The 71,573-nt window shown below is 46.8% G+C and overlaps 1 protein-coding gene and 1 long non-coding RNA gene across 3 annotated transcripts; one reads left to right on the top strand and one right to left on the bottom strand.

Annotated features, from left to right (window-relative positions):
- Positions 1 to 22,149: 22,149 nt before the first annotated feature.
- LOC311521602 lies at positions 22,150 to 37,233 on the bottom strand. Its single transcript, XR_014711929.1, has 3 exons — positions 37,080 to 37,233; positions 35,713 to 35,756; positions 22,150 to 22,850 (listed from the first exon to the last, which is right to left on the bottom strand). It is a non-coding gene; the product is annotated as an uncharacterized lncRNA (long non-coding RNA).
- A 7,538-nt stretch (positions 37,234 to 44,771) lies between these two features.
- On the top strand, positions 44,772 to 68,171 carry ARF6 (ARF GTPase 6). 2 transcript variants are annotated; one of them, XR_014712233.1, is made up of 2 exons: positions 44,772 to 44,971; positions 63,664 to 68,171. XR_014712233.1 is itself a non-coding variant. In XM_084632646.1 (2 exons), exon 2 carries the CDS (start codon positions 45,853 to 45,855, stop codon positions 46,378 to 46,380), a length of 528 nt encoding a protein of 175 aa, XP_084488772.1. In that variant the 5' UTR covers positions 44,883 to 44,971; positions 45,436 to 45,852; the 3' UTR covers positions 46,381 to 50,636. The 2 variants fall into 2 exon arrangements, 1 of the variants encoding a protein (XP_084488772.1); XM_084632646.1 differs by lacking the exon at positions 63,664 to 68,171 and adding an exon at positions 45,436 to 50,636 and having other exon boundaries at positions 44,883 to 44,971.
- Positions 68,172 to 71,573: the final 3,402 nt, after the last annotated feature.

Raw genomic sequence — 71,573 nt, 5'->3', positions numbered from 1 at the left:
AAGATCGATATGATGCCAGAGTGCGTTCGTAGGAGCCCCAGCCGGGGGACAGAGTCCTGCTGCGAAATTTGGGTATTGCTAGCAAACACAAGATAGCTGACAGATGGAAGGCAATACTTTACTTGGTGATGGAAAAGCTGGGAGACCTGCCGGTCTACAAGATCAAACCTGAAGAGGGTCCAGGGCAAATAAAGACAGTGCATAGAAACCTTGTGCTCCCCATGGGGGAATTAGTAAGTACCCTTATGAGATGGGCTATAACAGGGCAACCGGGCCAGATAAAGGTGCTAAACCAAAGCCACCATCCAACATGGACAGCCAGCCCCCTGCAGCTAACCTACCCCCATGCAGCACATCCGAGAGCGAGTCTGAGGAGGAAGACACGACCCTGGTATATCCTGGAATGGAGACAAGATTTCAGTCTCAATCAGCTGAACCAAACGAGAGTTCCCCCTCTTCCGCCCTAAACGGAATTATTTAGGCCCATTTCTGACACCCCTGTGCCGCTGATGGGACCCCCATGTGATGACACACACAGGTTATTGGACAGTGGAGACACACAGGTAGAGGATGTCCTAGGCACCTTGGACCCTCCAGTGTTAGAACTAGAAGTGCAGGAGCCTATGCCAGTAGCTGAGGGACCCTCGAAGGAAACCTCTCCGTCTGTCACTCAAGAGGATGTTCCCCCTACCACGGCAACAGAGATTCTCAATAGACGAGACAGGGTGATAAGACCAGTAAAACGGTTAACTTATGATGCACCTGGGGTGACTAGTGAGGAGCCAATACATTTAGCACACAGGCTTGTGGAAGCTAAAGTGGGCTTCCTGAGACCCTTTGGAGGAAACCAATGAATTGGTATAAAGGGAGTGTGATTTGTCGGGACGACAAATTCTCAGCTGGGGGGAGGATGTAAGCAGTGTCAGGATGAGCTCCACCCTGACATCTGGGGGTGAGCTGTGGCAAGTTGTGGAAAAGAACTTCAGGGGCTGATCTCATTTGCATAGGCACACCCACCCCGCCTAGAATGAGGCCATAGCTGCCCAAATGGTCACTTTGGCTGCTGTGGGATCCCCAGTGTCTCTGTTATTGGGGCAGGAAGAATAAATTGTTTTTACCCTGATTATGGGAATCAAGGACAGTGGAACTGCACTTGACCTTTTGTTATGATGGAGGGACTCGCCATCAACTAAGTAGCACTCGCTAGGCAAGGGACATGGGTTCCAAAACTCTGTGAAGGGAAAGAGGCTGGGAACAGGTATTAATACTTGGTGGCACCGGCTGCCTGGTGAGGGCCTTACATGCTAATTGCACTTCCTCCTCTCCCCACTGTGGACTGTCAGAGCTAATGTTGATTCCATTAGGAGTCTAGTCACAGGCTGCTGAGCTGAATTCACTTTGGGCTAATGGTGCACCAGCCCTGAGGCTCCCCTACTACAAACTGAAATCACAAAAGAGCTAAACTTCCTAAGAGCTGAAATCACTGAGGGTTGTGTTAAGTAGTGGGGGAGCCTGAAGCTATATGGGGGAGCAGTTTGCGGGACAGCGAGCAGAGCGGCTGGTGGAACAGAGCAGTTTGCGGGATGGCGAGCGGAGCCATTCATGAGACGGCGAGCGGAGCCGCGCGCTGTGGAGCGGAGCGGAGCCGTTTGTGAGACAGCGGAGCAGAGCGGAGCCCTGTGGAGCTGTGGGGCAGGCAGCTTCAGGTCACATAAGGTGCCCCTTACCTCTTTGCCCCCCGCACAGGCACATTTTTCCCAGAATGGGGAATAAAAACTCTGCAGATAAACTTTTGGACTCTGGGGCTGCCCTGACCACGGACAGAGACTTTTGGGTCGTGAGACTTTTGGGTCGTTGGACTTTTGGGTCGTTGGGTGATTTTGGGTTGCTGGACTCAAGAACTAAAGGGAAAAGGGCATGCCCCAATTTGCTTGGGGTGGGTTTTTTGCTCATGGGTTGTGTTATGAATCCTGTTCGTGGTATTTCCCCAACATAATGCCACAGTGTTTCTCTCTGTTATTAAAAGGCTTTTTGCTACACTCAGACTATGTGCTTGTGAGAGGGGAAGTATTGCTTCTTGGAGGCGCCCAGCGGGGGTGGTATATATTTGTCCCAGGTCACTGGGTGGGGGCTCGAGCCGGTATTTTGTTGTGTTATTGAAATGGAACCCCTAGATACTGAACCCGGCCCTTGTTGCTGCCAACTCTGACAGGCAGAAGGGTTACACTTACATTGGCCATTCTGGGGGAGTCACCCAGGGACTGCAGGGTGCTGAAGCAGAGCTGGCAGGCCTCAAGCTCCATGGTGCGCCTGCTGTCTGCTTCCTCCTGATGGTGAGAAATAAGGGAGACACCGGGGAGATTTAGATTCAGTGAAGACCTCCGTGGCATGGTAACTATAGTGGGCATGGCAGGGAGTGAAAATGGGGCTTGAAGGGAAAAGGCGAAACCCTGGCTGTGACTGTGCCCTAACCAGCCCAGGTCTGTGTGGAGCCAGTTCTAGGCTCCACGCCTCTGCCTGGTGAAAACCAGATCCCTCATGGCTTAGTCTCCTGCAGGGTGGTAGATCACAGTGGGGCGAGAGAAGGAGGAAACCAGGGGTCCTGCCCTCGGAGCGCGAGGGACAGAGCCCGGATGGCAGCTGGGAGAGGGATCAGAGAGAATGGGCTGAGAGGAAAAAACACTGTCTTCTATTTGTCGTCATCTTCCATCAGTAGATGGAGGGTGCCGTCCCCAGTTCCATCTGCTTCCCAAGCCCTATTTGCTGCCCATCACCTGCCCCTCCCCATCTGCAGCTGCCCCTTCTTCCCTATCCCTTGATCCCATGTTCTGCCCTGTTCACTGACTCCCATCATGAAGGTCTCTGCGGATTCTTACCGTGCTGTCGAGGGTCAGGGTGCACTGATGCACCGAGAAGTCAATTAAGGGTCTTGATGCAGATTTCTCCAAGAGCCCATGCGCCCCCATTGTCCGTATAAAAGAAGCAAGGGCTTCTCTGACTTGCCAGACCCAGACAGAAACAGAAATGATTTGCACACAGTGTGGAGGGACCTTGTCCCCTCCCAGTCCAGGCTGGGATCCTTTCTCAGCGGGGTGTTTGGGGAAATACTACTAGGCAGCCCAGAGATGGGAATGCAGCCGGAGCCCTGCTGGGATTCTTTCCCCCACATTCTGCCCTACACTATGGAGCACTGTTTCGATGCACAGGGTCCCGGCAGGCTCTGCACTGGCAGGCAGACATTCACTAGCTTTGGCCGCATTGGCCATGGTTCCAGACTCGCCCGTATGCTTGTGCTCTGCAGGACTGGCTCCAGGGCTGTGAACAGCTTCTCTGTACGGTGAGTCATTTCGGAAACTGTAAGACACAGACACATGGCTCAGCAGGGCTGATGTTAAACTGGGATGTGCAGGGACCTGAGATCTCACGAACCCTAGAGCAACCTCAGTGTCCCTACATGACCCTCCCAGCAGGTTACCCCCATGGGTAACTAGCTGCATCTGCCCACGCTTGCAGTTCCAGCAGGGAATGTCCTCTCTCATTGCCGCAGCATCGGCTGAGGGGCTGCAGGACTTGGATTATCTACTGCAGACAGGTACAAATGACCCCAATGAGGCCCAGTGCTAAGCACTGCTAATTGCACAAGAGGCCATAACACACCAAAAGACGAGGCCTCGCTGTGGGTCACTTACTGTTGGATTGGACTATCCGGTCCAGAATGAAGAGACTAGCACAGTTCTCCTCTTCCTCATCCAGCCTCCTGAAGAGGAACACATGCAGCTCCACCAGGAACTAGTGAGCAGCAGGAAGACGAGTGAATCATAATGGGGTGAATCATAAAGGGGAAGGGAATATAGTTCTATGCCTGGGCTCTGAAATTCCACAAGTTGTGATTTCCTTCTATGAGAAAGGTGATTGGGTTTCTTACCCAGATGGACCAGAGAGTCCAGGGCCTCTCTCCGCTCCTCCAGGTGCTCTCTGGGGAGATGACACACCTAAGGGAAGAAAGCAACACCAACAAAGGTAAACTAGATCCAGTGTCTCTCAGGCCAAGCCCTCGGATGGCAGAGTGAAGGGGTGAGGGTGGAGGGGCAGATTCTAATTCCCATCTAAAGAACAGGCCAGCAAGCTGGATCAGTCTGAGTGACACTGAGGCTGCGGGGGCCATGGCTCATGTAGAAGCAGAGTTTGACGGGTCAGGAACTGAAGATGTGGAGCATTGGAACAAGGTGTGGGATGCTGATGTTCCTGGTCAAAGGAGTTGGGGTGGGTGGGAGGAAAGAAACCAAAGGAGAGTTCTCCAGGATCCATCTTCCAATGGGAACAGGATGAGGTAGGGACAGCAATTCCCACAGCCTACCCAGTTTCAGCCAACAGGCCCCGGCATTTTGCCCGAGTGATCCCAGCATCTCTTACCATGGAGTGGAGTGCTGGGAAGAGGGTGCCAATGTCCTTCCTCAGGGCAGCCTCATCCATGTCCCTCATGCAAGCAAGGCTCTGTGCAAGAGAAGAGATGCAGGACATGGCGATGACGTGTCAGGCAGACAAGCCCCAATGTGTAGAGTCTCCATCAGCAGCTGGGTTACCGCAACCCAGACTTGGAAGGAATAAAGTTATGGCCCTTGTGGAGAGCAGCTTCCAGCTGGTGCCGGACTCTCCCTTCTCTGAGAGGGGCATTTGACCCCTTTCTTTGCACTAGCCTAGTCTCACTTAGGGTTGATTCAACAGGATAGTTGTACCTGGTGCCAGCTGGGGTGGTGTGTGCTGAGGGGATGGCGGGGCCCGGTTTGGAAGAGCGGGGCCTGCCCTGAGTACTTATCACTACTGATGTTATGGCAGCGCCAGAGGCTGCAGTCAGGATCAGGCCCTGTTGCACTGGGTGCAGCACAATGTAGACAGAGCCAATCTCTGTCTTGAAGGGCTGACAGTCTGGAGACCCACACAGACAGGTCAGGGATGGGGAGACAGCATCCAAGTCTCCTCCCTGCCCCCATGCTGGGGTGAGGAAACCACGCGGGAGCTTGGAAGGGGAGCTTAATGTCCCTTCATGCAGCCTTACCAAGGGCCAAGGATCTGGCCCTGTGTCTCTGCCTGCTCACCTCCTACAGTGGTCACTTCCAGAGTGTACCAGGGATGTATACTCCTGCTTTCTGGGCTTGGGCCAGCCACTTCCACTCCCGGAGCCTTGCTCTCCGCAGGTATAGGCTGGGCTAACAGCTAACCCTGCCCTGGGCCCAGGGAGAGGTGAGTGCGCGGGACACTCTGGGGAGAGGTGAAGCTCAGGACGATGGTTATTATTTCTCTCCCTGGTTCCCTAATGCAGCCTATTGCTGACCAGCCAGCAAAGAAGAAAGAAAGCAAAGTCAGGTGCTAGGAATGGAGTCGCCTCTCTTCTCCCATCTGCAACACCTACCCTGGCAAGGTGAGGTCAGAGCATGTTCTCTCGGGCCAGAAAATGGCAGTGAATCTGGTAGCAAGCAGATGGGGAAAGGGGGTCAGAGCCTTAGAGGGTCAGTGTGTTGTGGGCGGGAGTCCAGGCTGAGTTGGTGATGGAGGGAACCTAGTACCATCTGTGCCATGGGCACTTCCCCAGTGTGCTGTGGATTTCCCGTTCTCTCCTCACTCACTCTGGTCTTCCTTGGCCTTTCCTTGTCCTTGCTGATTGGGGCGAACTGTCCCCTGGGTGACAAACAGGCCTTTTGCTTGGTCCCTAAAATGAACAGAAGGAAACTAAGTTTGCTTTTAAGCAAAGTAAGCAGTCATGGGATTAGAGGGAAGGTCCTCTCATGGACTGTAGCTGGTTAAAAGATAGGAAAGAAAGGGTAAGAATATATTTTCACTTTTCACAATGAGGTAAATCGTGGGGTCTTCAAAGATCTGTACTGGGGCCTTTGCTGTTCAGGGGTCAAATGGTGAGGTGGCAAAATCTGTGGATGATACAAAATTACTCAGCATAGTTAAGTCCAATGTTCCCTCTAATTTTTGACAGGCCATGTACGCAAAAATTTTCTTCTGTGCAAATTTTTGAAACAGAGTTCAAATTTGTGTGCCATTTTCAATACTTAGAAAAAGGAAATTTAACCATTCCTCATAAGGCAGAAGTTAGTTTTAAGCATTACACTTTAGGATCTTTTTTGTAGACAATCACAAGCATATATCAAGCACATATTAATCATGATCATTATCAGTCCATAGGCTTCTGCCCGTTGGTGTCCACTTTCACCTTTCATTCTATACACATGTCCGAAAAGATTTTGATAAACATATCATAAACACAATTTAATAAGTTGCCATTATGTCAGTTTATATGGGTTTTCAGATAGAGACATCATAAGTAAAAAAAGAAACACAAGAGTTTGTGTTTTAAATTTAAAATTTTTCTAAAAAATATCCATAAATGATTATCAGCCAAGAATAAGATATGTAATTACAAATGCATTTTAATTTCCTTATTGGTCGAAATGTCAAAGACTGATAAACTAACCTTACTGTTTTTCCCTGCGATCTTTCTCCATTGCCCATTCAATATAAACTCTGTCCAGATCTATCAGTCCTCCATCCAGCTGGTGACTCTTAATACACATCAGCATGTCCAAATGATCTACTTGTAAACGATTCCGTAGTTTGTTTTTTAGCGAGTTCATTAAGCTAAAGCCACGCTCACAGTCTGCACTTGATGCTAGGAATGTTCCTCCAATATCCATCAACTTTGCAAGATCCTGACACTGTTCGTTCTGGTGAGCAAATGTCACCATATCCAGGAAACTTAAAACCAAATGGCTTTTGATTCTTTCGGCTACTGCAAACTTGAAGTCATTGTACTGACTGATTATAACAATCTCTTCAGCACGAAAATCTTTGTGTTTTGAACATAGGGATTTGACCTGATGAATTCCAAAACTGAAGTCACACTTAACTATTGCTGCACAACCAAAAGTGAACCACTCCTGGACTTCATCCTCTGGAAAGCCATCTGCTAAATGTGCACACAAGATGTTTATGAAAGTTATTATGGAACTGGTATCAATTTCATTATTAATATTCATTATTATTATCAATTTAATTATCTAAGAGAGCCTTAACTTTGTCACTCCATAAGACTGAATCTCCAAGGTCTTCTGATCTTGTTCAGTTTACCTTGGGCAAGGTGAAATGCTTCAAGAGGTGTAAGCCCCCGTTTCCGAAGCAGCGTGGATAGTGAAGGCAGCTCCGAGAAAACAACATTCAAAACTTCTAAAGTTATTCGGTATTCTATGGTATTCAGCTTTTTGTGGCAGTATTTAGAAACTGGATCAATATCTTTGTTTTGCTCAAAATGTTCCAGAAGAGAATTATAGGTGCGAATAATTGCTCACAGTGCAAAGTGCCTCGATAACCAGCGCACTTCATTGAGTGGCCTGAAAGCCACTGACTCACATTCAGAAGCATCCACTATTTCCTGAAATTTGCATTTTCTCCTGGGTGACCAACAGAACACCGTGTAGACAGTTCTCATTAAGGTTTTGATGTCTCTTATCAGTTTGACCTCTTTCCATGCATCAGAAATCCCCACGTCTTCATGGTGCGGAACGCAATGTTGCTGGACTAAGTGTGGAATATCACGTTTCAACTGAGCCGCCATGCCATTGAGTTTGCCCAACATCACGGAGGTACCATCAGTTGTGAACATCACCATTTTCATTAGATCGAGTTGGTGGTTTTTTATAAAACTTTTTGATTGCAGACACTATTGAAACAGCATCACATTCTTGCAATGGTAATAGCTCACCAAACAAAGTTTTATAGTCTGCAGAATTTTTGGATCTATATTTAAAGCAGAGTATCAAGGATCCGTTAACAGATATAGCAGTGCTTTCAGCAACAGCTAGAGTGTGAAACATTGCTGATGCTATTTCATGAATGAGGTCACTTTGGACAATGCAGTTGATAATTTCCAGAAATTCAAAAGCATAATTTTTAGTTCCCCAGCTCACTGGTATGCACACATACTTTTCCATATGGTCATTAATATCCTGAACAGAAAGCACCGAGCTGTTCATTTTAATAGCCAACGCCACACTGTCAGTAAGTACCTTGATTTCTTCTGGGTTTGAACGCTTGCGTTCAAGATTAATTTGCCACCTCTGCTTTTCAGCTGGACTTTCAAGAATCATGCTAAGCAATCCGCTCCATAAGGAAGGGTTTTTGTTTCTAAGTCTTGTTACACCATCTATATGAGACTTGACAGATGACGCTTTAAGAAATCCAACTTCCATACATCGTTCCACATTCTTCCTGTTGAAAATTCTCCTGAAGCTCTGGCACATCAACAATATACACAAACAACTCCCTTGTCCTCATCAAATGTGAATATTTTACAAAATTTAGCAAGCATTGCACTATGTGACTTTGGTGTAACCGTGTCTATAGTCTCATCCAGCCATCAGATTTAAATGAAGTCGCTATTCTTTTACGCTTTAGACCTCTACACAGTGACATTTTGGGATTGATTTTTTTACCAGATTGGTTTATTTAAAATTAATACTTTTATTATATGGCTACTATTTCAATGCGCTTAACAGCGTGACTCGACAAAAGGGCAAACAGGAGATCATTCAGATCAGGATACCCGAAGTTTGTGCAAAGCAAAAAAAAAAAAAGCGGGAAAATGGTAAAACATCACGAGTAAATGTATGAAGTCCAATGCCTTTGAAAGATTTCAGTCACAAAAACAACACTTTGCAGTTCCTTAGCAACTACGGCTCCAAGATCTCGTTCTTGAGTGGTAACAGCTCATTTAGACTCCGCCATTTTGTATGTGGGATTATGTTTTCCAATGTGCATTACTTTGCACTCATCAACACTGAATTTCATCTGCCATTTTGTTGCCCAGTCACCCAGTTTAGTGAGATCTCTTTGTAACTCTTTGCAGTCTGCCTGGGACTTAAGCACTCTTCCCTCTAAGCTGTGCACATGTGCGTGCACACACAGATCCTAAACCCCACGCACACGGTGAAACACCGCAACCACAAAAAATGAAATACCACATCAGAGCCAGGCCGAAATATCATTTACGGGCGACTTTTGACATTGTTCGCAACTATGGCCAGGCATTTTGACTTATTCGCACGTACCTGAGTTTGTACACAGCCAAATGAACAGACTACAAGGAGATGTGTGCGTCCCGACGTTATCAATGTTCCACATTCGAAATGCTTTGTCACAGTGAAAGGCTGCTGACTCCTACCTGGGACGGAAGAGTCAGTGGGGTCTGGCTGGCTGGAGTCCAGATTTCTGCTGTCCGTTCAGAAAGGTGTCCATCCTGTCATTCAGAAAGGCAGTGGTGCGGTGAGGTGTCATGCGACTGATTCTATGGAAGGGCAATAGGAATCAGAGGGGAACTGGGGTAAATCTGTATCATGGGGGACTCTTCTGGGCAGAATTCCTACTCACCAATAGTCTGAGTCAGTCTTTGGCAGAGATGGTCCAAAAGCCCCATATTGACTCCTAAGACAAGAACCAATGTAAACAGATCAGAGGAGTTTCTCTTCTACTGCACAGACCTCAGAACATTCCCACCTCCCTCTTGGGAGGCCAAGCTAGCGCTCTGGTGCCCCGTGCTCTGCATTGCCATGTGGAATGAGACCCAGGCTCCATTCTCCGAGCCGGTCTGCAGCTCCCAAGATGGCTGGAATTGCTCCAAGTGGGGGGAACCTCCATTTACACAGGGAGGCTCTCTGCTTGACTAGGGGCTTTGAAGGTGATTCCACTGGGCTCCCCTCAGCCAGCAGGACGTAACTCATGAGCTGGAGAATCCCAAGGAGCCAGAGACGTTGCGAGGCTCAGATGGCGGTAGATGCAAAGAGCTGCAGCACTGAAATGTGGGATCCCCCTTCCTTGGTGGTACCTCTCCTCTTCCTTGGGATTCAGCAAGGCAGCTTGATCCCCATTTGGCCCCAGGAGGTATTTGAGTTTATGAGGTGTGTTCTGACCAAGAAGTGACCTATTCTGGCCCACCTCACTGCACAGCCACCAAACCAGCACTGCCTGAGACAGCATCTGATCACGACTCACAAAGCCATTTGTAATAGACGGGTGAAAAACGTGGGCATCTCAGTCACGAAAAATGCACTGGTGCCTGTTTCCAGGAATGGCACGTGTGGGGCTCAGCTTGACACATAGTCAGCCAGTTACAGATCACAGTGATCGTTTGCACAAGCAGTCACTGCAACTGCTTGGGTCACTGCTGCAACCGTGCACACCAGTGAAGAAGAAGGTGTGGACATCCTTCTGAATTTTGAGGCTGATGAGACATTTACTCTCATAATAACAGTTGTGATTCTCTAATATAGCACCCTGCGTTAATGTACCACTGTTCACCCAGATTATTGGCATTTGTGCTTTGTATAAAATATTTAATAGAAGTTTAATTGCTATAACAAACCACTTGTAACTCTAAGGACCTTGGGTCAAGAATCAAAGCACCCAAAAGAGTGTTTTATCTACAGCAGAACACCTCCCTCTTCTATAAGATGCCAGTTTATTATAGATCTAATCCTTTATCTCAATAAAACAAATGTTATAAAGAAAAATGTTTTAGGAAAGATCTGGCCTCGAAGGAGAATGTGAGGATGTTGTTTATGTTGGATATTCCAAAATGAATTTAGGGATGTGTTAGAACAATAAATCTAGGCTGTAAAGTGGGCTCTACCAGCCCCTCTTTGCAAGAAAACCCTCTGTTTGTGACATTACATTTTTAGAGAAAAAGGTGTGTAGTTGAGAAAAAGTTTTTAGAAAACCTTAGTTGATTTCTAAAATATTGAAATGGCAAACTGTTTTGGAGGGCATATTTGCAAAGTATTTTAAATTAATGCAAAGTATCTAATGTGGTTTTCTAATATCATTGCTACGTGTGGTAAAATGCATTATGTACTAACATGAAATCTAATGACCTTGCTCAGCTGATTACCAATATAAGAAGACATTTAAGTCTAGACTGTTTATTATATTAATGGGGAAGTAATTAGTTACTGGCAGAGCTCTAGCCACTCCTTCCCCCAACTCAGAAAGATAACAATCATCATCATCAACAATTGTTCTACAGAATCAACAACTTCTTCAATCACTAAGCTAAAGACTCCTTAAGAATGATTTAATTGTAAAAGACTGCTTTGAGAATTAAAAACCTTTACATAAACTACAGGTTTGGACTTTTTAAAAACAGAATTTCATTTCCTGTTGAACCCTGTCATAAATATAAAGGGAAGGGTAAACCCCTTTGAAATCCCTCCTGGCCAGGGGAAAGCTCCTCTCACCTGTAAAGGGTTAAGAAGCTAAAGGTAACCTCGCTGGCACCTGACCAAAATGACCAATGAGGAGACAAGATACTTTCAAAAGCTGGGAGGAGGGAGAGAAACAAAGGGTCTGGGTCTGTCTGTAGTCGTCTTGGCCGGGGATAGACCAGGAATGGAGTCTTAGAACTTTTAGTAAGTAATCTAGCTAGGTATGTGTTAGATTATGATTTCTTTAAATGGCTGAGAAAAGAATTGTGCTGAATAGAATAACTATTTCTGTCTGTGTATCTTTTTTGTAACTTAAGGGTTTGCCTAGAGGGGTTCTCTATGTTTTTGAATCTAATTACCCGGTAAGATATCTACCATCCTGATTTTACAGGGGGGATTTCTTTATTTCTATTTACTTCTATTTTTTATTAAAAGTCTTCTTGTAAAACACTGAATGCTTTTTCATTATTTTCAGATCCAAGGGTTTGGGTCTGTGGTCACCTATGCAAATTGGTGAGGCTTTTTATCCAACATTTCCCAGGAAAGGGGGAGTGCAAGTGTTGGGAGGATTGTTCATTGTTCTTAAGATCCAAGGGTCTGGGTCTGTAGTCACCTAGGCAAATTGGTGAGGCTTTTTACCAAACCTTGTCCAGGAAGTGGGGTGCAAGGTTTTGGGAAGTATTTTGGGGGGAAGGACGCGTCCAAACAGCTCTTCCCCAGTAACCAGTATTAGTTTGGTGGTGGTAGCGGCCAGTCCAAGGATAACGGGGGTAATATTTTGTACCTTGGGGAAGTTTTGACCTAAGCTGGTAAAGATAAGCTTAGGAGGTTTTTCATGCAGGTCCCCACATCTGTACCCTAGAGTTCAGAGTGGGGGAGGAACCTTGACAAACCCTAATGAAACTGAAGAAATATCTCAGAAAATGAACGGAATAAGTTAAGAGTTAAAAGACTAAATTTGAAGATGTTCTGAGAATCTCTCCAACAAAAACAAAGGAAATATAACTGTCAAGAAATACTTACAACCCTAACACATATACACATTAACAAACTACCTTTCCATAAGATGAAGAGGCTCCATGAATGTACGGCGCCAATGAAAGGCGAGAGAGGTGTGTTTTTCTAAAATTGCACAGAAATAGGGAAGAGACGAGTATAAAAACTCTAAGTGAGCACCCTGCACACGCCCTGCTACCCTGCTCAAACTCAACTCATCCTCTCCCTCTCTACAAGCAAGCTGACACAGATAGAAGAGAGAAGACTCCCGAAGAAACCAGCCCAAGGAAACCTCCCTAAAACTTCAGCATGTCTTGGTAAGAGACATTAACTAGAACCCTGCCAAGGGATGAGAGTTATAAACTCTTGTAACAGTTTTGTTGTGATATGGAAATGCTGTTGTAATTTAAGAAGTTAACAGTTTTTCCTGTTAACCACTAAATGGTTAGACCATGCATTTGGGAAAGAGGCAAGGGCTAAACATTGGGAAACGGAGAAATAGCGGGATTTAACTGAATTTAAGATTCTAAATATTTTGTTAATTGGCCAGTCTCGAGACAGCTCCTTAAATGGTTTCTTCTAACTAAGTAATGTAACTACTTTCTTCTATTTCAGAGGATTTAGTTAAAATTGCTTACTTTGCCCATCTATAGAAACAGTCTAGTTATTAAAAGGATCCGCCTGCTCTTAAAATTAGTTTGCCCATCCACAAACAGTCTTAGTATCTATGACTCACAATAATTTGGGGAAATAAGACCTTGGTTTCAACTTACCAAAAGAAAAGTGCCCCATCAAAGGCAAGCCTGCTCACGAAAGTGTAATCTGTTAAAAGCTCTCCAGAGAGAAGCATACAGATGAGACTGAAGAGAAATCAGTCTTTTATCATTTGTGTTCTGTCTTTTGTTGTTTTGTTTAGTGTTTTCTTTTGTTTAATAATAAAATAGCCATGGTTAATAACAGTGATTATTTTGCTTGGCTTTAATCATGGCGTTCCCTAAGGCAGTGGTTCTCAAAGCTGGTCTGCCACTTTGTTCAGGGAAAGCCCAGGGCATGCTGGACAGGTTTGTTTACCTGCCGCGTCCACAGGTTCGGCTGATCGCAGCTCCCACTGGCCGCGGTTCACCGCTCCAGGCCACTGGGGGCTGCGGGAAGCGGTACGGGCCAAGAGACATATTGGCCGCCCTTCCCGCAGCCCCCAGTGACCTGGAGCAGTGAACTGTGGCCAGTGGGAGCCATGATCGGCCGAACCTGTGGACTTGGCAGGTAAACAAACCTTTCTGGCGCACCAGGGGCTTTCCCTGAACAAGCGGCAGACCGGCTTTGAGAACCACTGCCCTCAGGTATGTAAAAGAACCCCTGTGACTCAAATAGTGGAGTCACACCCTGAATTGTCAGGAAAAGAGATCGTAAGAACTAGCCGAAAACTTCTTGTTTCTCTAAACAAAATGTTTTTACTACGTTTTGGGATAAAATTACTTGACAGCCAACACAATTTAATATTACCCCCTTCCACTCCACACCAAGTTCTGGCAATATGGACTGGTTTAAATCAGAGCGAGTCAAATCAATGATTTTCATTGTGATTTAAATCAGCAAGTACAGGAAATCTTGAATTAAATCAGTGATTTTAATCTTGTTTTCCATTTTGTCTTTTTAGATATTTACCTAAAGAAAGGCTGGTTCTCAGCGCTTGGTATAATTTCATACTTCTTTTTCCTAACCCTGAGGATACACTAGGTGTATACACACTTGTGTAAGCAATTATATCGCTTAACATACAGTTATTCAGTCTTAATATTTACATTTTTATTGTGATAGAAAATGGTGAATCATACATTTCCTATTTACTGGATGGCGATTATCTTTCACTCATGATTTGTGTCAAGTTAAATTTAGATGGAAATTGGAATTCAATTAAAAATGCACAAAAGCGTTTTAAAATGGTTTGTTATTAAAGAAAATGACTTTAAATGTGCTGGGTGCAAAAGAAAAAAAGCCTGTTTTGCATTTCAATCTAACTGATTTATTAAACAAAAGAAATATTATCCTCAACTGATCAGCTGAACTGATTTTTTTCTGGTCACCACGTCCGTCGAGATTTTAGAACTAATAGATCTCATCCTCTCATATCTCTTTTTAATTCATAGATTAGAAGAGGAAAACAAACTTCCCTGCTTTTTCAACTCCCAATTGAGTCCTAAACTTTAGATGAACTACTCATTGAACTGAACTAGTTGGATAAACTGAAATGAAGAAAATATTCTCTCTGAACCTGCAGAAGAGGCTACTGCCATCGAAAGAGGGTTTAGAACTTCAGCAAACTCTGGTTCCTTCCAAGTGGTTAGTCAACGACATCTACCAGGTCAATGCTTTTGACTTTCTTTAAAACTTTGACAGCAAGCAAGGAGGTCTAGAATATTTGCTTATTTAATTTCAGTTATATTAATAGATTATATTAAATTTAAGCCTGAATAGAGGTTGTCATACTTTCACATTTAAATTTTAAATAGATTTATCTGTAAAAATGTATTTAATTTGAAGAAGAAAATCTGATACTTTTGATGTTTTAATTGATTTTTTTTATCCACCCTCATTCATGGAGGAATCAGGAAGAGAGAGGAAAGGGCACTGAGGGAGAAGAACGAGGGGGCAGGGAGATGGAAGAAGGAAGGGAAGAAGAGGAGAGCTCAGATTCCTTTTCCCAGCCCCTCACTGGAATGTTTCCCCCAGATCAGCCTGCGGGAAAACTGGAAGATCCCCCCTCTCCTCCCGCACTTCTCTGTGGAGTATCTGGAAAGGTCCCTCACCCCTGTGCTGGGATGGTCAAGCCACAGAAGAATTTTGATGTCTCACATATAATCGCAGATGACAGTGAGGATGTGGATTCCTCCGCGAGTTCTGTGTAAACAGGTGCTATACACTCCAAAAAGTGCTCCCAACTGTCTGAAAAGCAGAGCCCAGACAGCTGTGTGCTCCCTCCTCCAGCTCCCAGAGCACACTGAGCCACAGGGCCTACCCACTTTCTGACACAGGGCCCATCCCCTTTGTGACACAGGGCCACTGCTGACATCACAGAGGCAAGGTGGGCTGGGGCTGTCTGGCCAGGGCCTTGTGGTTTGCATCCCCCAGATTGGATTAAGGGAGGATTGCTCTTGGCTTTTGTTGGGAATTTTAATCCAAGGGAGCCCCGGGGCCTCCCCACAAACCCTGTCTGTATAATGTGTCATGAGAAAAGGAGATTCGACCACAAGGTGCAAAATGATTCTGTGTCAGTCCACTCCAGTAGCTTGCCTCTGGCAACAGCAAAGGGGAAGGTGAAATCCTCACAATGCACCTGGTCAGGTTTGCTGTTCTCTGACATATGAGTAAAAAATTCCTTCCTCACCTCGCAGTGACCATGGAATACCTGAAGCATGAGCTTGCACTGGCCATCTGTCTCAGCGTGAGCCGCTCCAATTGCTCGTCCAGCCACAGCTGCATTGGTGCCCAGGGCTGAGAGAGTAAAAGGGCTGAGAAGATTCTTTCCTAAGGATACACACAGACACTAAATCCCCTCCCTAAAGGCTGCAATAAAAGGCAGTCTGAGCGCAGGACCCGTGAGTCCCAACAGCATGCTGGAGGCTGTACAACACAGGGGAGGGCACAGGCCCGACCCCAAAGAGCAGAGAATCTCTTGCTTGTTTTATTTGATTTCCCATTCTCTTGAGCAGGATCTTGTTTCAGGAGGAACTTAAGGGAAGTTTGGGGCAGGAGAAAGGGAGAATAATGTTAGCCTGAGGAGTAGCATGGCAGGGGGTTGGCAAGGGAGAGCCAGGGAAGGACACAAAAGAATGACTGGGAGAGTGGTGCGGGAATGAGCCCAGAGAGCTAGGTGGGGACGAAGTTTGCAAAGACTAAACAAGGAGCTGCACTCAGGTGCTGAATGGAGCTGAGCGAATCAGTGGCTTTTCAGTTTGGGGGCTAGTTGGAGAAATACCAAAAAAAAAAAAAAAATATTGGTTTGGTTTGGCCTGAAACAAAATTGTTTTGGTTTTTCCTTTCAGGTTGTTTGTGGGTGTTTTTCAAAGCCCCTCCCACCCCCCCCCCCACCCACCCCCGCTTTTTTTTTAAAGTTGCTTCAATTTCAGAATGAAAAGTGACAACATTTTGCTGTGGAATGGTCCAAACAGATTGGATTAACTTTTAAAACCAAACATTCCCTTTTGGTGTGTGGCTGAAATGATTTGCTGAATTCACGTGTGATTTGGGTGGCCCTGAGAGATGCATATTTGGGGAATTTGCTAGCTCTAGCGTAGGACCTGCGAGGGAGCCAGGGGAGGGATCAAAATGGGCTGGTCTGACGGGTGAGATGATTTTACAGCGGGCTCTGAAGGGGAATGAGAGGAGATGTGGGGGGAGGGCAGAGTTAATGGGATGGGTGATCAAGGCCTGGACCAGGTGGGCTGGAGAGGACGAGGGGAGACATGTAGAGACATGGTAAAGGAAGGACTGTTCAGGAAGGATAGGCAGGGCAGAAAAGGTAGGGGAGTTGCACTGTATGTAAGAGAGCAATATGACTGCTCAGACGTCCGGTATGAAACTGCAGAAAAACCTGAGAGTTTCTGGATTAAGTTTAGAAGTGTGAGCAACAAGGGTGATGTCGTAGTGGGAGTCTGCTATAGACCACCAGACCAGGGGCATGAGGTGGACGAGGCTTTCTTCTGGCAACTAAGAGAAGTTACTGGATTGTAGGCCCTGGTTCTCGTGGGAGACTTCAATCACCTTGATATCTGCTGGGAGAGCAATACAGCAGTGCACAGACATTCTAGGAAGTTTTTGGAAAGTGTAGGGGACAATTTCCTGGTGCAAGTGCTGGAGGAACCAACTCGGGGCAGAGCTCTTCTTGACCTGCTGCTCACAAACCGGGAAGAATTAGTAGGGGAAGCAACAGTAGATGGGAACCTGGGAGGCAGTGACCATGAGATGGTCGAATTCAGGATCCTGACACAAGGAAGAAAGGAGAGCAGCAGAATACGGACCCTAGGCTTCAGAAAAGCAGACTTTGACTCCCTTAGGGAACTGATGGGCAGGATCCCCTGGCCCTGGGAGAATAACGTGAGGGGGAAAGGAGTCCAGGAGAGCTGGCTGTATTTTAAAGAATCCTTATTGACGTTGCAGGAACAAACCATCCCGACGTGTAGAAAGAATAGTAAATAACCGTGAAATCCTTGCTGATCTTAAACACCATTAAGAAGCTTACAAGATGTGGAAGATTGGACAAATGACCAGGGAGGAGTATAAAAATACTGCTCAGAGATGCGGAAGTGAAATCAGGAAGGCCAAATGACACTTGGAGTTGCAGCTAGCAAGAGATGTTAAGAGTAGCAAGAAGGGTTTCTTCAGGTATGTTAGCAAGAAGAAGAAAGTCAAGGAAAGTGTGGGCCACTTACTGAATGAGGGAGGCAACCTAGTGACAGAGGATGTGGAAAAAGCTAATGTACTCAATGCTTTTTTTGCCTCTGTCTTCACAAACAAGGTCAGCTCCCAGACTACTGCACTGGGCAGCACAGCATGGGGAGGAGGTGACCAGCCCTCTGTGGAGAAAGAAGCGGTTCGGGACTATTTAGAAAAGCTGGACGAGCACAAGTCCATGGGGCCAGATGCACTGCATCCGAGGGTGCTAAAGGAGTTGGCGGATGTGCTTGCAGAGCCATTGGCCATTATCTTTGAAAAGTCTTGGTGATCGGGGGAGGTCCAGGATGTCTAGAAAAAGGCTAATGTAGTGCCCATCTTTAAAAAAGGGAAGGAGGATCTGGGGAACTACAGGCCAGTCAGCCTCACCTCAGTCCCTTGAAAAATTATGGAATTATGGAAAAATTATGAAAAATCAAGGAATCAATTCTGAAGCACTTAGAAAGTGATCAGGAATAGTCAGCATGGATTCACCAAGGGCAAGTCATGCCTGACTAACCTAATTGCTTCTCTGACGAGATAACTGGCTCTGTGGATGAGGGGAAAGCAGTGGATGTGTTATTCCTTGACTTTAGCAAAGCTTTTGATACGGTCTCCCACAGTATTCTTGCTGGCAACTTAAAGAAGTATGGGCTGGATGAATGGACTATAAGGTGGATAAAAAGCTGGCTAGATTGTCGGGCTCAACAGATAGTGATCAATGACTCCATGTCTAGTTGGCAGCCGATATCAAGCGGAGTGCCCCAAGGGTTGGTCCTGTGGCCGGTTTTGTTCAATATCTTCCTTAATGATAGGGAGGATGGCCTGGACTGCACCCTCAGCAAGTTTGCAGTTGACACGAACCTGGGAGGAGTGGTCGATACGCTAGAGGGTATGGATAGGATACCGAGGGACTTAGACTAATTGGAGGATTGGCCCAACAGAAATCTGATGAGGTTCAACAAGGACAAGTGCAGAGTCCTGCACTTAGGACGGAAGAATCCCATGCACCGCTACAGACTAGGGACCAAATGGCTCGGCAGCAGTTCTGCAGAAAAGGACCTAGAGGTTACAGTGGTCGAGAAGCTGGATATGAGTCAGCCTTCTTGGCAACAAGGGCACACTGTTAACGGCATTTTGGGCTGTATAAGTAGGAGCATTGCTAGCAGATCGAGGGATGTGATCATTCTCCTCTATTTGATATTCGTGAGGCCTCAACAAAGGCACAGCACACGGTGCGATCAGCCACTCTGAGACCTGGCAAACTTGTACCAGCATTGGGCTGCTTAGAACATTGCTTTTTGCTACTTCTTTAGTCACAGGATCACAGCAGTGTTGCAAAATATGCAGTCTTGGCCAGCTCGGCCAGACTCTTACTAAACAGAAGGCAAAAGGAGAGGGAGAGGAAAGAGGAGAAATAGGAGGGAAGGAAAATGACACACAAAGGTGGGGGCGGTGGTGACAGCAGGAACCAAAGTCTTACATCCTAGGTGGTGTTTGGGCTTTGGCCGGAGCCAGTGGAGGTGGCTGTATCATCTGGGTCCCTCTCTCTGAGGCCTGATCTGGACAGGACATTTCTCAGCATCAGGATCAGGATCATGAAGGCCCAACAGCATTATGGTGGATCCTGAGGTCCCTAGGAGATGGTGGATGTGGCAGCCATGCGGTGAAGCTCACTTCTTCCTGTCCACCCATCTCCCAGCTAGTCAGAGCACTTCATTCTCCCCCGAAGGTCTTTTTTCTAACGGACCCCAAAGGGAGCGATGGGTGGAATAGTCCTTCCTCTTATTATTTTGTCTGCCAATTAGACCTCATTTCCGACACACCAGTTTTGGTCCCTTGATTTCCAGCCCCACAATTCTCTTGTTGACCAGGCATGATCTTAACACTGTTCTCGAGTTACTAGTTGGCCTTTCTGTTTTGGCTCATTCAGTCTGTCTCCCTTTCATCAAGATTCCCTGTTATGAGTTATTGGAACATTTGATCAACTTTTTGTCCACTTACCCAAAGTTAAGCTTACAATTAGGGTAGGCGTACGAGGCCCAAATTATTACAACAGGCTCCACTAGCCTAGCTGGATCATACTGTGGTGGCTTGTCTTGCTTTCTCCTCCCCTTGAGCCATTTCTTTATCCCTTCTTCTCTCTATGCTTTTCATTCCCCCTTCATCTTCTCCCTCTCTCTCTCTCTCATTCTTTTCTATTCTCTTCCTCTGCACCTCCTCCAACCCCTTTCCCTGGGGCCTGTGGGCTCTTCCCCTGAGTTTCCCCAGCTCGCCTTCCCTCCAGGCCTCCCTGTTTTCTCTCTCTTCTCCCCCTGCCTCTTTCTTTCCTTCCTTCTGTCCCTTTTTGGCTCTTCCTCCCTCAACCCACTTGCTCCCCATTCCCCATGGGTGTCTTTCCCTAGTGCCTGTCTCTGCTCCGTGCCTCCTCTCCCTGCTTTTTCCTACCCATATAGGTACACACCCATGTACTTTCTCTCTCTGTATCCACACACTCACACAGAGTGACTGAGGAAGAGTCTAATTTAGAATGAATCAAAGCTCTTGACTCTCTTAAGGAAAAGCTGCCAAACTATAGGATGGTCCCTGGCTCCAGCTTTCTGATTATCTCAATGTTCCTTTGTAACAAGAATATCTTGTCCTCCCAACACCAGGCAGTATTGTCAGGGGCATCTGCTCTTCCACTGTGCCACTGAGGAGCAGTTTTATGGCCACAAGAGATGCAAAGACAGTCTAGAATTGTTCAGTGGATGCATATTTTCACTGGGCATTCCAGGGACTCAGTCAAAGGGGTGGGAAGCAATATGGCTGCTGCTAGGTCTCTTTGACCCATGTGCGAGGAAAGTTCCTCTCTCTCTACAGTCTCTCCAAAGTGTTTGTCATTCAAAGTGCTTTAGCAAGGTGGGTGAGGAGTATTATCTCCATTTTACAGATGGGGAAACTGAGGCACAGAGAGGGGAAGGTCAACGTTCTCAAAAGCAGCTACTGATTTTTGGATGCCTTCATTTCTTGTGCCCAACTGTGGACACCTGGGGGCTGATTTTCAGTGGGGCTGTGGAGCCAGTGCTCCCATTGCCTTCAACTGAATTTGGGGCTAGAGCTGGTCTGGAGGTAAAAGGCGTCTGCATGGAGAGCCCTAGCTTTCTGCGGTGCTCTGGGGATGTGCAGGGCTTGTGGCTTTCTTCCATCTTGGCCCCCTACCAGGATGATGTGGAGGTATCTCAGCTCAGGTCTCCTCAGGGAGATTTCCTCCCCCAGAGCCTTCTACCATGAGCTGTGCCCCAAGTTGGTTCATCCAGCACTTGCACCAGGAAATTGTCCCCTACACTTTCCACTTCTACCATGGGTTTGACCATGGGGGTGGGATGACTTAGCCGCAGAATCCCAAGAAACTGCATCCTGAAAACAATTCAGGTCAGATCAAAACCCTCATTGGACAAAGGATCACGGTGCAGTATGAGTGAATGGCAAGAACAAGCAACGGCGGTGTGGGACTTTCTGTACTCTGCTACTTTCTGGAAGCCAAATTCTGCAACACGGGAAATTCACAGGGCCCAAATTCTTCTCTTACAGAGATGTATCTTTAAATGACTGCCCTTGTCTGATTTCTAGCTCCATAATAGCCCATGCTTATTAAACTCTTAGGGGACAATGTGAATGCCTATTGAGCACATTTGCAGAAGTGGAGACAGAGAGTGTTTATTTTAATACATGATTGAGTTCAAGCTTCCCTGGCTGCTCACACTTCTGGGAATGATTTCAGCAACTGTTCTGATCTTCAGAGAAGTTGTCACAACGAAGGCCCCGATCTTACAAGCTGATCATTGCGGGTGGCTCACTGCACCTAGGATGAAGCTCACAGAAGACTTTGCAGGCGTCCACCTACACGGAGCTGCTAGCAGGGTTTGAGCCTGAGAGGGTTTGAAATGGGGTCCCCTTTCTACCTATGATTCATTTACAATGCAGCTGATGTAACAGTGACAACATAGTGGTGTGAGTAAAAGTATTTGAAGGTGTAAAATTGCCATACAATGGGGTCAAACTCAGTAAAAGTCCCAGGGCTATCTCTAATTAAAATGGATTAATCACCTCTCTTGCGTGCAGAGATGACTATAAAGTAGCACATGAAAGGGAGGTGTTTGTGAATGCTGAGATGAAAAGTCATATTCTTTCAAAGATCCCAGTTTTACAATGAGATGAGTGTGGGTGGACCCCTGCGGCTGTACGGAGCTCAGACATGTTTGGGGGCCAAAGCCACTGATCCTCTAACTGATCCACATTGTTATGAATTACACCTGAGAGGACATGCACACAACTGCTGCGAATTATACCTTGTAGGACACGCACACAAATGCTACGAATTACACCTGGTAGGACACGCACACAAATGCTACGAATTATACCTGATAGGACACGCATAGTTCGAATCTAGGCTGAGGCACAGAAACATTCCACAACTGCAGAGTTCCCAAAAGACACTAAGTTTATTACGCTCGAGCGTGGTGCCCCCCTGCTAGCCAGGAGGGGACCCTGAATACAGATTATACAAAGGTTATATACTTTTTAGCAAAGCATGTTGCCCTCGTGCATCGGAAACCTTAGCCAATAAACAAACCCTTGTCTTATCTACCACCTATCCCTGCTTGGTGCATTCCTCGTGCTATACCAGTATGTTAATTACACAGCATGGTCCTAAAGCTATGCATCAGTAACTTTTATTATCAGGATGGGAGACACATCAAGTCCAAGAGACAGGGAGTTAGAGACTGACAAAAACCAGATACTGGGAGTCAAGGCAGGCTGGAGACAAGGAGGAGGAATTTCACAGGGATTCAGTATCTAAGGATCACTCCTCCTGGTGTATGATGTGCTGGGATTTAAACAATGGTGGGCCCCAAACCAAAATGGAGTCACATGTGCTAACTTTTCCTTAACAACCTGGAAGGACTTTTGTGCATGTACAGAGCCCCAGTGAAGTCAATTAGACTATTCACATGAGCAAACTCATGCAGAAGTGACACGATCCCGCAAATGGGTCCACTTGGGGGGATCCCTGCATGCATGTGGCAGACCCTCGTTGGCTTCCATGGAGCTCCTTCTAGGTGTAAGGTCTCGAGTGAGCAGGGCAGCTTCTGGAATCCTGGCCAGTGTTTGCAGGGACAGGGCCTGATTTAAAACAAGATGCAACAAGTGAGTGTGACAAACACTAGGAGGAAAGGGCATGTGAAATGAGAGTGATAGGAACAAGTCCAGCCTGGTCCATGGGCTAGTTGTGTGTGGTTGGTTTGTGGGTATTTTTATACCATAGATTACCCTATGTGGTTCTGTTTGGGAGTGTGTGTGTGTTTTCTCACATCTCTGCCTGTTTGTCGTCTGTCTTGTAGAATCATAGAAATGTAGGACTGGAAGGGATCTTGAAAGGTCATTGAGTCCACCCCCCTACCTTCACAGCAGGACCAAGTACCATCCCTGACAGATTTTTGCCCTAAATGGCCCCCTCAAGGGCTGAGCTCACAACCCTGGGTTGAGCCGGCCAATGCTCAAACCACTGAGCTCTCCCTCCTGTGGCCCCATTACTGGAGCAGTTCAGCACCTCCCCATCTTTAAGGTCTTTATCCTCACCCCGCCGCTGGGAGGCAGGGCAGGGCTGTGACCCCCCTTGCCGGGGTGGGGACCTGAGGCACGGAGAAGGTAGGACTCCAGTGGGGCTTAGGTGCCTAAACCCGGGAGGATCTGGGCCCAGGGCACTGGCCCCCCGCGGCCCTGGGAGCCTGCGGCACGGCAGGGCCTGGTTCCGCGGCAATCCCGGGGCTGACCCCATGGCCGTTCACAGCCGGGCCCGGGCCCGGGCCCCTCCCCAGAGCGGCGCGAGGGACCCGCCGGGGCGCGCGTCCCGCTCTTTCCCCGCAGCCGCCGCAGGGGGAGCCCGGGCCAGGAACCTGGGACCGGGGAGCGGAGGCGGAGCCCGGATTGCCCGTTGCCAGGCGACAGGGAGAAGCGGGACCCAGGCCCCGCCCCCAGGGCGCTCCCTCCCCACCGTGCCCCCCCCCGGCACCGCACATGCGCAGTAGCCCACAGGTGCAGGATCCCCGGCGGCCGGACTCCGGAGCTGTGTCTCCGCCCTGGCCAGGCCCCGGGGCCGAGGCGTTCCTCTCCGAGCCCTGCTTCGCCGACGGCAGCCTCCGGGGCAGGCGGGAGCCGGACCGCTAGCGCCGCCCCCTCCGGCCGGGAAAGAGCGGGCTGCGGGCCTCCCCCGAGCCGGTGTCCCGCGGGGTGCCGCTCGGCGTAGGAACGGGCCACGTGCGGGGCACTGAGCATGCTCCGTTCATCTGCTGAAGCCGCTGCCCTTCCCCCTGCCCTTCCCCCCGCCGGCCTCTGCGGCCGGCTTCTGGCGGGGGGGCAAAGGGGGCGGGGCGGGGCTAGGGAGTGAGCAGGGGGCGGGAATTGGCTGGGGGGGGGGTCTGCGGCTGGAGGCAGCGGCAGGAGAGGGGCTAAAGGGAAAATCAGGAAGGGGGGGCGCTGGCAGAGGGTGTCCGAGGGAAAACCCGGCCCAGGCAGGGGCACAGGCGCCCGTAGGTCTCGCTGTGTCAGGCGGCCCCTGGGCTCGGTGTGAGGGGTCGCCCCTCCGCTGGACCTGTCTTTGGTCCCGCTTCGATTGTCCCCGTCAATTAATCAGCGTTTTAAATACATTGTTTTAAAAATTCCCAGAGGGGGGAATATGTGATTTTAAAGGGTTCCTTAATTCACCAGAGGAAGGTTGAACAAGACCCCTTTGGCTTGAAGTCGCTGTCACAAAATCCCGCCTGGAAATGACCCTTTGTAAGAGTGAAGCTAATTATCCAGCGCCACGAGCGCCGCAAGGGACGGGGTGGATTCCCCATCACTTGCCGTTTGTAACTTAAGGTCGCGGCTCTGGCTGCGAGACACCCGGTGTGTGGGTGCCCCTGTTCCCCTTTTATAACCTCCAGTACATGGGATCCTCCAGGATCCCCGGCGTGCGGGTGCTCCCTCCCCCCCCCCAGGGTGCCCGGTGGGTGTGTGGACAAAAAGAGACCGCGTCTCACCGTCTCGCCCAGGCTACGCTGCAGGGACTATTCACAGGCGCGATCCCACTAGGGCTCGGCAGGGGGGTTTTGACCTGCTCCGTTTCCGACCTGGGCCGGTTCACCCCTCCTTAGGCAACCTGGTGACCCCAAGCTCCCCGGGGCTCACCATATCGCTGCCGAGCTTAGTGCGGACACCCGCTCGGCACCGCCCGCCGCAGCCTAGAACCCCCGAACTCCAGCGATCCGCCGGCCTCAGCCTCCCCAGGAGCTGGGATCACAGGCGCCTGCCACGGCGCCCGGCTGGGCTTCCCCGCTCCCATCTCCGGCTTTAAACGGCGCTGGGGAGCTGTGTGCCTTGGCCAGACGGGGGCAGGCTGCCATGGGGGAAGGCTCCTGCTCCCCCCGGCCCCCGGCCGCTCCTGTCGGTGTGTGGGCTCCGCTGTCCTCCCAGAGCGGACCCCGGTCCCCGCATCCCCCGTCCAGGAGCCCAGGTGCGGGGAGCCCCGCCCCGCATACAGAATCCTGGACGTGTCGGTGTCCGTCCCTCTGTAGAGGATCCGGGAGTGTGGATGCCCTTGTCTCCCCATGCAAGATCCTGGGTGTGTGGGTGCCACTCTCCCCCCACAGATCTCTGGTGCGTGGGTGCCGCTGTTCGCCCTTACAGGGTCCCTGGTGCATGGGTGCCTCCCTCCACCCCAATTCAGAATCCCCAGGGTGTGAGTGCTCCCACCCCCGATAAAGGAGCGGGGGGGGGGTATAAGAAGAGACGGGCTCTCGCTGTCTTGCCCAGGGGTGCTCCAGCCGCTGTTCACGGGTGCAGCAGTCCCCCTATCAATCCCCGCGGGAGTTTTAACTTGCTCCGGGGGGGCCCTCCTTAGGGAACCTGGGGACCCCGAACTTCCCAGAATCACCATCTTAACGCCAACCTTAGCACAGACACCTGCTCAGCATAGCAGGGTGCAGCCCTGAACTCCGCCAGCTCGCCTCAGCCTCCTACTACATAGCCAGGATTACACACAACGCAGGAGCCCTTTACCCAGCGTGCCCAGGTCCCTCCCAGCCCCCGCTTGCAACGCGGCTGGTCAGTTCCACCCTTCGGCCAGACGGGGGCAGCACTAGCGGTCTCATCTAAATGCTGTTTGCATTTGACCCTTCAGATTGCGGATTAACACCCACAGACAGATCTGTAAAAAAACCAGTTTGTCTGGCAACTTCCACCTTCTCTGTACGTATATCTATATCTTCTTACTGTATGTTCCATTCTGTGCATCCGATGAAGTGGGCTGTGGCCCACAAAAGCTCATGCTCAAATAAATGTGTTAGTCTCTAAGGTGCCGCAAGTCCTCCTGTTCTTTTTGCGGATACTGCTCTGAAACCGGACAGATCTCTGAGTGCAAGCCAAATCCTTCGACAAACTAAAAATGTAAGCAGCAGCTCCCCTTAGAAAGATCAGGATTTTTGCCTTAAAAAACGAGGAAAACGTGCACTGTTCCATTCTATCTGCAGGAGAGATTGAAACCCAATGATTGTAAATCAAGATCGCAGCTTTCGCTGCAATATACCTGGTGTGTGGGTGTCCCTGTTCCCCCCTTCAGAACCTCTGGCACATGGTGCCTCCCTCCTCCTAATTTAGGATCCCCACTGTGTGGGTGCTCCCATCCCCCCATCCAGGATGCCTGGTGGGTGTGTGGACAAAAAGAGACCGCGTCTCACTGGCTTGCCCAGGCTACGCTGCAGGGACTATTCACAGGCGCGATCCCACTAGGGCTCGGCAGGGGGGTTTTGACCTGCTCCGTTTCCAGCCTGGGCCAGTTCACCCCTCCTTAGACAACTGGGTGACCCCAGGCTCTCCAGGGATCACCATATTGATGCCAAGCTTAGTGCAGACACCTGATCGGCACCACCCGCTGCAGCCTAGAACTCCTGAGCTCAAGCCATCTGCCGGCCTCAGCCTCCCAAGTAACCAGGATTACAGGCCCAAGCCACAGTGCCCAGCTGGTTTCATGCTCTCCCACTTCCAACTCTAGACTCTGCTGGTGAGTTCTGTGCTCTGACGGTGTGAAACTGGAGCATGGAACTGAACTAATGCTCTGAATGTTATTTGCATTGTGCACTGCACATGGAGGGTAACACACAGGACACTGATCTTTGAGCACAACCCTCATCCTGAGGAAGGGGGGGTGGGGGGGCAGTATGAAAAGAGACTGGCTCTCACTGTCCTGCCCAGGCGTTGTTACAGCAGCTGTTCACAGGTGCAATCCCACTATCGATCAGCAGGGGAGTTTTGACCTGCTCCATTTCTAACCTGGGCTGGTTTGCTCCTCCTTAGGTAACCTGGGGACCCCAAATTTCCCAGAAATCACCATATTGATGCCGACCTTACCACAGAGACATGCTCAGCACACCAGGGTGCGGCCCCGAACTCTGACAACAGCTTAAGCCTCTCGTCCTACAAAACTAGCATTGCAGGCGCAAGCCTTTAAATCCAGTTTGTCTCCATCTGTCCCCGCTCCAGCTTTGAATTCTAAGCTTTGTCCAGACAGGACAGCATAGAACTCAGCTAATGCTCCACGTTGCTTTTGCATTTCCCTCTTCACATTGGAGGTTAAAACCCAGCAGAAGATCTTTGAAGAGAAGCCGAATAGTTCCCCCAATCCAGAGCGTTAGTAGCAGCTTTCCCAGAAAAGCGCCAAGGTCACCACTGAAGTAAAAGAAAAGCTAGAGCGCTGTCTCCAGGTTCCTACATTGGGCCCATCACTGTGGTGTCTGACAGCTGCAAGGAGAAACCAGGGGAAATGTTTTCATAGAGTTAAGGGCAGAAGGGACCATTAGATCATCGAGTCTGACCCCTGTATAACTCAGGACATAGAATTACACCAAGGCTCATGTTGAACCCAAAGACCTTAGACAGACAAAAGTATTTCAGCCCTTAGGAGGCTAAACTGGGTACCAGAGGCAGAGAACAAGGTTCCCCCAAGGCAATGGCAGGTGAAATATGCCCATCCAAACCAGATGATCCCAGCAGTCGATGCACACCCAGAGGTGGGTGTCCCTGTTCCTTCTGCCATTAAAAACAGGTATGTAGGTGCCCCTATGCCTCCTGCCCTTTTGAATACTTGATCTGTGTGTGGCCCCCTCCAGATAAGAGTCCTTCATGTGGTTTCTCTCCCTTCACCTCCAAATAGGAATAGTGTGTAGAGAGAGTGGGAGGAAGGATACCGGGAGGAAGCACGAGTAGGAGCGTGTGAGAGGGGAGGGCTCCTGCCTCATACTGAGAATGAGGGGCGATCAGTGGGTTATCTCGAGTGCCTATATACAAATGCACAAAGCCTGGGAAACAAGCAGGGAGAACTGGAGGTCCTGGCAAAGTCAGGGAATTATGATGTGATTGGAATAACAGAGACTTGGTGGGATAACTCGCATGACTGGAGTACTGTCATGGATGGGTATAAACTGTTCAGGAAGGACAGGGAGGCCAGAAAAGGTGGGGGAGTTGCACTGTATGTAAGGGAGCAGTATGACTGCTCAGAACTCAAGTATGAAACTGCAGAAAAACCTGAGAGTCTCTGAATTAAGTTTAGAAGCATGAGCAACAAGGGTGATGTCGTGGTGGGAGTCTGCTATAGACCACCGGACCAGGGGGATGAGGTGGACAAGGCTTTCTTCCGGCAACTCGCAGAAGCTACTAGATCACACGCCCTGGTTCTCATGGATGACTTCAATCACCCCGATATCTGCTGGGAGAGCAATACAGCGGTGCACAGACAATCCAGGAAGTTTTTGGAAACTGTAGGGGACAATTTCCTGGTGCAAGTGCTGGAGGAACCAACTAGGGGCAGAGCTCTTACTTGACCTGCTGCTCACAAACCAGGAAGAATTAGTAGGGGAAGCTAAAGTGGATGGGAACCTGGGAGGCAGTGACCATGAGATGGTCGAGTTCAGGATCCTGACACAGGGAAGAAAGGAAAGCAGCAGAATACGGACCCTGGACTTCAGAAAAGCAGACTTTGACTCCCTCAGGGAACTGATGGGCAGGATCCCCTGGGAGAATAACATGAGAGGGAAAGGAGTCCAGGAGAGCTGGCTGTATTTTAAAGAATCCTTATTGTGGTTACAGGGACAAACCATCCTGATATGTAGAAAGAATAGTAAATATGGCAGGCGACCAGCTTGGCTTAACAGTGAAATCCTTGCTGATCTTAAACACAAAAAAGAAGCTTACAAGAAGTGGAAGATTGGACAGATGACCAGGGATGAGTATAAAAATATTGCTCGGGCATGTAGGAATGAAATCAGGAAGGCTAAATCACACCTGGAGTTGCAGCTAGCGAGAGATGTTAAGAGTAACAAGAAGGGTTTCTTCAGGTATGTTGCCAACAAGAAGAAAGCCAAGAAAAGTGTGGGCCCCTTACTGAATGAGGGAGGCAACCTAATGACAGAGGTTGTGGAAAAAGCTAATATACTCAATGCTTTTTTTGCCTCTGTCTTCACGAACAAGGTCAGCTCCCAGACTACTGCACTGGGCAGCACAGCATGGGGAGGAGGTGACCAGCCCTCTGTGGAGAAAGAAGTGGTTCGGGACTATTTAGAAAAACTGGACGTGCACAAGTCCATGGGGCCGGATGCGTTGCATCCGAGAGTGCTAAAGGAATTGGCGAATGTGATTGCAGAGCCATTGGCCATTATCTTTGAAAAGTCATGGAAATTGCCATGAGTCAATGAAAACTCATTGACTCATGAGTCTCATTGAGTCATGAAAACTCATGGCAATCGGGGGAAGTCCCGGAAGACTGGAAAAAGGCTAATGTAGTGCCCATCTTTAAAAAAGGGAAGAAGGAGTGTCATAAATATAAAGGGAAGGGTAAACCCCTTAGAAATCCTTCCTGGCCAGGGGAAAGCTCCTCTCACCTGTAAAGGGTTAAGAAGCTAAAGGTAACCTCACTGGCACCTGACCAAAATGACCAATGAGGAGACAAGATACTTTCAAATGCTGGGAGGAGGGAGAGAAACAAAGGGTCTGTGTGTCTGTCTATATGCTGGTCTTTACCGGGGATAGACCAGGAATGGAGTCTTAGAACTTTTAGTAAGTAATCTAGCTAGGTATGTGTTAGATTATGATTTCTTTAAATGGCTGAGAAAAGAATTGTGCTGAATAGAATAACTATTTCTGTCTGTGTATCTTTTTTGTACCTTAAGGTTTTGCCTAGAGGGGTTCTCTATGTTTTTGAATCTAATTACCCTGTAAGATATCTACCATCCTGATTTTACAGGGGGGATTTCTTTATTTCTATTTACTTCTATTTTTATTAAAAGTCTTCTTGTAAGAAAACTGAATGCTTTTTCATTTTTCTCAGATCCAAGGGTTTGGGTCGGTGGTCACCTATGCAAATTGGTGAGGCTTTTTATCCAACATTTCCCAGGAAAGGGGGGGTGCAAGTGTTGGGAGGATTGTTCATTGTTCTTAAGATCCAAGGGTCTGGGTCTGTAGTCACCTAGGCAAATTGGTGAGGCTTTTTACCAAACCTTGTCCAGGAAGTGGGGTGCAAGGTTTTGGGAAGTATTTTGGGGGGAAGGACGCGTCCAAACAGCTCTTCCCCAGTAACCAGTATTAGTTTGGTGGTGGTAGCAGCCAGTCCAAGGACAACGGGTGGAATATTTTGTACCTTGGGGAAGTTTTGACCTAAGCTGGTAAAGATAAGCTTAGGAGGTTTTTCATGCAGGTCCCCACATCTGTACCCTAAAGTTCAGAGTGGGGGAGGAACCTTGACAAGGAGGATCCTGGGAACTACAGACCAGTCAGCCTCACCTCAGTCCCCGGAAAAATCATGGAGCAGGTCCTCAAGGAATCAATTCTGAAACACTTAGAGGAGAGGAAAGTGATCAGGAACAGTCAGCATGGATTCATCAAGGGAAAGTCATGCCTGACTAATCTAATTGCCTTCTATGATGAGATAACTAGTTCTGTGGATGAAGGGAAAGCAGTGGACATGTTATTCCTTGACTTTAGCAAAGCTTTTGACACGGTCTCCCACAGTATTCTTGTCAGCAAGTTAAAGAAGTATGGGCTGGATGGATGCACTACAAGGTGGGTAGAAAGTTGGCTAGATTGTCGGGCTCAATGGGTAGTGATCAATGGCTCCATGTCTAGTTGGCAGCCGGTATCTAGCGGAGTCCCCCAAGAGTCAGTCCTGGGGCCGGTTTTGTTCAATATCTTCATTAATGATCTGGAGGATGGTGTGGATTGCACCCTCAGCAAGTTTGCAGATGACACTAAACTGGGAGGAGTGGTAGATATGCTGGAGGGTAGGGATAGGATACAGAGGGACCTAGACAAATTGGAGGATTGGGCCAAAAGAAATCTGATGAGGTTCAACAAGGACAAGTGCAGAGTCCTGCACTTAGGACGGAAGAATTCAATGCACCGCTACAGACTAGGGACCGAATGGCTAGGCAGCAGTTCTGCAAAGAAGGACATAGGGGTGACAGTGGACGAGAAGCTGGATATGAGTCAACAGTGTGCCCTTGTTGCCAAGAAGACCAATGGCATTTTGGGGTGTATAAGTAGGGGCATAGCCAGCAGATCGAGGGATGTGATCGTTCCCCTCTATTCAACATTGGTGAGGCCTCATCTGGAGTACTGTGTCCAGTTTTGGGCCGCACACTACAAGAAGGATGTGGAGAAATTGGAGAGAGTCCAGCGAAGGGCAACAAAAATTATTAGGGGGCTGGAGCACATGACTTATGAGGAGAGGCTGAGGGAACTGGGATTGTTTAGTCTGCAGAAGAGAAGAATGAGGTGGGATTTGATAGCTGCTTTCAACTACCTGAGAGGTGGTTCCAGAGAGGATGGTTCTAGACTATTCTCAGTGGTAGTAGAGGACAGGACAAGGAGTAATGGTCTCAAGTTGCAGTGGGGGAGGTTTAGGTTGGATATTAGGAAAAACTTTTTCACTAGGAGGGTGGTGAAACACTGGAATGCATTACCTAGGGAGGTGGTAGAATCTCCTTCCTTAGAAGTTTTTAAGGTCAGGCTTGACAAAGCCCTGGCTGGGATGATTTAATTGGGGATTGGTCCTGCTTTGAGCAGGGGGTTGGACTAGATGACCTCCAGAGGTCCCTTCCAACCCTGATATTCTATGATTCTATGATAATGGTCTCAAGTTGCAATGCGGGAGGTCTAGGTTGGAGGGTGGTGAAGCACTGGAATGGGTTACCTAGGGAGGTGGTGGAATCTCCAACCTTAGAGATTTTTAAGGCCCAGCTTGACAAAGCCCTGGCTGGGATGATTTAGTTGGGGTTGGTCCTGCTTTGAGGAGGGGGTTGGACTAGATGACCTCCTGAGGTCTCTTCTAGCCCTAATATTCTATGATTACCTTTCCATAGACATTTTACATGCCACACTTTGCACAAGATTTGTTGCAATTATATAACAGTAGTAGCAATAATGATCTACATAGTCATATTTTATCAGATAATGTCACAGGCACCCCCACACCCAGGATCCTGTATTTGGGGACAGCGGCACCCACACACCCAGGGTGCTCTACAGAGGCAAGGGCACCTACAAATCAAGGACTCTGTATGGAGGGATATGGGCACCCACACACCTAGGGTCCTGAACAGGGGGATGGGAGCACCGAAACATCCGGGATCTTATACGGGAGGAGAGCGGAGCCCACACATCTGAGATCCTATACGGGGGTAGGGGCATTAGCCCAGTTCCAGGCTGCCCCCCTCTGGCCAAGGCACAGAACTCACAAGCTGAGTTTAAAGCTGGAGCTGGCTAGCAGGAAAACCAGCCTGGTGCCGTGGCTTGTGCCTGTGATCTCAGCTCCTGGGGAGGCTGAGGCCGGCGAATCGCTGGAGCTCAGGGGTTCTGGGCTGCAGTGGGCTATGCCGATCGGGTGTCTGTACTAAGCTCGACATCAATATGGTGATCTCTGGGGAGCGTGGGGTTGCCTAAGGAGGGGTGAACTGGCCCAGGTTGGAAATGGAGCAGGTCAAAACTCCTGTGCCGATCAGTAGTGGGATTGCGCCCGTGAATAGCCTGGGCAAGATAGTGAGATGTGGTCTCTTTTTATGCATCCACCCACCGGAGATCCGACCTGTATGGGGGGGATGGGAGCACCCACACAATGAGGATTCTGTACTCGGGGGAGAGAGATGCACCCATGCAACACGGATCTTGAAAAGGGGAAACACAGACACCCACACACCACGGATCCTGGAGGAGGGCAGGGCAAACCATACACTGGAGCCAGTTCATGGGACAGGGGGGACACCCCATATGCTCCAATGAACCATTCTTAATGCGGAAGAATGGGGGCATCCACACAACAGGGATCCTTAATGGGGTGGAGGACACCCCCACACTCCACAATTAACCAAAAGGGACAGGGGCACCAGACATCCTCAGAAGTGTGGAGATCACCCACAGCCACAGGATCCCTCATGGGTAAGACAGAGGCACCCAAACACGGGGGATTTTTAATGGGGCCCAGCACAGCCACACACCAGGGATTGTTAAGGGTTGAAGGGAGAGGGACACCCACACACACTGAGTTCATGTCCTTGAAGGAATCCAAACACCACCGAGAAGGACCTGGTCCGTTCCACCATGGCAGCCCAGCGTGCATGAGACAAAGTCTCTTTTTATACAGACAACACAAGAGATCCTGAGTAGGGGGAGAGAGACACCCACGCACCAGAGATCTTTAATGGGCTGGGGTGCGCCCACCTGCATACCAGGGATTCTTATGGGTGGAGGAATAGAGACAGCCAGACACACTGAGAGCACTTCCTCCAAGGAGCCTGGGCAAGACAGGGAGACACAGTCCCCCCTTGACATATCTGCCAAACAGCCTTCCTCCCACCCCCTCTACACACTGTTCTTATCTGGAGGTGAAGGGAGAGAAACCACATGAAGGACTCTCATCTGGAGAACTGGGGGTAACCACTTACCACGGGGTATTCTTAAGGGCTGGAGGAACAGGGACTCCCACCTCTGTAGCATGGGGTGTGGATCACCTGCTGGGGTCATCTGGGCACATTTCACCTAAATCAGTTCCCTGCCATTGCCTTGAGGGCACCTTGTTCTCTGCCTCTGGTACCCAGTTTAGCCTATTGAGCGATCATTGGTGTAATTCTATGTCCTGAGTTTTTCGCGGGTCAGACTAAATGATCAGATGGTCCCTTCTGCCCTTAAACTCCATGAAAACATTCCCCCTGGTTTCTCCTTGGGGCTGTCAGACACCACAGCGATGGGCCCAATATAAGAACCCGGAGACAGCGCTTTAGCTCGTCCCGTCCTTGGTGACGTCGGCGCCCTTCTGGGAAAGCGGCTACTAACGCTCTGCATTTGGGGAACTGCCCGGCCGCTCCTCCGGGACCGGCCTGCGGGGCTCTCAGCCGCCCGGCGAGCCGGGGAACCCAGCCCGCCCCGTGGAGCGACGGCCGAGTTCGCTGGAACCCTGCGTTCGCTGGAACCCTGCGACGGCCGAGTTCGCTGGAACCAGGCCGAGGAACCCTGCCCCCCCGTGGCCAAAGCTGAGAACTGACAAGCCGGGCTGAAAGCGGCAGCTGGGACCAAGCGGGACGCGCCGGGCACGAAGGCTCCTGCCCGGCGTCCGTTCCTGGCTATGTACTGGGAGGCTGAGAGCAGCCGCTGGTCAGCGTTCAGGCCCGCCTTGGTCTGCTGAGCCGCGGTCCCTGCTCAGCCTGGCTTCTGGGAAGTTCGGGGTCACCAGGTTGCCTAAGGAGGGGTGAACCAGCCCCGGGCCAGAAGGAAGGGGGTCAAACCTCCCGTGCCGATGGACAATGGGATTGCACCTGTGAACAGCTGCTGTCGCACCGCCTGGGCCGGACAGCCAGAGCCAGCCTCGGTTTATCCAGCCCCCCACCCCACCCTATTCCTCAGGACCAGGGCTGTGCTCGGAGATCTGTGCCCTGGGTTTTAACCTCCATGTGAAGCGCACAGTGCAAATCACATGCCGAGGATTAGCTCCGTTCCACCGCTCAGAGCACAGACCTCGCCGGCAGAGTCTGCAGCTGGAAGCGGGAGAGCACGAACCCAGCCGGGCGCCGTGGCAGGCGCCTGTGATCCCAGCTCCTGGGGAGGCTGAGGCCGGCGGATCGCTGGAGCTCGGGGGTTCTAGGCTGCAGCGGGCGGTGCCGAGCGGGTGTCCGCACTAAGCTCGGCAGCGATATGGTGAGCTCCGGGGAGCTTGGGGTCACCAGGTTGCCTAAGGAGGGGTGAACCGGCCCAGGTCGGAAACGGAGCAGGTCAAAACCCCCCTGCCGAGCCCTAGTGGGATCGCGCCTGTGAATAGTCCCTGCAGCGTAGCCTGGGCGAGACAGTGAGACGCGGTCTCTTTTTGTCCACACACCCACCGGGCACCCTGGGGGGGGGGGGGGATGGGAGCACCCGCACGCCGGGGATCCTGAAGTGGGGCGGAGGGAGGCACCATGTATCACGGATCATGAAAGGGGGAACAGGGAGACCCACACACCAGGGATCTTGCATAAAGAGCTGCCATCTTCATTTATGACAGGTTTCTGACAGAGTAGCAGCCGTGTTAGTCTGCATTCGCAAAAAGAAAAGGAGGACTTGCGGCACCTTAGAGACTAACAAATTTATTTGAGCATAAGCTTTCCTGAGCTACAGCATACATCCGATGAAGTGAGCTGTAGCCTAAGAAAGCTTATGCTGAAATAAATTGGTTAGTCTCTAAGGTGCCCCAAGTACTCACCTTCATTTAGACACTGCAAGTGACGGGGACTTTACCACGTCCCTTGCGGAGTTTGTGCCACTAGATAATTAGCTTCACTGTTATAAATGGTCATTTCCAGTCGGGATTTTGTGACATCGACTTCAAGCCAACGGGGTCTTGTTCAACCTTTGTCTGGTGAATTAAAGAACCCTGTAAAATGACATATTTCCCCCCGGGGAAGTATTTAAAACCTGTGATGAATTCGCCTCTCACCTCTCTTCATTCACTGAAATCAATTGAGCTTCTGCAGTCTCTCTCTGCAAACAGACCAGAACAATGCACATTTTCCTTGGTTTAATGGCAAAAATCCTGATCTTTCCAAGGGGAGCTGCTGCTTAAACTGTCGGTTTGGGGAAGGATTTGCTTTGCACTCAAAGATCTGCGCGCTGGGTGATAATCTGCGGTCTGAAGGGTCAAATGCGGACAGCATTTAGATGAGCCCGTTCGTGCTGCCCCCGTCTGGCCAAAGGGTGGAACTGACAGAGTCCAAAGCGGGGGGTTGCGGGCAGCAAGGCGAGTGGGACACTGGCTCGTGTCTGCAAGTGAATCCCAACCCCACGGGCAGCCCGGCTGGTGAATGGCTTGAGCTCAGGGGCTGGGGGAAGCGCGGGGGTCTGCGCTAAATTTGGTATCGCCAGGGTGATTCCTGCGGAGCTTCGGGTCACCAGGTTGTCTAAGGAGGGACGAGCACAGCCGGGTGGGAAACAGAGCTCGTTAAAACTCCCGTGCCGATCACGAGTGGGATGGTGTCTGTGGGGATATGCCTTTTACATATCAGCCACACAGCCGGCTCCCCACCCCCTCCACCCACTCTTCTCCTTTGGAGGTGACACGAGGGAAACCCCCTGGCGGATTCTTATCCGGAGGGGGCCACCTACATACCAGCTATTGCTAAGGGCAGGAGCAAGGATCCCCTGCTGCGATCATCTGGGCGTATTTCACCTCATCGGTTCCCTGCCATTGCCTTGGGGGCAGCTGGTCTCTACCTCTGGTGCCCAGTTTAGCCTCCTGTAGGTATCTCTGGCCTCATCACTTGCAGTCTCTAAATGAAGATCGCAGTTCTTGCCTCCTCCCCCCCGCCCCCCCCCCCCAGGGTGCCCGGTGGGTGTGTGGACAAAAAGAGACCGCGTCTCACCGTCTTGCCCAGGCTACGCTGCAGGGACTATTCACAGGCGCGATCCCACTAGGGCTCGGCAGGGGGGTTTTGACCTGCTCCGTTTCCGACCTGGGCCGGTTCACCCCTCCTTAGGCAACCTGGTGCCCCCAAGCTCCCCGGGGCTCACCATATCGCTGCCGAGCTTCGTGGGGACACCCGCTCGGCACCGGCCGCCGCAGCCTAGAACCCCCGAGCTCCAGCGATCCGCCGGCCTCAGCCTCCCCAGGAGCTGGGATCACAGGCGCCTGCCACGGCGCCCGGCTGGGCTTCCCCGCTCCCATCTCCGGCTTTAAACGGCGCTGGGGAGCTGTGTGCCTTGGCCAGACGGGGCCAGGCAGGAACTGGCATATTGCCCCTCCCCCCACATGCTGTAATTAGACTGATGAAACAAGCCAGCAGAAGTCGTTTGTTTACAATAACTCACAAAATGTAAATAGCTCTCCACCATTGTCTTCCTCCTGCCTTGTTCCTTTGCCTGAGCCCCCAGTGATCTTCTCTACTATGGGTTGCATTTGCTCACACTTGCTCTGTTTCTCAACTGGCGGGTCACAAAAGTCAGTTGGGGCTTGCAGGGAGGAGTGTCCTGCGGCTTTGAAAATCGTATCACCGCCTAAAGCAAAGCAAACTCTCGCCCTTCCGCTGCGGGCGCGCTGTTACCCTTCAAGGTCCACACTCTGTGTCAACAGTTTGAAACTCACACAGCTCTGATCGTTATTCACTGGTACATTTTTACTCTTTCATATTAAGGGTCAAGAGGGCATGAACATTTTTAACTGCAAATAAGGGGTCATTGACCTGAAACGGTTGAGAAAAACTGCTCTATATTAGTAGCATCAGCTACCCAGTGAGACTGATTCTCTATGGTCCTCTGCCCCAGAGCATTCTGATGATTTGTTCTCTAGGTCCAACCCATGCTTATGTAGACATTACTTGAAATCTTGCCCACTTGCTGAATGGAGCACTCCTGCACTAGGAAGCTAGAAGGGAGGTGCATTGGCTGGGACAAGATTTTTACTTCTATTTTTAGATGAAGTGGGTGGAGGAGCAACATTATTAGTCTCAGAGTAGGGCACCAAAAAGAGTTAGTTACTCTATGACCGGTACCAGTCACTGCTTTCAGGGTGCACTGTTTATGTTCTGACATTGTGACACGTTATAAAATAGAGACATGAGCTGTAGCTCACGAAAGCTTATGCTCAGATAAATTGGTTAGTCTCTAAGGTGCCACAAATCCTCCTTTTCTTTTTGCGAATCCAGACTAACACGGCTGTTACTCTGAAAACTAAATCATAACACAGCCAGAAAGTCCCAGGTGCTGGAACTAGGGGTGCTGGGGTTCTGCTGCACCCCCTGGCTTGAAGTGGTTTCCATTATACCCAGGTTTCAGAGTAGCAGCCATGTTAGTCTGTATTTGCAAAAAGAAAAGGAGGACTTGTGGCACCTTAGAGACTAACCAATTTATTTGAGCACAAGCTTTGGTGAGCTACAGCCCACTTCATCAGAGGCATTCAGTGGAAAATACAGTGGAGAGACTTATATACACAAAGAACATGAAACAATGGGTGTTACCATACACACTGTAAGGAGAGTGATCAGGTAAGGTGAGCTATTACCAGCGGGGGGGGGGGGGGGGACCTTTTGTAGTGATAATCAAGGTGGGCCATTTCCAGCAGTTGACAAGAACCTCTGAGGAACAGTGAGGGGTGGGGGGTGGAAATAAACATGGGGAAATAGTTTTACTTTGTGTAATGACCCATCCACTCCCAGTCTCTATTCAAGCCTAAGTTAATTGTATCCAGTTCGCAAATTAATTCCAATTCAGCAGTCTCTCGTTGGACACAAATCAGAGGTCAAGAATTATAACATTCAAAAACCAGTCGGAGAACACTTCAATCTCTCTGGTCACTCGATTACAGACCTAAAAGTTGCAATACTTCACAAAAAAAACGTCAAAAACCGACTCCAATAAATTATGCTCAAATAAATTGGTTAGTCTCTAAGGTGCCACTAGTACTCCTTTTCTTTTTGCGAATACAGACTAACACGGCTGTTACTCTGAAACTTACCTGATCACTCTCGTTACAGTGTGTATGGTAACACCCATTGTTTCATGTTCTCTGTGTATATAAATCTCCCCACTGTATTTTCCACTGAATGCACCCGATGAAGTGAGCTGTAGCTCACGAAAGCTTATGCTCAAATAAATTGGTTAGTCTCCAAGGTGCCACAAGTCCTCCTGTTCTTATTATATCCAGGGTTTACAGTTTGGTTCAGTGGCTCTCAGAACCCGCACTATAAAAATTGTTCCAGTGCCCTGACAGAACATTCTGATTTGTTATTTTTTAGCTTTGCATAAAATAGGACAGGCCCATGCAAATTGTGATTGCCTAGTAAATTTTGAAACAGTGTAACAAATCCATTTGCAGCTGGGATCACAGACACAAGCCAGGTGCCGGGCTGGTTTTATTGCCGCCCAGTTCCCATTTTACACTCTGCTGGTGAGCTCTGTGCTCTGGCCGCGTGGAACCGGAGCATGGAACGGAGCTAATGCTCTGAATGTTATTTGCATTGCGCACTTCACATGGAGGTTAAAACCCAGGACACAGATCTTTGAGCACAACCCTCGTCCTGAGGAATGGGGTGGGGGCTGTGTAAAAAGAGACTGGCTCTCACTGTCCTGCCCAGGCGTTGCTACAGCAGCTGTTCACAGGTGCAATCCCACTATCAATCAGCACAGGAGTTTTGAGCGGCTCCATTTCTGACCTGGGCCGGTTCACCCCTCCTTAGGCAACCTGATGACCCCGAACTTCCCAGAAATCACCATATTGATGCCAACCTTAGCACGGACACCTGCTCAGCACACCAGGGTGCAGCCCTGAACTCTGACAATCAGCTACCCTCTCTTCCATAACGAGCGTTACACAAAAGAGCCATTCGGCCCAGCGTGTCCAGGTCCATCCCACCTCCAGCTCTAAACTAGGCTTGTCAGTTCTAAGCTTTGGCCACATGGGAGCACCCTGGAATTCAGCTAATGCTCCACATGGCTGGCTGCATTTCCCACTTCACATTGCAGGTTAAAACCCAGCAGACAGATCTTTGAATAGAAGCTGAATAGTTCCCCAAATCCAGTGTTAGTAGTAGCAGCTTTCCTAGAAAAGCGCTGACATCACCTTTTAAATAAAAGAAGAGCTAGAGCGCTGTCTTCAGGTTCTTATATTGGGCCCATCACTGTGGTGTCTGACAGCCGCAAGGAGAAACCAGGGGAAATTTTTTCATAGAGTTTAAGGGCAGAAGGGACCATTAGACCATCTAGTCTGACCCCCGTGTAACTCAGGACATGGAATTACACCAAGGCACATGTTGATCCTGAAGACCTTAGATAGACCAAAGTATTTCAGCCCTCAGGAGGCTAAATTGGGTACCAGAGGTAGAGAACAAGGTTCCTCCAAGGCAATGGCAGGGAACAGATGAGGTGAAATATGCCCAGATGATCGCAGCCGGCGATCCACCCCCAGAGGTGGCTGTCCCTGTTCCTCCTGCCCGTAGGAATACCTGGTATGTGGGCCCCCCCAGCCCGGACACATAAGAATTTTCCGTCTGCTTTTCATTGCTTCACCTCCAAATAAGAACAGTGTGTAGAGGGGGTGGGAGGAAGTCTGTTTGGCAGATATGTAAAGGGTGGACTGTGTCTCCCTGTCTTGCCCAGGCTCCTTGGAGGAAGTGATTTCAGTGTGTCTGGCTGTCTCTATTCTTCCCACGCATAAGAATCCCTGGTGTGTGGGTGCACTGGGCCTCATTAAACATCCCCGGTGCTTGGGATCCTGTGGCTGTGGGTGTTCCCCACCCCATTAAGGATTCCTGTTGTGTGAACCATATGGGTATGTCCAGGACCAGCTCTAGGCACCAGCCAAGCAAGCACGTGCTTGGGGTGGCATCCCGGCGCTCTCAGAGCTTGGGGTGGCAAATTTTTTGCTTGGGGTGGTAAAAAACCTAGAGCTGGCCCTGGGTGTGTCCCGCATCCCATGAACTAGCTCCAGTGTGTGGCTTGCCCTGCCCCCATCCAGGATCTGTGGTGTGTGGATGCCTCTATTCCCCTTTTCAAGATCCATGTTGCATGGGTGCGTCCCTCCTCGCAATTCAGGTTTGCCATCATGTGAGTGCTCCCACCCCTGCATACAGCCTCTGCAGGGGTGTATAAAGAGGCCGTGTCTCACTGTCTTGCCCAGGCTACACTGCAGGGGCTATTCACAGGCGTGATCCCACTACTGATCAGCACGGGAGTTTTGACCTGCTCCGTTTTTGACCTGGGCCGGTTCACCCCTCCTTAGGCAACCTGGTGACCCCAAGCTTCTCAGGGATCACCATATTGGTGCCGAACTTAGTGCGGACACCCGACCGGCATAGTTCACTGCAGCCCAGAACCCCTCAGCCTCCCAAGCAGCTGGGATCACAGGCACAAGCCACGGCACCCGGCTGGGTTTATGCTCTCCCACTTCCAACTCTAGACTCTGCTGGTGAGCTCTGTGCTCTGACGGTGTGAAACTGGAGCACAGAACTGAGTTAATGCTCTAAATGTTATTTGCATTGTACACTTCAAATGGGCACAAGCCACGGCGCCGGGATGGTTCACCCAGTCCCAGCTTCAGCTTTAAAGTCTGCTGGTGATTTCTGTGCATTGGCCAGACGGGGGCAGCCTGGAATTGGCCTAATGCACCCACCTCCACAACTGTAATTAGACAGATGAAACAAGCCAGCAGAATTCATTTGTTTACAATAACTCACAAAATGTAAATAGCTCTCCACCACTGTCTTTCTCCTGCCTTGTTCCTCTGCCTGAGCCCGCAATGATGTTCTCTACTATAGATTGCATTTGCTCACACTTGCTCTGTTTCTCCATTTGCTATTGAAAACAGAAACAAAATCACAGATACCCACACACTGACAGGATGAGAAACTTGGAAAAAAAGAGCCATTCACCATTTGAACTAAAGGAGACCTTCCTCTGCTGAAACACATACTCCTCCCCCTCCTCCCTTCCCCAGTATTTCACAACTAGTAGATGTTTTCAGATGTTAGGGTATGGACTTTACTATCCCTTGTACTGACTACTATATAGCAGAAATCTCATTTGGGCTCTGATCCGACCCTCCCACACTCTGAAGTCAGTAGTAACTTTGCCATGAGTGCAGTTTCAGACCCACACACTCCTAGCAGAAGTCCAGGGATGAGAAGCACACATTAACATTCTCCATATTCTCTTGCTTTGTCAAAGAAAAAAGCTTCATTCTAAACTTATTTTCTTACCAGTAATAATTATGTAGTGTAAAAAAATCTTTCATTTTTATTTTGCACTGAAAAGAGCAAGCGATTTTCTTTTGCCTTTCCAAGGGGCTTCTTTGCATGCTCCATTTAGTAGCTATAAAGTGGTTGTAATGCATATTAAAAGTTCTGGTATTTTTGAAAGAATACTATAAGGATACAACAAAATGTCATACTAATGTAATCTTAAGTGAAACATGCCCTTTGTCTCTTTTTTAGCTGTGCAATCATGAAGGCAGACAATGGTGGGGTTTTGTCATGTTATCTGGTCTCAGCCTGAAGGCTGACCAATAAGGGAACACTGGTATTTTTCCACGTTTGTATTCTGGAGCCACCTTACCCACATTTCCTCTCACACTCTCTCTTATATGCAGCTATCAACACACTCCAGGGCTTGATTTACTTCTGGTTCCCTCCCCAAGGGATTTGCAAGAGTGGGCAGATTTATATTTCCAATCAGGGCATCACAGGAGCCCAGGCTGGCAGAGGCTGCACTGGAAATGTGCTGAATCAATGTATTCCTCTGCGAGGGTCCCCTGCTTTGGACCGCTTCATCAGCTGTCCCAGGCAGCTGCAGGGTCCCCCATGGAGTGAACATAAGAATGGCCATAAAGGGTCAGATCGAAGGTCCATCTAGCCCAGTATCCTGTCTTCCTACCGTGGCCAATGCCAGGTTCCCCAGAGGGAATGAACGGAGCAGGTAATCATCAAGTGATCCATCCCGTCACTCATTCCCAGCTTCTGGCAAACAGAGGGTAGGGACACCATCCCTGCCCATCCTGGCTAATAGCCACTGATGGACCTATCCTCCTTTTAACTTATCTGGTTAGTTTTTGAATCCTGTTATAGTCTTGTCCTTCACAACATCCTCTGGCAAGGAGTTCCACATATTGACTATGCATTGTGTGAAACAATACTTCCTTTTGTTTGTTTTAAACCTGCTGCCTATTAATTCATTTGGTGGCCCCTAGTTTTTGTGTTATGAGAAAGAGTAAATAACACTTTCTTATCTACAAAAAGAAAAGGAGTACTTGTGACACCTTAGAGACTAACAAATTTATTTGAGCATAAACTTTCGTGAGCTACAGCTCACTTCATCGGATGCATTCAGTGTAGCTCACGAAAGCTTGTGCTCAAATAAATTTGTTAGTCTCTAAGGTGCCACAAGTACTCCTTTTCTTTTTGCGGATACAGACTAAGACGGCTGCTACTCTGAAACTTCCTTATCTACTTTCTCTGTACCAATCATGATTTTAGACCTCTATCATATTCCCCCTTAGTTATCCCTTTTCCAAGATGAAAAGTCCCAGACTTATTAATCTCTCCTCATACAGCAGCTGTTCCATACCCCTGATCATTTTTGTTGCCCTTTCCTGAATCTTTTCCAAGTCCAATATATATTTTTTAAGATTGGGCGACCACATCCGCAAGCAGTATTCAAGATGTGGGCATACCATGGATTTATATATGATATGAACGATATTATCTGTCTTATTAGCTATCCCTTATCTATCCCTTTAATGATTCCCAACATTCTGTTCGCTTTTTTGACTGCTGCTGCACATAGAGGGGATGTTTTCAGAGACTTACCCACAATGAGTGTAAGATCCCTTTCATGAGTGGTAACAGCTAATTTAGACCCCATCGTTTTATACGTATAGTTGGGATTATGTTTTCCAATGTGCATCACTTTGCATTTATCAACATTGAATTTCATCTGCCATTTTGTTGCCCTGTCACCCAGTTTTGAGAGATTCTTTTGTAGCTCTTCGCAGTCTGCCTTGGGCTTAACTATCTTGAGTAGTTTTGTATCATCTGCAAATTTTGCCACCTCACTGTTTACCCCCTTTTCCAGATAATTTATGAATGTGTTGAATAGGACTGGGCCCACTACAGACCCCGGGGGGACACCACTATTTATCTCTCTCCGTTCCGAAAACTGACCATTTATTCCTACCCTTTGTTTCCTATCTTTTAACCAGTTACTGATCCATGAGAGAACTTTCCCTCTTATCCCATAACTGCTTAGTTTGCTTAATAGCCTTTGGTGAGGGACCTTCTCAAAGGCTTCCTGAAAATGTAAATGCACTATATCAACTGGATCCCCCTTGTCCACATCCTTGTTGACCCCCTCAAAGAATACTAGTAGATTGGTGAGGCAGGATTTCCCTTTACAAAAACCTTGTTGACTCTTCCCTAACAAATTATGTTCATCTACACGCCTAACAATTTTGTTCTTTACTATAGTTTCAACCAGTTTGCCCGGTACTGAAGTCAGGCTTACCGGCCTGTCATTGCCAGGGTCACTCTGGAGCCCTTTTTAAAAATTGGCGTCACATTAGTTACACTCCAGTCATTTGGTGCAGAAGCTGATTTAAATGATAGGCTGCGGACGACAGTTAAGTAGTCCTTGGGCGAACACCACCTGGTCCTGGTGACTTATTTACCGTTCGGTAACAAACAGTCATAAGTGTGATTTGCGAAGCCCTTCAGCCAATGCCATGCCCCTCCAGTTCTTCTCCCTGCAGGTCCCCATGGTGTGTGTGTGTGGGGGGGGGACACCCCGAGCCGCACAGTGCGCCCCCTGGATGGGGCCAGACGCCGCTCGGGCGCCCCCTGCCGGCACCCTGGGGAACAGCGCCCGCCCCGCAGACACGCCCACTGCCTGGCCCTTTAAGAGGGAGCCGCGGCGTTCTACGCGCGTGCCTGTGCCGACGTGTGACCGCCCGGGCGCCTCCCCTGATACAAGACACGCCCCTTGGCCACCCGCATGCGCAGCTCCTGCCCGGGGATTTTCACAGAGATCATCCCCCTCGTGTTGGGTGGGGGAATGTTATTGGGCATGCGCGCCCGTGGCGAGGCGGAAGTAAGGCTCCAGTGCTGACACGTTAGCGCATGCGCAAATCTTGTCCCGGGCAAATTAGGCGGGATTCTTCAGAGGCCGCTCCCTGCTCGTCCGGTTGCGCTCTGACGGCGCCTGCGCAACAACAGTCAGAGGTGGGTCTCTTGGCGGGTGAGCGCATGCGCATCTCTGAGGCCGGAGAAAAGCGCATTTGTTCAAAAGTCGAAGCACTTTGTGGGGTCGCCAAGCGCATGCGTGATAGCGGAATGGTGGTCGGGGAGGTAGATTTCCTTAGACACGGGCTTGGCTTTGCACATGCGCAGTTGACCGTGGGGGGGGAGACTCTCTGTGAGGCCCTTCCTGCCCAGGCGGATGGGTCCGGTTGTGCACATGCGTGGTTGGTTCGTACCGCCCAAGGGGCGGGGTTTGGGCCGGCGGGGCTGTGCGCAGGCGCGCTGCCGGCCGAGGGGAAGTGAAGGTGGGTTCGCGCGGCAGCTTTTCCGGCGGCGGCGGCTGGGCTGGCCGCGCGAGGCGGGGAGCACCGCAGGTACGGGGCGGCCGGGTCCGCTCGCGGCAGCCGGCGCCGGGCAGTCACCGTCTCTCTCCGCCCCCTCCGCAGGCAGGAGCCGCCGCCCTCCATGAGCTGAGGAGCCGCCGCCCGGCGCGAAGGAAGGAGCCGGGCGCGGGGCCGCCCTGGGCCCGGCGGCGAAGGGCAGGGGGCTGGGCCTGCACCCGGGCGGGCGGAGGGTCCGCAGCTGACGCTTCCCGCGGGTCTCCTCACGGCGGGCTGGCGGCCGCTCTGCCGGGCTTGGCGGGGGATCGGCTCGCCCCGGCCGCTGGGGCGGGATAGGCCCGCAGGCCTCCCCCGGGGAACCCGCCTCCCGCCCGGTGCGGCGCTGGGTCTCGTGTCTCCCAGGCCGAGCGCCTCGCCCCGGCTGCCCTGGGCCCGGACGCCGCGGCCTCCCGCTCGCAGCACGTGTGCCAGCGGCCGCCGGGCTCCGCTCTGCCCCGAGGGGGCCCCGTGGATGCCGCCGAGATGGGCAAGGTGCTGTCCAAGATCTTCGGCAACAAGGAGATGCGGATCCTGATGCTGGGGCTGGACGCGGCCGGTAAAACCACCATCCTGTACAAACTGAAGCTGGGCCAGTCCGTCACCACCATCCCCACCGTGGGCTTCAACGTGGAGACGGTGACTTACAAAAACGTCAAGTTCAACGTGTGGGATGTCGGGGGCCAGGACAAGATCCGCCCCCTGTGGCGGCACTACTACACGGGCACGCAGGGGTTAATCTTCGTGGTGGACTGCGCCGACCGCGATCGCATCGACGAGGCCCGCCAGGAGCTGCACCGCATCATCAACGACCGGGAGATGCGGGACGCCATCATCCTCATCTTCGCCAACAAGCAGGACCTGCCCGATGCTATGAAACCCCATGAAATCCAGGAGAAACTGGGCCTTACCCGGATCAGGGATAGGAATTGGTACGTGCAGCCCTCCTGTGCTACCACAGGGGATGGACTCTACGAAGGGCTGACATGGTTAACGTCCAATTATAAATCCTAATGATAACAATAACTACTTAGTCTGCAGATAATTAAAAAAAAAATAGCCTGCCTGGTTTCCTAGAAGAATGATTCTCTACCGAAAAAGTAAAAACCAAGCATCCATAGGGTTATGATCACTTCTTCTCCAGTTACCACCGTTTCCTTCTACACGCTGACTGGATTCCTGTTTAACTCTTCTTGCTTGGCGTTAGGATGCTGTAATTTCCAAATGTGACACGAACACAAGCATAGATGCTATGGCAGACTTCCAGCAAACGGGGAAAGACACACTGTAGATTTGCTAAGTAATTTTTTTCCTCTCTTGATTAGCCCTTATAATGGTTTTTTTTTTGTTTGTTTTTTTTGCAGGGCGGGGAGGGGTAACCATTTTCAATGTATGCTTTCCGGTTCTACTTTTTTGAAATTTTTTTTTCTTTATCACTTGCTGTAGATTGCTTCTTTTTGCATTCATGCAGAATATGTTGATAGGTCTGTTTCATCAGTAAACTGAAAATTATTGCTTAAAATCAAACTGCAGTCTGTCTTTTTATATTGAGGACTTTTTTTAAAAAAGAAGTCCTTAATCTGTAACTAAATAGTAACTTTAAATCTGTCTTTTCATATCTAAGACTAACATGGTAAATAAAACCTTGCCTACAGTGGCAGATAGTGAGAATACCATTGTAATATGTTCAAAGTACATATCAGAGGTAATGTAAGAACTGCATTGAAATGTCAGCTGTGAAGTTCTGAACCATACATCATGCATGAGTAGGGATGCAAATAAGTTCCCCATATTGCATAGCAACCATATAATAAAATGTGAATGATGTAATAGTTCCAAGTTATACTCTACTCACAGTTCCTATGTCTTGCATTGCAAAGTTAATGATGTTTAGCTGCAGTCTTAACTAGTTGTGTCAGTCTCCTCACAGTGCGAGATATCATCTTTCCAGAAAGCATAGCAGTAACGTGTAAGCATTACTGTTCCTTTTACTTTAAATAATTTACCATTAGGCAAAAATCAAGTCGTGTCTTGCCTCTCTTACAATATAGGAAAGATGCATTTGTTAATCTTGAGACTTCTGGAGACATTTCCTCTTCCAAAGTTTGAAAATCTCATGTTTTCTGAAAAGCATGCATCTTTATCAGCTGCAACCCCCCCCCCATATGGATTTGTTTCCATATCATAATTATTTGAATACACAAGCTCAGTTCTAAACTTTAACAGAAATTAATCATTTTAACTTTTGAGTAACTGGCATTTGAAGAAGTCGTTTATATCACGATTTAGTTTTTGCAAGACCACAATTTAACCCATGAAAGTCATTCTAAACATTTTTGTCCCTCTGTTTCAGTAACATTACTATAATTCTTTATGAAAGGAACTGTGTTGAATGTCTGAATTTAAATCCATTGAGTAATTAGTAATGAGGGTGGGGTGTAGAGTGAGCATATGACTATGAATGTAAACTTCCACATATAGTTTTTAAAGGGCAAGCAGCTCACTTGCCATTACACCGTTTTCAGATGTCTCTGACTGGGAAGTTATGGCAAAAACAAACCAAACCCACCCAGATTGAGAGTTCAAATCAGTGTATCGTTTCAATCAAGTATTAATACTGGGTGCAAAAAATGTAAAGCAGCTGGGTTTTATTCAGCCTTAAGGATTAACTTCAGATTTCCTCAAGGAGTTAAACTCAACTGGGGAATTCTAGGAATGTAACTCTACAAAACTAGAAGAAGAGAAAAAAAGTTTTTTTTGAGGTTGTAAGTTTTACATTAGATTGGGGCATTACACTACATTTCCGCAGTGTTGACTCTGTATGTTAAGTACAGTGTATTATGGAGCTCTTACCAAAGATCTATGGGGAGATAAAAATGTTGAAGTTCATTTCCTAAAAATTTAATGCTTAGGACCCCTTGAAGAAAAATGCTTTGTTTAGAATATGGTTCCAAGAAAGGGACACTCTAAATGTGGGTTGCAATGGCAGTGATAGGATTCTGGATGATACTAGAAAATATAGCAATGATTCAGAAACAATTTTATAAAAGGAAAAAGTTAGTTAGAAAAGCAAGGCAAGTTGAATTACTTTAAATCATAATTCTGAAGGGGAAACTAGAAGTCTTCATTTTGGAAGTCTTTTTAAGTCCTTCTTGAATTGTTGCTCCATTTTCTAGTTTTTATAAATTCAATAAATTCATTTCAGTTAATGTAATTGGTCAAATAGTGTGGTAGTGTAAAGGTGTATAAACAAACACCAGGGTACAATTGTTTTCTTCTGGAAAAAATATAAAAAAAGCCAAGCACAAGGTAAATGCCTAAACTGGAAGACTTGAAGCTCTATTAATAGTTTTCAAACTTTCTTAAACATATCTCAATCAAAATGAAAAATTGGATTTTCACTTTCAGTCTAAAGTGTTTACTGTATTCTTTCTCTTCAAACACTGTTTGGGGCAGGTTTAAATTTCACTAGGTTTTTACATTAAATTGAATTCACAATTTTGTATTTCTTTGGTAATTTTTGTTACTTTAGATATTCTGTTGTGTAGGTAAAATGATAAATTTAATTATACTCTTGAATTTTTAAATGTTTTATTCTGGGGGGGAAAGACTCTAAAGTTACTGAAACTTGTGTGGCAGATAATTCAAAAATAAATGACCTTTGCTACTGAACGAAATATAAAGGCTTCATTTTCAAAATGTCTTTATGAAGGAAAAAGGGGGGAGGGGGAACAATGCAAGTAATTGTAGCCTGCAGGTTAAAGTGGCAATCTTTTTTTTTATCAGAATTCTTACAACTGAATTATAAGTGCATCAACTTCTGTGTTCTTACGAATTTACGAAGTAAACTGGAGTACATTTTTTGAATGGCATTATTCTTGTCTGGTAAGTGAATGAGTCTGTAGATTTTCATCTCCCTGACCTCAGTAAACAGGAATTTTGTGTTCTCAATATGGTTGTAGTGTTGGTAAAGAACTAATGAGCAGAAAATAAAGCAATTATACAGTGCAGCTCTCCTGGTATTTTACTTATATTTGAATATGGTAAAACCAGAAAGGATCTATATAATACACTGGAGTAGTGCCTTCTGCTTACATAGAGGCCTAGGTTCTGTTTAACCTGGGTTTGAAAGATTGTAATGCTATTAGTTTCTCTTTAGAGGACTCTTTAAGTCACATAATTACAATTGAAAAGTTGGAAAGAGGAGACAAGTTTCTTTTAAAAATATTTCCACTTCCAATTACAGGCTTTTTTATTTCAGTAAACTTAATGTTTAATATGTTATGCTTTGTAAAATACTTCAGTACAAGATCTCTGCCCTAAGGAACTTACATTGTAACTTGGACAAATATAATGCACAGAACAATTTACCTGCCAGAAAGCACAGAGGTGCTGATGATGAGGTGATCAGTCCTGGAAAGTTTCATGAAGAAAATGGCTTTGAAGGAGTAGAGGGAAGGGAAGGTGCTTTTTTGGATTAAGGGGTAGAATGGAAAAATTGTAATAAGAAGTCGAGAGCTGTTAGAGACTACAGAGGCATGTAAGGAGTTACAGGTAGAGATGTAAAGGAGTGAAGTTGTGTGGAGCTCCGAGGTTGAGAATGAAGCAGCTAGTTCAGCAATAAGGCAGTTAAGGAATTTGGAAGGGGAGTAGGGATAAGGCTAGAACAGTACACAAATTGAAGCTGCTAAAGTAATTTTTCAGAGTGGAGGGTAGAAATGTGATGTAACAGGAAAAGCTAACCAGATTTTGAAATCTCAATGTAGAGTGGCAGTTTTGACATGCTTGAAGATGGTTGAGTTGACATTGAGAAGGGATAGAAGAGATACTGGCCTTTGAAGTGGATATGAGACATCAAGGAAAAAGGCAACACTTTCTGGTCACCTTTCGTCACTTATGCCGAAAGATCAGGCGTATACAGGTGACTTGGGAATCATTAATATTGTCCCACTGCCTTAACCTAATCCTAAAAATCAATTTTCAAGTGCTTAGGTGTATCCAGGTGGTGTTGGTTCTAGTACAGTGGCTGCAATATTTAAAAAAAAAAAAAAAAATTACCCTTCAGAACCTAGCTCAGGGGTTCTCACAACAAATTTTTTGGTGGCCTCAGAGTGCGGCCATCAACTCTTGCTGGTGGTTGCACTGACAATTTTTCCTAAACTACTTAATTAACTTTAGGAAAAACAAATATGTATATATACATGTCCAAATCATTGTAATTTATTTATGTAGGGTTTTTTCAGACTCAGTAATAAAAATAACGTACAGTGGTCTGTATTCTTTACTGGACATAAACAGAATAGAAACACAAGGTGTTTTGCATGTTCTTGCATTTTTATGGCTTCTTTTGCTTTTTTGGTTGCTCTTTTTTTTTTTAAACTTGCTGGCTAGTAAGTCTGCTGCTGTAAAACGTGATATTTGTATGTTTGTTAATATCACTTTTCACACCACACATACTCAGCCCCAGCAAGCCCTGGGACAAATTAGGCCCTGGATGGGGAGGAGGGCAAGGAGGCCATGGGGCCCAGCGATGATGGTGTGGGTGGTGAGCCTGGGACCAGAGCCTACTATCATGTGGATGGAGCCCAAAGCTCCATGACCAGACTACCCACCTGCCCTCTGGGAAAGTGGGGCATTCACCAGCTGCTTGCACCTCCAGCATTTGTGTCTTCGGAGTGGGGGCAGGGCCAAACCCCCACTAGTGGCCCTGGGAGAGGGGCCATTGCTTCTTTCCCGCCCTGTGTCCCCCATCACAGCCCAGGAGGATGTGGCCACAAGAAAAGCCCTTCGTGGCCACATTCGAGAAACGCTGATCTAGCTTGTGTCTTGTCTATACATAAACTTGAGCCACCTTAGCTAGGGATGTGGCTTTTAAAACTGATTTAGTTAAACCGGAGCAAGTGTGCGTAGACACAACCTCAGAAAAATAAACTTGTAAATCTGGTAACATGTCATAGTTGTTGGTAAAAGTTGACATTATAAGGGTGACCATTTGTGGGTTAGATCTCTGTAACTGTGTGTGTGTTCAGCTTGAGCTTCATTTCTTAATTAAAATACCATTCTTGAATTATTATTCTTTATGAATCAGAAAAGCCTTCACCAATCTCTTTTCCAGTCACTGGAGAAAATAGGTATTTATGGATAAGGTTTGGAAGAATTTGCCTGCCACCTACTAGCCTGAATGAAGACTAACCGTGCAAACAAAAACAAAAAAACCTGTTCCCCAGAGGCATGCAGTGCCCCTCAAATTAAAGCCACATTTCCATTCATTTAAAAAATGTACTGTTCTTTATTTAAATAGCACACTGCCAGTCAATTGACTTTCTATTTACATGTTATATAAACGGTAATACTGTCAGGGCTGGTCAAATGAAAATTATATTAATTACATATCTGACAAATTGACCTGACTGGCAGTTTCACTGTTTCCAGCAGAATTGTGGGGTGGAAAAAGTAGTCAAAACTGACAAGATTGGTCAGCTTTCACTTTGTAGTTTGTGGAAGGTCTCAGCAGCAGCAGAGGCACCAGAACTGTTAGGAACAACATTGCATTGGTATAATCTTGGTTTGGGTTTGTAATGTTTGCAACCTTAATGGCTAAAATAAAAATCTTAAATTACCCAGAAGATATTTGGTACTTTGTGGGAAAACTTCCACTAGCCCTAGGTAAGTGTAAACTCCAAAGCACTATTTGTACAGAGTACTAGCATTTAATCCAGTGAGGGGTGGGGGAAGAATTACTATTCTGATACTTTAGCACTTAAGTCTCATGTTGACCTTTAACTCTTTAAAAAAAAAAACAAAAAAAAAACAAACCCTAGGATTCTATACTGCGTAGGTTGTCCTTCAGTACTTAGGAGTGAAGCAAATTATTTAAACAAACATCAAATGTCAGAAGGACCATTTGAAGTATCATAAAAAGCAGGATAATTTTTGGGAGCGGCATTTTTGAAGAGATAAAATAGGTGAGCCGAATGGGTCTATCTTGTATTTTCAAGTAATCCTACTCTTAATACTTAGTGGCAAAGAGTCCTGTGGCACCTTATAGACTAACAGACGTATTGGAGCATAAGCTTTCGTGGGTGAATACTCACTTCATCGGATGCATGCACAAAAAATAGTAATTCAAGAATGGTATTCTAATGAAGAAAAGAAGCTAAAGATGAACACACACAGTTATAGAGATCTAACCCACAAATAGTCACCCTTACAATGTCAACTTTTACCAACAGCTACGACATGTATCATCCGACATGCTACACATCCGACGAAGTGGGTATTCACCCATGAAAGCTTATGCTCCAATACGTCTGTTAGTCTATAAGGTGCCACAGGACACTCTGCTGCTTTTACAGATCTAGACTAACACGGCTACCCCTCTGATACTTGATACTTAGTGTCTGTCCACGTGAGGTGATGCTGGTCAATAAATGCAATTCCAGCGCAAGAGCGCGGCATGGTGGATTTGATGCCTGTGGTCTGGGGAGGAAGTTAGTTCCATAAAAGTTTGAGACAGCTGTAATGGTACCTACTTTTGTAAAAAATGGAATGGAAAATAAGGGATAATGAGCTTGCATATGTTTATAGTACTATAACTTCTAGGGAGAGCCGGGGGGGGGGGGGGAGAGAAATAAGAACTGGATGCCTTTCCCTATGCTGTTGGGTTATTGCCTCCAAATTTAATTTGTAGATATTCTTATAGAAAAATTGTTTCACTTCACTGGTAGCATCGAAACTATTGGTACCATTCTTCCTTGCCCATTTATGGAACTAACTATCTCCTCCTCAGAGCATGTAATCAAATCTACAATGCCATGCTCCTAAATGGGGTTCCCAGCTGCCTTTTTGGAGGCTTTGTTGAACAAAAAAGCCGGAAGTCCTTTGGGGTGTGTTCAGAGACCTCAAAAGTGGTCTCATGTAGGCACTTTTTTTGTTAGTTTAGATCTTTATTTAAGGGAAATATCTTAAAGGCTTCCTTCTGTTTCTCTGTCTCAAGTTAAATACACAAATAACAAAGCTTTTAAAACAGTCTGAATAAAAATCGCTTTTCTTTTCAATAAGGTTTCACTTCCAGTGTCATCCAGTAAGTGCTCTAGATCTTTATGGAATTGCCTAAGGCAGTGGTCTCAATGACCGGTCCGTGGACTGGCTCTGGTCCCTGAGATCTCCCTGACACAATTTAGGAAAGCAGCAAGCTGGTCCCTGGTATCAAAAAGGTTGAGAAATGCTGATCAAACGTACACAGAACCTGACTTCTTAACTTTTAAAAAGCAATTTTTAAATTTGTCTCAGGTCTATTGTGTAATCGTGAAGTGCAAAAAAAAAATTCAATTTTTTTTCCCCCTTTTGCAGGTCACCTTTTAAGTACCTCTATCTTCTGTACTCCTAGAATCATAGGACTGGAAGGGACCTTGAGAGGTCTTCTTGTCCAGTCCCCTGCACTCAAGGCAGGATTAATGTAACCCCTAGAGCTGCACTAACTGAACCAAAATTGGTTGTAGACACAGTACTTGGGCAAGACTCAGAGGATGGCATTTCTTCAAATAGTAGGTAGAAGCATTGTTAATGGAAATATTTCTATAGAAATATTTCGGTTTACAAAAAAAGCAAATACTGAATCACACTGCATTATTTCTAGTTCTAAAGATGAGTTCTACAGTTAAATGGGTAATGGAAATGACAGCAAAAGGAGTGAAAATTTTGTGCAGGCACATCTAATTCCACCCCCCAAATTCTTCTTTAATTCCAAAGGAGAGCGGGAGCAACGGAGCGTCCCATGTATTGTCAATGACAAGGGAAAAAGCAGATCTGGAAAATGTGACTGTTGTGCCATATTACTTGTGACACAGACAATTATGCTTGTATGATTAATCATATTCCATAGAGGTGCGTTTCACATTCAGGTTAGCTAGTTGAGTATGTAACACTTCAGAGTTCATAAGGTATGAAGGTAACTTGAGGGTAGGGTGGATATCTCTTGTGTTGCCCTCTCTAGTAAAAACAAGACTGGGAAGCGTGTGTGTGTGAGAGAGAGAGGTAGTGTTACTTTCTCATTTCTAGAAAGGCTGTAGTCTGGATGTTTAGCTGGAATTCTTCCATACGAAGGGAACAGTATTATTTCTATGCTGTTGTCCATTAAGACCTATGTCTTTTGATATCTAAAAATCTGGTGGGTTTTTGAGCTGTAATGACATCCTACTTATGTATTGTACTAAGTTTTGATATTTATACAGGGGTTTAAATGAAGGTTCATACATGTCCTTGGGGGGGCGGAGAGGGGCTTCTGCTGAGATTAGTCTGTATGAATGCTTATCCTGGTATTACCAGCTATTAGAGGGAAAACCAGCTTTGGCACTGTGACTATTAATGTTCAGAATACAGGCAAAAACATTCCAGACACCATGTTTACATGAATGCAATAAGGATGCAAATAATAGGTTCGAACTCATATTCATAAATGTTTTAAATTATATTGGTTTGCAGTGTTGTTGGGTAACACTGCAAGGTGTAATTGACACTGTTTCTAGTGTTGACAGCTTCTAAACTTGAAAATAACATTTGTTGGTCTGCGTTCCTCAGAGGTAGGTCTTACACTTCACAGTATAAGGAATGTGGGGTTACTCAGCCCTTATACTATTCGTATTTTTGCTGTTTTACCCTGAGGAACTTCCTTTAACATTTCTTTTGGAAACTGGGAATATTATTCTAGAAATGAAGCCATTAACTCTATGGCTGTTTCAACTTTTCAGTTACCACTAGGTGCACTGAAATGTGTTCATACAATGTTAGTTAAACATCTGTCATAATGAATGCCCTTTTCCCCACAGGGGCTGGATTAGTTTGGAACTGCCTCAGCTCTTGTGGAGGCTTTTTCCCCCATCATATAGGGATGGGTTTAATCCGTTGTCTTAGCAGTAATTGAATCCAATGTGAGCCCAGTAGCATATGCTATTATACCCTCCAAGAGGAAGCGTTTGCTTGCAAACTCACAAGATTAGACTAAATGGCTTGGTTCCGGTTGAGCTCCCCCATCAAAACAAAGTCTGATGATGTAGAAGGTTCAGATATAGGGAATAAAAAAGCAATCCTGAGTTTGCCAAACACTGGGAACAACTTTTTTTTTAATCTAGCTAGGAGGGACAAACAGTTATCTGCCTTATTTTCAGCGCTGTATTTATCATACAAATAAAATTACCTCATTAAAAAGAGTTGGGGACAGCCTTTGTCAACTGTATTGTGAATTTTGTTTTCTTTGCAATACCCAGCGCTTGCAAAAAGTCACCTGCTAGCCTGAGGACTAACCAAACTTGTCAAAGGCAGTTAGAAAAGCTGCTGGATGAAGGTGAGGGATGCTTGGATCCCTGCCAAGGTTCTGTGCTTGGACCTTGCTCGGAGGCTCATTGTACCAACCTTCTGCTAGAGGAGACCGTTTTCTATTCACCTACTGCTTATCCTCAAGCCTCCTGACTGTTTGGAGTGGGTCTCTTTTCCTAGCTGATTCATAGGGAGGGCCAGCAGGATGCCTGCTGGTCTGCCACTCTTTCAGGCTCTGGGTTTTTTTTGTATAGTTTTCTCCCCTGAATAGCTTTTAGAACCTGCCTTGACTGCTGTTCATTGCTTTGCTTAGCTGCCGCAGCAGAAGGAACCTGATACATTGTAATCAATTTTAGTGGTCATAGGGTACTGAGTAGCAGCAATGAAGCGGAGCCAGGCCTCTTCGCTTTCTCAAGCGGCAGAATGAAGTTTTGAGCAACATTAGAACTGACTATAGACTCAACAAATGCTTTGCTGGTGTTGTGCTCTTCTGCTGTGATTCCTGCATCTATACTGGAGGATTTGCTGGCATTGCTATGTTGGGGGGGGGGTGACCGTATGTGGGGGGTTTTTTTGTTTTACACCCCAACTGATCTAGCTGTGCCCACAAAAAATAAAGCTTAAATTCTTCAGAACTTGATAGTTCAGTCCCCCACTCTCAGCAAAGGGGCAAGTTTGCCGCTCCTTGTTGAAGTCCTGTCAACCTTCTCAAAGGAAAAATGGAATTGGATATTGTCTGCATCTAAGCACTTCAAGGGCTAAGTATTAAAGCGTTCTATAAACTAGTAACACACTTGCATTATATAACCATTTACAGTTTTGGCCACACTTGTGATTCATAGACTCTAAGGATAGACAGGATCATCTTGATCCTTTAGTCTGATCTCCTGCACAATAAAGGCCACAGAACCTCACCCACCCACCCCTGAAACAGATCCATTACAGTAGAATCTCAGAGTTACGACCACCTTGGGAATGGAGGTTGTTCGTAACTGAACACAACAGTCTTGTTGTTCTTCTAAAAATTTACAACTGAACATTGACTTAATACAGCTTTGAAACTTTACTATGCAGAAGAAAAATGCTGCTTTTCCTTTATTTTTGTAGTAGTTTAACACAGCACTGTACTGCAATTGCTCTTTTTTCCCTCTCTGCTACTGCCTGATTGTGTACTTCTGGTTCCAAATGAGGTATGTGGTTGACTGATCAGTTTGTAACTCTGGGGCTCATAACTCTGAGGTTCTATTATACCTCTGGTTGAGTTACTGAAGTCCTCAAACCATGATTTTAAGACTTCAAGTTACACAGAATTCACCATTTACTTAGTTTAAACCTGCAAATGATCTGTGCCCCATGCCGTAGAGGAAAGTAACCCCCTCCTCCCCAGGATCTCTGCCAATCTGAATTGGTGGGCGAAATCCTTCCTGACCCCAAATATGGTGAGCAGACCCACCAGCCACATACCTGAATTCTATTTTTCTAATGCCTTTTAGTGATTAATATATAGAATGATCTTTCAATTGTTACACTGTTTTGAATCAATGAGAACATTTAACGGTTTTTAAGTGAAGGTTTTAAGTCTCAGGTTTTGGGGGTCTTATTCTCCTGAGCTGGTGGGAATGGACTGTATGCAAAATGGTCTTGGGGCCACTGTACAGGTGTCATTTTGCTCTTGGTCCAAGGATTAGCATTTAATGGTCTTGCAGCCTCTGGGCCTTGGGGTATGTCTAAGTTTTGAGCTGTGTGTGTAAATCCCAGCTTAAGGAGAGATGCGTGCAGTCACTCTGTCTGAGCTAGGACAATATAGGATGAGTTAGCCACCTTGAGTACATGCCCAGCATCTCAGATGGGTACGTATTGAAGGCGGCCTGCCCCTTGCGCTGCCATAGCTATGCTCTGTTTATAGCATCCTGCCTCAGAGCTGGCACAGATGTGCCGCCTTGAGCGGGGTATCGTACCCCCAGCTCGAAATGCAGACGTACCCTCAGGCTGAGTTACCCACCAAGGCAGCCACCTTGATGACAAAATATTTCTCCTTCTTTCCTTGTGCCTCCCCACCTGTTGTCTTTTATCTTATAGAGTGTAAACTCTTTGGGGCAGAGGCTGTCTTTGTTCTCTTTTGTACAGCACCTAGCACAAGGAAGACTTGCTCCATGACTGGAGCGTCTAGGTGCTACCATAATACAAACAATAGATGGGCAACAACCTTTTTAAAAAACAAAAAGCTGGTGGTAAAGCCCTCAGAAAGACAGAGGTCTAACCCACTTCATTAAAGATTCAGTTGGTGTACTGACTGCTTGTCACTGGCTTCCTCCGTCTTTCAGAAGAGGTGATGAAGTGAGAATACTGGATCAAACAATGGTCTGTCTAGTCAAAGTTCATATCTCAATAACCCAGCACAAGTTGCTTCAGACGAATGTGTGGTTAAACAACCAAAGATGCCCCCCATAATGGTCACTTTTGGGCACTAAAATAACTATAGGGCGAAGATTCCCAAACCTTTTTTTTTTTTGCTGCACCCCCTTTTGGAGGTTCACATCCTATGCACACCCTCCTCTTTCTAAGAAACAGAATTTCTGTAGATGCCAGGAGTCTGGGAGACCATCCCGGCTTGGATGTCCTGTTTGTCCCCAGCCTGCAAACATCCCCTGGCTGGGACATGCTCTGGGCGGCGGGACATAGGCAGCCAGGCTGGACCTCTGCCCTTGGGACACTCCCATGATGATTCACAGGCTGCGAGCTTCTCTGGCCCGGACACAATCCCCAGCATGCATGTGCAAGGGCCTGTGTGAGCAGGGAGAAACTACCTGCCAACGAGGTGCCTGTGTATCAACCTATGAGAGGCAAGCTGCTCCTCATCCCTCCCTCTCCCTTGTTCTTCCAGCCTGGCAGGAGCTGGAGGGAGACACTTAGTGAGAGGAATTCTTCTTTTATCAACAGTATTTTGAAGAAACACACAAAAATTCTTAAGCACAGTCAGGTCCTGGTGCCCCCTAATAACCATGGCATGGGCACACCCCACAGTTTGAGAACCAGTGCTGTAAGGGAAATCGTTTTCTAGCCCAATGTAATTATTTGGGTTATGTCCTAGTACGCATGACGGGTTTGTCTTTAGCTAGTGTAACTCTATGTTGTAATTATGCCTAATTCTTTAACAAATCCTGCTCTCTAGTGAGTTCCTCTGGTTAACTGTGTTGTGTAAACCATTCCCTTTATCAGCCTGGAAAGTTTACCTTTTAAAGGTGTTCCTTTCTCTCCAATTTATCCTCTCCTAAGGTAAGAATACTCCCATGATTCTACATTCCTTTCAGATATCTCCTTAAACTGAGCAGCCTTAAACTTTTCAATCTTACCTCACAGAAAAGTCTTGCCATGTCTCTGGCCGCTTTTGCTGTCCTCCTCCGGGCTTTTTCTATTTCTTGCTTATATCCTTTTTGAAACAGGGTTATAGAAACTGACTGTGGTATTCAAGGTGAGAGAATATTGTCCTAGATATTAGTATTGTGTGGTAGGATCTAGAGGTTCCAGCTCCATTGTGTTAGGTGCTGTACAAACAACGAAAAGACCTGGCCAAAGAATTTACAATCAAAGTTGGTATTAGTCTCTGTCCCTTTCTTAATATATCATTTTTCTTTCCCATTTTGGTCACTGCTGTCCTTTTTGTCACAGGCAACAGTTTAGCAAGTCTGTTTTCCCAAACCTTTGGAAGCTGAACCCTCCTTCATGAAATTAAATCCAGTTTAATCCTCATGGAACCCTGCTATGTGTGAACAGAGGCCTACAAATCTTTCTTTATACATCTGTGTGTGCCCTGTCCCCGCTTCCATGGTGGGAAACACTAGTGTAGATTATGCTTTCTCTTCTTCCTTGCATGCTCTGACCAGTGAAATTACTTTAAATATCTGTTAATATCAGTGACATTTGAGTTATTACTTATTGAAACAAATGTGGAACTTCACATCTCAGCTATTGTTTCAGAGTCTCTGCCAATTCGGCAACTCAGGTTACTTCAATTACACTTTATTGGAGTTTCAGAGTAGCAGCCGTGTTAGTCTGTATCCACAAAAAGAAAAGGAGTACTTGTGGCACCTTAGAGACTAACAAATTTATTTGAGCATAAGCGTTCGTGAGCTACAGCAGAGTGGCTCTTGATGAAGTTCTTTTGATTCCTCTCCCCCCCCCCCCATCTGCAAAGCTTACCAGTTTCTTGTTCACCCCTCTTTAGATCATTATGAAATAGCACCCGTTCCACGATGGAGATTTAAGGCACTCCTATATCATCCTTTATGCTGAAGAGTGAGTTTATTCATACAGTTTTCTCTCAACACATTTCTAATCTATAATTTGTCTTCCTCCATGACTGCTTAGTAGCCCCTTGTGAGGGATTTTAAAAAGATCTCTGGAAGTTCTTGTGATGCCCACCAGTTCTTTTATCCACCACTTAATAAACATGTATATTGTGGTAGCAACTAAAGTCTTCAACTAGATCAGGACCCCGTTGTTCTAGGCACTATACAAACAGGGTAATTGATAATCCCTGCACTAGACAGTTTACAGTCTAAAAGACAAGACCTTTAGCAGGTGAAGGAGACAAACAAGCAAAGATGGGGAGAGTGAGGTAACAAAAGCACTATTTAGCACAGAGTAGATGTCTGTCCAGTGTAGCCAATCAGTCAGCTCATCAACTCTCTACTTGTTATCAGGTGGCAGTTTTCTGCAGTGAGATGGAAGGAGGATAAAGCGTATGGCTTCTGACTGACTTCTCCCCCCACACAGCACAAGCAACCACATGGGAGAACATATGCTGGGAGAGGCTGACCGAACTGGAGTGAAGATGGACGTCAACTTCATTATGAGACAGGAGGAGGAATAGCTCAGGGGGCTTTGAAAGCTTGAATGAGAGTTTGTGTGGTAGAGGGGAAGCCTATGCAGGGTTTGAGGGATTTGGCATGGCCAGAGCCATGATCTAGGGCAATGATTTTAGCAGCAGCATTTTGAGTGGATTTGTCTGCTTCAAAGAATAGTAGGCTGAAAAGAGGTGTGATTTTTTTCCCCTCCGCCCTGTCCCCTCCTTACAGCAGCTGGGCTGCCTGGGTCCCTCTTGTAGTGGGGTAACTAAAACATGAACACCTTAAAAGCTTCTCATTAAAAACATTTACAATGTGTTTGGTCTCCTGACTGGAATCCACCATTTTTTGCTACTTAGGGTGGAGCTGGTTATACTGATGAGTGTCTGTTCCCTATTTGGGGGAAACCATAATTTTAATCACAAGGAATTATAAGTTCTACCTCTATTTGTAGAAGGAAAATTATGCCTGCAAAGATCTGAGGCCTACCTGAAATGGGGCCCATCCAGTGTACTGTGTGTGTGTCATTTATTTAGAAAACATTTCTTGCCCTTCTATAACTACCAAACCCCACAATTTTATATAATGCAATGGGCTGTATGTGAATGTAATCAGTAGTGTTTTAGAGAAATTCCCCCAAGCTATATTTCCTTACATCAGTCACTTCATGAAGGAGTCCTGGGATCTAAATTGAGGTGTCTGTGCAGCATAGTCTTCTTAAATGTGACTTTCATTTTGAAAAAAAATGAAGTAAATAAGATGGTGCATTGGATGCTCCAACTAAGCGGGGCAGGAGGGGGCATTCAATAAGCTGATTTTTTTTTTTTTAAACCAGGTAATATCTCCTATCAAGGGTCCTCATGCGGAGAACTGAGCAGATGCTCGTTCTCAGTTTTTCCCTGTGTGAAGTCATGTGCAGTGCAGGTGCAAAACAATTCGGCACCCTTGCAAATTCAGATTGTCCAGGGTTTAGTATGCTGTCTCAAATTGCCTCAGTACGAGGAACTCTGGTATTAAATTACATAATGACCTGAAAGATGGAGTGAAATGAAGTGGTGGCATCTGTGGGCAGCACACATTTTAGAGTAGCCAGGATGATGGAGCGCTACGGTGGAATGTGGAGTAATTTAACAAACCTAAATTAGGCCTAAGTGGCTCCCGTGATTGGTTCAGAACTCTTCATGTGAAGGCACCACTTTAAATTCAGCCAGGTCGCGAACGGCCAGATGTGATCAGACAGCTGCTTAGTGAGGTGTGTAGGAAACGAGCTCAGTCCAGTTTCTAGTGCACAAGCATCCACATTACAGGCCCCAGTTAGCACTAAGTGTCTGTCGGGTAGTCTGAGGAACTGGGGACTGAGTGAACATAGACTTTACTATCCTTCCTCATGTACAGTTGGAGCACTCTGGGGGAAGCTGGAACTGCTCCCACACCTTATTTGTCTGACTTAGGCCTTGTCTACATTACAGAGTTTTGTCATCAAAAGTCAGCTTTCATTGACAAAACAGTGGAGGTGTACACACCACCATGCTCCTCCCGCCGACAAAACTCTCCTGCTTTGCCGACAAAATAAAACCACCTTGATGAGAGGTGTAGAGATTTTTGCGGCAAAGTTGTATTGACAAAGTGTCAGTGTAGACCCTGCGCTTGGTTATGTTGCTGTAAATGGCCTCCAGGAGGTGTCCCACAATGCCCATCCTGACTGCTGTTTGAATGCCACTGCCCTGCACCCAGGTACATAGATATCAGTTCCCCTCACCCCCCATTTAAAGGCCCGCGAATTTTTAAAATGCCACTTCCTGTTTGCTCAGCATGGACAATTCACATCGCATCTTCCCAGCTGACCAGGGCGGCTCCACGCAGTAAATGCTCTCCCGTGTAGAGCATCCCTGAGTTGTTGGATCTGCTGGCAGTGTGGGGAGAGGAGGCTGCACAGACCCAGCTCTGCTCCAGCCATAGGGACTTTGATACCTATGGTCAGATTTCTCATGACATGTTGGAGAAGGGCTACGAACAGGACATGCAGCAGGGCGATGTGAGGATAAAGGAGCTGAGGCCGGTCTACCAGAAGGCAAGGGAGTCAAACTGTCGCTCTGGTGCTGTGCCGAAGACCTGCTGCTTCTATAAGGAGCTGGATGCCATCCTTGGTGGCGACCCTGCTCCCACTGCCAAGAGCCCTGTGGATACTTTGGTGGGGCTGGAGATGGCGGAGAGCGGACTCAACCCCGAGGACAAAGTTGTGGACGAGGAGGTCGAGTTGGAGGACGATGTGGCACACATAGCAGGGTCGTCTGGTGGCATGGCGAGCCAGGACCTCTTTTCCGTTCCAGAGGGGTCTAGCCAGTCCTAGCAGCCCATCTCTGGTGTGCATGATGGAGGAGAGGAGAGCTGTGGTAATTGATCTTTTTGAGTTGATGATGCTCAGTTATGAGGTAGAGCTGTCCTTTGCTTTGTATATTCTGGAAGTGGTGAAGGGATAGAAATGTACAAGACTAGCTATGTTTGCGTGTGCTTCACGTCCTCCTGTGCAGCTAAGCAGTGCAGTGGAACTGTGTGTTAATGCACACCAAGATTTCATGGGAGTCCTCCAGAGAGAGCTCTAGGAAACTTTCCTGCAGGTACCAGCCAATCCTCTACCGAAGGGTCCTTGGCAGAGCTGCTTTGTTCCTTCCCCAGTTGTAGGAAACTTTCCTGCACCAATTGGCAATCACTTGTGCAGCGACCAATCTGGCACACAGGCGAGCCACGTAGGGACCTGGTCTGAATCCACACGCATACAGGAGATGCACCCGTGCCTCCTTGCTTATCCTTAGGAGTGAGATATCGGCTTCAATGGTCCCCGCCTGTGGAAAATGGTGGTAGAATTTAAAATATTGTCCCTAATCGCCTGCAGTGATCCCCTTTAAAAAAAAACAAGAACCCACCAAGACTCTTTGCCCCATCTTGAGCGCTCTCTCCCCCCCCACCCCCTCCCGGCTGAACTCACCATGTTTAGGGCGTTCATCGAGCTGTGTGCTTGCCAAGGGACAGTGAGAAAATGATTTGTATTTTTAAAAAGGGTGCATTTTATTATAATGATTCGATGCTGTGTATGCACTAACCATCATGCTTCTCTTTGTTTCTTGTGCTTCTGCAGATGTGGCCTTCAGGGGAACCCCATACACACCGGCGGAGTGTCTCCGCCATATAAGGAAGTGATCAAGGAGGACATGTTTCGAGAGGTGCTCCAATCCTCAGAGGCTGAAAAACAAGAATGCAAGGTGTGGAGAGAGACTTTAAAAGAAAATTCTAAAATTGAGAGGCGGGACAGATGGCTACCTACAGTGTGCTGCTCTCTGTCAATGTTAAAGCACCAATTGTGGACCTGCTCTGCTGACAGAAGGAACATTGTGTGAACATGCACAAACCATGTCACTATACCGGTGTTCAATTGTCGGTGTAACTTGCGTTGACAAAACTCTGTGTAGACAAGGCCTTAGTCTTCAATGCTGCTAGCCCAGCACTTCCTATGAGCAATGAAATTCATACTGTTACTTAAAAATTGACAACAGGGCTGCAGATGTGCTTGTTGTCTTGCCCAAGACAACAAACAGAGAAAAACAGAACTGAATGACATAAGGGAATCTGAGCTAGCTTTAACTCCTGCAGGAAAAAGAGGCTCCTGACAGCTAAGCCATATCTGCTCATTGTGCTGCAATAGTTGAAGCAAATAAGATGTAAACTTTATTAGTATAAAGTATCAAATGCAACGAATGGTTGTTTAGAAGGGCATGGTACATCCCTCATTGGTTCCAGGTTTGGCATTCTAATAATAGCTTTTCCTTTGTATTAATGGAAGATAAAGGGAGTGAGTAAGTGAGGTCTGGACTTCTGGCAAAAGACACATCTATCAATCCTGCCTTTTGATCATTCTTCAGGGAGAATTATTTTGTGTTGTAGATTTAAAGGGGAGAGACTTAGAAGGGAGGGGGTGGAGATCTTGCTCAAATGTAACATTATCCCTTTGTTTTTTTGTCCCTAACTCTTCTGGTATATGTACACTTATCTTGATTTTGTTTAATTTCACGGTTTCTCAAACAAAATTTATCTTTACTTCAGTTTTTCCTGGAAAACTATTGGTGGTCTCTTGACTATTAAGCTTGTTGTTGTGAAGTTTTTCTACTTCCTCCCCCCCACCCCCTTTCACCGGTGAAGTCATCTTGTCTCTTCAGTTTTGGTTACGTATCCAAAGTATGCATGTACAGATACAGTAATGGAAGGTGTCTGGAATAAGTTAAATACCAGTCTTGATATTGATGTGAAGAGCAGCTGAGTCCGAACTTGGTCTGTCATCAATTAAATATGTTCTTTCTTATGAAGACTTGTTTCTTTTGCATTTCAGAGCAGGAGAAATACTTTAGTAGATGGTGCAGATGTTCTTATTGTGATACAATTACTGCCTTCCAAAGGGGAGAGCTCATTTTAACTTCCTGTATCAAGAGCCCCACTTCCATCATTCTCATGCTCTGTTCTCTTGCTCCCTTCTAAGTTGGCAATTCTTTTGAGTAGACAAAAGAGACCTCTAAAATGCTAAGTTGCAAACCTAGTGCCTCATGAGCAAGAAAAGAATACATAGTTGCAGGGGTGATTCATCAAGCAAAAGTTTTGCTGAATATGAATTTGTAAGATTCCAGTGGGGTGGGGAGTACGTGGCTACTAATGAAAAAAATAATTAACGTCATACTTGGTTTCCTCCCGAAGATCCTAAGCAATTGAAGCTACAGATGTTTTGGCAGAGAAATCACACAAACTAAAACCAAAGGGAAAAAAGAGGGATTTAAAATGGAATAGTTCTTTCCTCTATCCGTTTAGGGTACTTCTGATTCACTCCCGTTGGCAGAGAAATAGGGAAGTCTGCAGCTCAGATTTCTCAGGGGCTTAAAAGGATTCTGCATCTCTGTTAATGTGACTTAGCGCATGTCTCTACGTACAGCGCTGCAGTGGGTGCAGCTGGAGCACGTCTGGTGAAAACTCTCTGTGCCGACAGGAGAGAGCTCTCCCGCTGGCATAACAAAACCCCATCTCCACGAGCAGCGTAAGCTAGGTCGGCAGGAGAAGTTCTCCCACCAGCATAGCACTGTGCACACTACATTCTATGTCGGTGGAATTTATGTCGCTGGGGGGCGGGATGTGGAATATTCACACCCCTGAGCGAAAACAGTTTGCTCACATAGGCTATAGGGTAGACATAGCCGAGCTCTCGATTTACAACTATATAGTTTTCTTTCTCTGCAGCCTTGCAAAAGGCTATTGAAGCTTTTAAAAAATAAAATGTTCTAATCAATTAATAGGAGACTTAAGCTCTAATCTACTGACATGAGATTTCCTATAAACAACCATGCTCTGTGTGTGTATGTGGTGAGCTTAGGAAGCAATGGTAACTATTTGGATGTTTTCCTATATCTTAAATGAGTTTTAAATTAGTATTGGGGAAAGTCTTTCCCTGTAAACCTCTCCCCTTAGAACTGTATTAGAACTCTTGCTATGATGAATTTTGTGCAATTGGGGCTACAGATGTCCTGGCAGAGAAATCACACAGCAAAGGGAAAGAATAGGGGTTTAGAATGGAATAGTTTATAGTGACGAATTTTGCCACGTAATGGCATTGTAAGAATATTGCTATGAAATCTCATAGCTATTATGGAAGTGTTAGTATTATAGAAATACGCTTAACCAATGAGCCAAAATAAGACATGCTTTACTTGAGCACTGGTGCACATGTTGGGGGTGTGCTAAGACATCAGCTCAAATGCAGAATACCTTAACATCTGAAGCTTCTGCCCAAATAAATGTGTTAGTCTCTAAGGTGCCACAAGGGCTGCTTGGGTTTTTTTTTTTTAAACCTGAAGAGTACACTAGGAATAAAATAATGCACATCCTTGTACATCTGAGTATAGTTCAATAAACTGGTTAACTTACAGCAGTTTGGAACCCTTAATTTTTCCAAGATGAGTTACATTTTCTGCTTATTGCTGTTACTGGAAAAATGGGTTACAAGTGTCTAAAATGCAGAAACACTGTAAGTTGCAACTAACTATGGATACAGAAGGGTAGGGTGGGAGGAGGACTGGGGCTTATCCAGGCTGGAAATAGTAAGGAGAGGTAGATTTCAAACATAAATTGCTTGGTGTGGATTCTAACAGCATCTCAGAAGCTGCTTCTCTCAACAGGGAGTGTAATCTGAGGAGTACAAAGGTTAAAGTCAAGGTCAGGGATTGAGCTTTTCACTCTTTCAATGGCCTCTTGAAAGTTGAAATAATTAGGTAAATTTTTAAAGGATAAGGCCACCCTTTATCTGTCCAATAAGGAATATTAGCACATTCTTTCCTGCTCTTACTGGACAGATAAAGGAAAGGGATGGTGAGTGTGTGTAGGGAGGCAGAACCATTCTTGCTAATTCTTGCTAACCATTCTTGTTTTTGTGCAGGGAGAGTTTGTGTGTTTTAGCTAAGCTGTTACTAATGGGCGGAATTGTTCAAGGGGCGATCTCAGCAGCTCCCTGGGTAGATTGGACCCCACTGGTGTTCCTATAATAACTACTTAGCTTTTCTTGTCCATAAATCTCCAGTGCCTGACAAAGCAAGCATCATTCTTCCCATGCTAGAGATGAGAAAGCTGAGGCCAGGGTGGACTTGCCCAGCGTCACACAGCAGGGCAGTGGCAGGTAATGATTGCAGTATAAGAACCTATAGAATTTATTTTTGCATGTGAGAGGGAGAAAAGCTGAGAGGGCTTCAGATGAGGTTGCCTGATTCAACAGAGCTTTATAAAGACCCCTTGCCCTTTTTTCTTTTTCCGGCCAGTAAACTCTGTCTGAGAGTTCTCACCGTCTCTAGTGTTCTTAGATGCATATGCTAGCAGCCCCTAGCTCTGAGCTAAAAATCCCAGTTGCTCAGTGATAAAACTGGGAATCATGTCGGTTTTCAGCAGGACTGTGCAATCAGCAACTCCTATTCTGAGGGACGCCAGATACTAAACAGCATAGTTTGGAATGAAATGAAAGTCTGAAACGTAACTGCAAAGATGGCACTGCTTTATCTCAACGGCTCCGTTACCTGGGTGTTCTCAATCATATCTGCTCCCTTTAGTGATAAGATTCTGATTCTTGTGGGCCTGCAGAGAGTTCATGCTGCTCCATGAGGGGAAGCTAGATATTGCTCAGCCTCAAACAGGGCAGAAGTGTTCGTGGTGCAACGGAGGGTGGAATTTGGAACACAAGTGCAAGTCTTCCTGCTCCGTGAGTTTGCCCAGTCATGACTGATAATTTTTGTTTCTGGTGGTAGCCTGGAATCTCTCTCAGATAAGTTTGCAGGACTGGCAGTTAAAGCAACCATTTTTACTCTTACATTGGTTTCAGAGTAGCAGCCGTGTTAGTCTGTATTCGCAAAAAGAAAAGGAGGACTTGTGGCACCTTAGAGACTAACCAATTTATCTGAGCATAAGCTTTTGTGAGCTACAGCTCTTACACTGAGAGAGTTTGATTTGAAAATCACTTGGGGGAGGCATTTTCAGTCACTTTTCAGCAATCACTTTTTTTTTTTTAAATGTTCACATTCATTTCATACTCTGAGCCAATTAGTACTTATCAGTAATAAAATGAGAATGTCAAGGCCACAAAACAATTGGTCTTTTATTCTTACATGTAATCAGTGAAAACTGCAACCATTTTAAGGCTAACTTTTTATAGTCTGTTACAGAAATGGATATTTGTGTTAGAACTCTAAATACCCAAGTTGAGTCTCTCAGCAACTTTGACTTGCCCATAAAGCGCACAGTTTTGCCTGCAGATAGACATGTGTATCTGCCATTGAAATCAATAGACATACGTGCATACAGACTGGATTAACCCTGTTTAAACTCAGCAAAGTTATGGATTCAGAATAGACTGTACAAGGTGGTGTGAACTAACACTGCTATAAAAAACAACTTTTGCAGTTTGTTCAGATGTAGGGTTTTACCTGAGGGCCATCACTTAAATATCAGCATGTAGGAGCCTGGTTCTCATTTAGACAAAGGTCCCTTTCCACTGCCACAGTAGGGTCTTCTTGTTAAGGTCTGCTTCCCAGGCTTGCACACTTGTGCTAGCCACATGCTCATCTACTCAGCATGGTGTATGAAGTTCCTGCACAAAGTGCTATTCTTGTCTTTAAAGTAACTTAAACAATTTAACTGCCCTGTGAAATTCTGTGGCTGTCGGATACTGCTGTACCAGGTATGGTCTAGGACATACACTCTGTTTGTGGTACTGTACTACTGTTACCGAAACTGTGGAAGTATTCCCCCAAAAACCCTGTGGTGGTAAATACAGCCTTTGGTGGGAATGTGGAGTTCACAAAGGCATGTTTTTACAGGGTCACCTGCAGTCCTTCCCTGTGTCTAACACTTCTTTTAAAACTAACCTAGCTGTGAGAAGTTTAGCTGTATCCGCCATGTCCAGCTATAAAATAAAAATAAATTTCTTGAAGTGTGCTGCATGGCTGATATCAATGATTCAAAGTTAAAAAATAAAAGTTCTGGCTTTGTTTTGCACAATGACTTTTTGAAATGATTGTAAAAGCTACAATGAAGGGCAAACGTTACTGTGGCACTGTTTGAAGTGTTCTGGTAAATTGAAATGAGCACCCAGGGAGTTCTAGAGTGAGGACAAGAGCTTTTTTTTTTTATGATATTGCTTCCAACATGTCCTGTACTGGTGGAATATTCTTCCAGAATTTCCAGTACAAATTTTCTGCATGAAAGTACAGGCACCCTTGGAATAAGCCCCACCCTAGAGGGAGATAACAAAATAAATAACCCCCTGTGTACAGTTCAGTACGAATACAGTGTAATTTGGCTTTCAAAATCACAGCACTACAAAAAGATACAGTTAACATCTGCAATCATCATCCCTTTACTGTTCAATAAATCAAAGGCATGTGACACCACAGGGTACATATTAACAAGAAAGTAAATATTAATGTAAGTTCTGCCCATATAGCTCTCAGCAGCTTTCCTGTGCTGTGTGGGGTTTTTTGTTTTTGGTTTTGTTTTGTTTTTAATCATTAAGCAGCATTTGAAAACACTTGTGGGCAGGAAACACTCATTAAAATCTCTTGGTCTGGACCGGCCTGCAGTCATATTTGGCATTGCTCTTGGGAGTGTTAGCAGCCAGTCCAGCTGTGAATGGACAGGGAGAACTGTGTAGTCCCTCCAGCACGGGGGTTAAGCACACTCCGGGGCTGCTGTGAAGGGAAGCGGTCAGGGCAGCCATCTGTTCTGTGAATGAGCAGACCACAAATCTCCAGGGAGATCAATTCAGCAGCTTTCATGAGCCACTAAAATTGACTTAATTGTTTTTGTCTAACAGCTAATCTAAAATAAATACAGGGCCACCTTAGTGCTGCTTTGAAACATGGGAACGGGGAAAATCAGTCGTCCTGCACAAGCAGAATACATCCAGTAAGAATACCTAACCAATTGTGCAAGTGTGTCTCACACCCATTTTATATATACTCCGTTTGAAACAGCTGTCTAGCCATCCACGTGCACAGTTAAGGCATAACTAATAAGCTTCTTCAAAGTAGAGAAGTTAGATAAAAATTTTTGGCACCAGTATGTACCCCCAAAGTGCCTTTTAGTGCACTTTATATAATATAAGTCCTAGAATGACCACCTTTGAAAGGCAATAGGCTAGCCCTCATGCTGTGCAATTCTACAGGAACATTCAGAAAGTGCTACATCTTACAATAACGGTCCTGCGATGGTTCAGGCTGCTGTGGAATCTTGAGACAATGTTATTGGGGGGGAGAACTAAACATCTTGGTAGCATTGCAAAAGCTTAGCACTAAAAGCCTTTCTGTTCTGCCCAAATGTTCTGAAATGGTTCAGTCCATCTCTACAAGATTGTTAAATTTTGGTAAAACTGACTGAAGTATAACTCTGTTGACTTAAGAAAAGATCAGTGTTATGTAAATTGCTTTAAACTCATCGCCTTTATAAACCAGATCTCTCTATATTAAACTCCATTTCCTTTTTAAAGTTGCTGCTATTTTTGCTGGAGGGCTGGTAGGCAGTTTGTTAGTATGCACTAAAGCAAAAATGTGCAAACCTGGCTACCTAAAATTAGGTCCTAAATATATTTAAGAACTGAAAAAAGTGCCCTGATTTGCAAAGCTGTCACTGCTCAGCAGTTTCCACTCGTTTCAAACTAATGGAAGCTGTGGGTGTTCAGAACCTTTGAGAAATTGGGCAACTTTAATGTAGGCTTCTCTCTATATATATTTAGGAGCTTAATTCTAGGCAACCAGGTTTCCAAATTTTGTTTTAAACATATAGTAAACGAGTCAAGTGATCGATCAAATGTCTTTTTGGCTTAGGTTTTTGATTTAAAAAGAAAATGACAATGCTCTGAAGTTTTTCTGCAAAGCAAAGTCTCATCGTCTGCAATGACACTCACCCTTTGAATGATGTGCCTGGCAGTAATAGTCATGTACATTACTGCATAACTGTTCACTGATTAAAGAGCATTTGATGAGGGGGAAGGGAGGGAAGCAGGCCTGCTTAACTCTTTATGGTAGCTGAAAACCATGTCACCATCTGAATCTAACACCCTGAGGCCCTAATTCTCCAAAGACTTACTCATAGTGCAGGAAGTTAAGCATGTGCTTAAGTGGTTCATTGACTTCACTGGGGACTTCTCAGGGTGTGAAGTTAAATGTTCGTATACGGGAGAGGTGTGTGTGAAATATAAATGTCATTTTGAGGTACTACAGCCTACTGCTGTACTTTTCAAAACACCTCCTCTTTTGCCAGTGTGCCAGCGTGAGGCACAGTGGTCACATTTAGCTTCCGGCCCACACCTTCCTACCAAGTGCTATCTAGCCACTGGGCTGTACATCTGGACAAACACTCCAGCAAATCAGCATAAGGCACCCCATAACATTTCATCTTGGTGACTAAGGCCCATATTCTCAAAAATGTTTAGGTGCCTAACTCTCTGGGGCCAAAGTGACTTGGCAGCAAAACCCC

Source organism: Lepidochelys olivacea, assembly GCF_965140295.1.
Source record: "Lepidochelys olivacea isolate rLepOli2 genome assembly, chromosome: 6".
NCBI lineage: Eukaryota > Metazoa > Chordata > Testudines > Cheloniidae > Lepidochelys > Lepidochelys olivacea.
This window is presented reverse-complemented; position numbering and strand designations above follow the sequence as displayed.

What these genes read in the sequence shown, in the direction of transcription:
- ARF6 (XM_084632646.1), top strand. Translation starts at nt 45,853, where the DNA reads ATGGGCAAGGTGCTGTCCAAGATCTTCGGCAACAAGGAGATGCGGATC.